We start from the raw sequence: 63,569 nt of genomic DNA on the forward strand, positions 1-63,569 counted from the left end.
TACTCAAAGACTTGACAAACAAGAAACTCAACAACAGCAGGTTGACAAATAAAGCTAGACGAGAGACTTTTTTGATATACACCGACTAATAACCAAACAAGATACACCTGAAAGCAATTAAAACATTGAACCAAAGATCATAAGACAAGATCATATGAGCGGAACAGTGAATCACAAAACGTAAAGATTAACCAAAAAACAGGAACCAAAACCCAAAGAGACATGACAATAATTTCTCCCATTCAGCATAATGGTTTGATCTTTTAGACATATTTAAGATAATGCCAGGCAGCAAAATATTCTGTCTTTGCCCCAAAGTTTTGCTTCTGCTCTGGTTGCATATTTATGCGTCTCAAAACACTTGCTTTACATTATTGCATTGCTTTCTATCTCTTATACTTATATCCAGTCATAAATATTGCATAAAGTGACCAAATGTAAATACAGGATTTATTACTCATATGAATCCCTGTGAAGTCTGTTACCAGAAAATCTATATTAATTGAAAAACCTTCAGTGTTATTATTTTTTTATATTATTATACGCTTATTATATGACATTAAACAATAACACTTGCTACTCCCCCAATCTACCTAAATGCCTTTATGTTTGCGCAAATCATTTTACAACAGACTGCTTTGTGAACAAGGGTGCGTACAAAGCAGGCTTGCTAAAAAGTTGTTACTCAAGGATGGATCTGTACCAACTGTTGTGTTCTTGATTCAGCTTACAGTCTCCGGATCGATACTGGTCACGGCAGTAATGAACAGCGCACACTTTATTACAGTTCATCAGAGTTGTTTTATGAATATAAAGTTTACCAGTTTATTATTAAAGGGTAACTAAACCCTAAACCAACTTTTTTTAGTTAATGATCTGTAAGAATGAGGCTTTATTAGTGCTGTTCATTGATTCAAGTAACTTTTTTGACATTTGGGTATAAAGTGTTTTAATTTTACAATATATGGTGTAAAAACGTCTGAGTGCTGCCCTCTTAAGGTTGAACGGTGGCTACTGCAGTTGAATTTTCCTATTGGATGTTGCGGTGGCAAGTGACGTAAGCGGTGGCAGGTGACGTAAGCAGGTTCCAGCTCACCACGCCCTTGGTATGAGCTAGCGTAGATTTATCTGTATTGTACAGTGGTTTGGAGGGTACGTAGGTGTAGTGTTGCTGGTTGCAACAGCACTGCTGGACTGCATAGCTTTCCAGCAGACTTGGAAATTAGGCGCCAGTGTTTGCATGTGTGAAACCTGCATTTTACGCGGGATTGCTTCTCCAACGCAATAGAGGTGGAAATGGGCTTCTCCACACTGCTCGCGCTGAAAAGCGACGCAGTGCCAAACACTGCTCCTGCATGGACTCCACCACCGCAGCGGCGTCTTGATGTGAGTGATCATATATATATATATATATTTTTTTTATCAACATTTTTTATTTTATTTGTATATATATAAAAAAAACAAAAAAAAAAACAAAAAAAACAACAGACACATGCTCAACATCTCAATGTCCAGTCAAAAGGAGGGAGAAAGGGGAACCCACAGAAGTCACTCCTCCATACAATCACGTATTCCAAAGAGAAAGCACTGCCAAGCATCAATGGTAGAAGGCTTGGCCCCATTGATTCGTGCTGTTGTACATTCACAAGACACTATTTGCAGGAGGCTACGGATCCAATATGTTTTCCCACACATATGCGGTGTAAACCAGTTCTGTATTATGGTCTTTTTAGCAGCTGTAAAACCAGCAAACAACATTTTTTTTTTGCATCAAACTTATACAAAGACCAGAATCATCATTAAGAAGACATAAACATGGGTTAACTGACCAATCAATTTGCAGTAAGGATGATAAAACCAAGTTTACATGTGTCTATAGACTGACAATGATAGGACATTCCCAAAACATATGCAGAAAGGTACCTGATGATGTAGTATTACATATATGGCAGTTGAAATTCGATTGTAGCTTCATTTTGAATCTTTTGTAAGGAGTTATGTATGCTCTATGAATGACTTTGAAGTGAATAAGACGATGAGCCAGATTTTTAGATGTTAAACTGAGATTAGACCACACCCTCTCCCAGTCGACAGATAGATTAAGGTCAGATAATTCCTTGTTCCAAATAGTTTTAGCAGAAAGAGGTTTTATAGTGTAATCAAGAATCTTATTATATATTAAGGAAGCAGATGGCCGACCAGCAGATGGTGCAATCCAGTCCCGCATAGGATGAGAGGAAACAGGAGAGGACCAAGGAACGCCATACGCTTTGAGAGCAGAACGTAGTTGAAGAAAGACAAAATATGCAGATGCTGGTAGACAAAATTTGGTTCTTAACATCTGAAATGAACATAGGCCCTGGTTATCATAAATATCACCGCATGTGTTTACACCTAAAGAAGACCAAGAGGGTTGGACAAATGGGCGATTTCCGCACACAAAATTAAAATTGTGCCATAAAGGTGTACTATTACAAAATTTGAAGGGTCCTCCTATCCGACGTTCAACCGTTTTCCAGTTCCCTTTCAAGGGAACTCGCGTTGCGTCGAGTTTGACGCTATGGGAACGCTTTGCGTGATGACGTCTTGAAGCACATGTAAAATCAGTCCAATGGTGTGGCGGAACGTCAGAGGCGGGTGACGTCACGTACCAGGAAGCTATAAAAGCCGGCCCGAAACAGAAAATGACAGCTTTCTGAGTCTTCAGTTGCGCTCTGTGTTGAAATCTGTCTGTCTTATTTGGTGTTGTCTGTCTATATCATATATATATATATTCAGTATGGCGAGCGAGCAGCAGTTTAGAGTGTGTGTCCATCCCTGCCCGCGTTATTTAACGGGAGGTGACACACACACTCTTTGTGTTGTTTGTTTGGGAGAGGAGCATGCCCAGTCAGCACTCGAGGGTGGTGACTGTGTGCATTGCTGTGCGCTTCCATTGCGTACGCTCCGATCCCGCTTGGCTCGGTTCAATCCCGACCACGCTCCCCAGGGCTCGGGTCCCGCCGCTGCCAAGGCACGGCGTCGATCTCAGACCTGGGGTTCACAGATGGATTTATCAGTGGATGTTGAGACGGGCTCTGCCTTATCTCAGCATCCGTCTGATAGATCCAGTGCCTCTTATCAGGGTGTGGAAGCACGCGCTGCGGTTTCTTCCCCCCCGATAGAGGTACCAGTACTGCAACTATCCAGCTCTGAGGAGTTGGATGTTGTGAGTATTGTAGCTGAGTCTGAGGATTCGCCACCTCAGTCTCATGCGTTTGAGGAACTGCTCGATGTCATTACTAGAGCTGTTGACAGACTGTCTATTGAGTGGCCAGAAGATAGGCAGGACGTTCGTTCGAAAAGTAAGCTCGACGAACGCTTCCTGCCATCTCGTGCGCAGCCCCAGCGCAGGAGCCTGCCGTTTTTCCCCGATCTCCACACCGAGGTGTGGAGATCGTGGGCGAAACCAGTGTCATATCGAGTGTATACTGCACAAACATCACACTATTCATCCATTCACAATTATAAAGAGCATGGTTATGGGGAGATGCCGAAGGTGGAAGAGACGCTCGCGAGCTATCTCTCTCCAGCAACGGCATCTTCTCTGAAGGCTCCTGCACTTCCATCCAAGCCAGTAAAAGTTACTTCTTCCCTGGTTCATAAAGCTTATGCCGCCGCCGGTCAAGCTGCAGCGTGTTTACATACAATGTCCATAATGCAGGCTTACCAGGCTGAGTTATTGGGTGATTTTGAGGAGGGCGGGGGTATTAGTGCTGATACGGTGTCTGAACTGCGTAGAGCCACGGATTTGTCTCTCAGGGCCACCAAGGAGACGGCTAAATCCATCGGCTGCTCTATGGCAGCCCTGGTGGCCACTGAGAGGCATCTGTGGCTCAACTTAAGTGACATAAAGGACAAAGAAAAACATGTTCTTTTAGATGCACCAGTATCCACGCAAGGGTTATTTGGAGACGCAGTTAATAGTGCTGTAGCGAAGTCACAAGAAGCTTCAAAACAGGCAGCTGCACTTCAGAAACTTCTCCCCCGCCGTTCTTTCTATGAGGCTGCTGAGCGGGAGCAGCCTCACTCCTCTAAAAAGAGCGCTGAGCACCGCGCCACTCAGAAACAGAGCGTTTCCTCCCGTGCTCCCCCACAAAAATCTCGGGGACACGGAGGGCGCTCTCAAACCCAGCAGTCTTCGAGGGGTAAAACGGATCTGCGGACCGTTATTACCGCCAAGAAGGCTGCTGGGAAAAAGTCCTGATGTCTGAGGGCTCAGGACAAATGAGGGTAGTCCCCCCGAAGCAGAGCGGTTAACACCTCTTTTCACGGTGCCCGTCTCTCTTCGGTGCCCTCAGGGGACCGTTCTGCCAACCCTGCCGCCTCCGGCGTTACAGGGCACAGCGGTCTCCGGCGAGCACATATCTCAAGGTCCACCCGGAAACGTAGTGGCCTCGGGATGCCCGCCCCCTCTGAGGAGGGTGCTAGAGCAGTCTGTTTGGTCGTTCCCTGCCGGTGCGCCGTTACAGGGCGACGAACCGACTGCTCAACAGCAGGAGAAAAATACGGTGCCGTCTCTCTTCGGTGCCCTCAGGGGACCGTTCTGCCAACCCTGCCGCCTCCGGTGTTACAGGGCGCAGCGGTCTCCGGCGAGCACATATCTCAAGGTCCACCCGGAAACGTAGTGGCCTCTTCCATTCGGCCTGGCTTTATCACCCCGCACTTTCACCAAATGCGTGGATGCAGCTCTGGCGCCTCTGCGCCTCCGGGGTATTCGCATCACGAACTACATCGACGATTGGTTGATTTTAGCTCAGTCGCATTAGATGGCGGTTCAACATCGAGATGTTGTTCTCGCCCATATGAAAGAGTTGGGGTTACGGCTGAACGCCAAGAAGAGTGTGCTTCTCTATTTTAGAGGACCACTTTTTTAGGCGTGGTTTGGGATTCAGTGTCGATGCAGGCGCGCCTGTCATCGCCACGCTTCGATCCTGGCAGCTGTGAGAAGTGTAAAGCTAGGCCAGCTACTCACTGTCAAACAGTTCCAGAGACTGTTGGGTCTCATGGCAGCAGCTTCCAACGGGATACCTTTTGGACTGCTGCACATGAGGCCCCTGCAGTGGTGGCTCAGGACCAGAGGGTTTTTCCCCGAGGGGCAACCCATTTCGCACAATCAAGGTCACGCGGTGATGCCTACGTGCCTTGGTTATGTGGAAGAAACCTTGGTTCCTGTCCCAGGGCCCAGTGCTGGGAGCTCCTTGTCGTCGCAAACTGCTAACGACGGATGCTTCCCTCACGGGTTGGGGAGCGATCCTGAGGGTCGCTCATCTCAAGGTCTGTGGGAAGACCATCATCGTTCCTGGCATTCTATAGCCTAGAGATGTTAGCTGTCTTCCGGGCTCTGAGGAGCTTTATCACAGGTCTCAGGGGACACCATGTGTAGTACATACGGACAACACGTCGGTAGTCGCCTATATCAAGGGGGTTTGCGCTGGCACGCCATATCCTCTTGTGGTCCCAGGGGAAGTTGCTGTCACTCAAGGCAGCCTACATCCCCGGGGTCCAGAATATAGGAGCAGACACTCTGTCGAGACAGGGGCCGAGGCCCGGGGAATGGTGGCTCCACCCCCGAGGTGGTGGAGCTGATATGGAAATTATAAGTGGGTCTGTTTGCGTCTCGAGAGACGTCTCACTGTCCACTTTGGTTCTCCCTCACGCATCCAGCTCCTTTGGACTGGATGCTATGGTGCAGACGTGGCCGAGGCTACGTCTGTACGCTTTTCCCCCAGTTGCTCTGCTCCCGGGAGTTCTGGAGAGAGTTCGCAGGGACCGGGTTTGCCTGCTTCTTATAGCCCCGCGCTGGCCGGGCAGAGTATGGTTTCCCGATCTTGTGTCGCTCCTCGACGGGCCTCCTCTGGAGCTACCCGTCAGGAGGGACCTTCTGTCCCAGGCGGAGGGCTCGATATTTCACCCCCGCCCAGAACTGTGGAACCTGTGGGCTTGGCCTCTGAGGGGGCCCAGCTCATAGAGTCAGGTCTCTCAACTGAGGTTGTTGAGACCATTCTACAGTCCAGAGCTCCCTCCACGAGGAAACTTTATGCCCTGAACTGGAGAGTATTCACCTCTTTGTGTAGTGACCGTCGGTTGGATCCAGTCAACTGCCCAATTGGTACAGTTCTGGAGTTCCTGCAGGACCGGTTCACTGCAGGTCTGACCCCGTCCACTTTAAAGGTTTATGTGGCGGCCGTAGGTGCTTACCACAGTCCTTTGGGTGGAATGTCTGTGGGGAAAGACCCCTTTGGTATCTCGTTTCCCTCGTGGCACTTGGAGGTCCTCCTCCCTTTCGAAATCGGACCAGGAGGCTAATAATTTGCTTTGCCCTGTTCGGGCGTTAGACGCGTATGTCCACAGAGCTGCCCTGTGGCGTAAAAGTGACATTTGCTCCCCTAACAAGGGAGGTCCAGTGTCTAAGCAAAGGATGAGCAGTGGGTGGTTGAGACTATCTCACTTGCTTATGAGGCGGCTGGACAGCCTTCTCCTTTGGCTGTCCGGTCGCACTCTACGAGGAGTATGGCGGCCTCTAAGGCCCTTATATCAGGAGTTTCGTTACAGGACGTTTGTGATGCGGCAGGCTGGTCCTCACCGCACACTTTCGTCAGGTTCTACTCTCTGGATCTAGACTCTGCTCCAGGGTCTCATGTTTTGTCTTCCTAGTGCTGCTCACCAGATTTCACACAGGACAGACATTTGTAGCTATGGAGGCGTTGGTATAGACGTTCCCATAGCGTCAAACTCGACGCAACGCGAGTTCCCTTGAAAGGGAACGCCTCGGTTACGACTGTAACCTCGGTTCCCTGAAGAGGGAACGAGCGTTGCGTCACCTTGCCATATCTCCTTCATGCCTGTCAACACGACTTCAGACTTTACGAAGCTTTCGTTTTCTGTTTCGGGCCGGCTTTTATAGCTTCCTGGTACGTGACGTCACCCGCCTCTGACGTTCCGCCACACCATTGGACTGATTTTACATGTGCTTCAAGACGTCATCACGCAAAGCGTTCCCATAGCGTCAAACTCGACGCAACGCTCGTTCCCTCTTCAGGGAACCGAGGTTACAGTCGTAACCGAGGCGATTTTAATAGAGTTGGCCACAACCGGACCAAATTTATAATTATCCCCCTTTTTTCCTGTACCAGTAAATAAAATATCTTGTAGTCTATTTGGTTTAACCTTGTCAGCCTCAATCACTCTCCAAGAAACTGTAGATTGAGGATCAACCCAAGTATGAAGAGCCTTAAGCTGGAACGACCAATAATACAGTTCAAAATCTGGTACAGCCAGTCCTCCTGCGCTATTAGGATGTTGTAATGTGGTAAGTTTAATTCTGGGGCATTTATCATTCCAGACAAATTTAGTAATTATGGAGTTGATCTCCTTAAAGTAACCTGGAGGGGGAGAAAGCGGTAGCATAGAGAAAAAAAAATTAAATCGAGGTAACAAATTCATCTTAACAGTGGAGATTCTTCCTTGGAGGGAAACGTTAAGATTCTTCCATCTTTGAATGTCATTCTTGACCTTAACTAAAATATTATTAAAATTGTCACTGGCAATCTTATGAATGGTTTTAAATATGGTAATGCCCAGATAAGTGAAAGATAACTTAATAGGGATAAATGAGGGAAGAGAAGAATTAACTTTAACATTGTTAATTGGCATTAATGCAGATTTGCTCCAATTTATTTTATATCCTGATAGACTACTAAAATGATCAAATTCCTTAATTATACTAGAGACTGAAACATCAAAGTGGTCTAAGTACAGAATAATATCATCAGCGTATAACGAAATACTATGATTATGATCATGAATCTTAATCGATACTTCAGACTTCCTGATGGCTTGTGCTAAGGGTTCAAGAGAGAGACAAAACAATAAGGGGGAAAGTGGACAGCCCTGCCTCGTTCCCCGCTGTAAAGGGAATGAGGGGGAAATAATATTACCAGTTATGACTGATGCTGCAGGTGAGCGATATAATGTCTTAATCATAGAAATGAAGTATTCACCGAAGCCGAAACATTGCAACACTGTCCACATATAATTCCACTCTAGCCTGTCAAAGGCTTTTTCTGCATCAAGTGAAAAGACCGCACAAGGGGTTCGGTGGGAGTCCGCAAAGTCAAGAATATGAAGGAGTCGACGCATATTATCAGATGCATTGCGCCCCTTGATGTAACCAGTTTGGTCCTCCTTGATCAGACTATGAATTACCTTCTCCATACTAGAAGCAATAACTTTAGCATACATTTTTAGATCACATGGGATAAGCGAAATCGGTCTGTAGCTGGAACAATCTAACGGATCTTTCCCTTTTTTAAGAAGCAATGAAATAAGTGAAGTTTTTTTTATCTCTATGAAATACCCCATGTTCAATTGCAAAATTAAATGAATTAAGCATAAGTGTCCCTACCAAATCCCAAATTTCTAAATATAAGCCCGGGGGGAGACCATCTAGGCCCGGCGATTTGCCCTTTTGAAGGCTTTTTAGAGAGACATGGAGTTCCTCCAAACTTAATGGGGCCTCCAAAGATTCTTTATCCATCTGTGAGACCCGAGGCAGTTCCAATTTATCTAAATACTGCTTACAAATTGGTTCATCAAAATCTGTTTCGGCTTTATACAGATTTGTGTAGAAACCTTTAAATATATCATTAATTGCCACAGGGTTCGTGGTGACCTGATCATCCGATGATTTTATTGCGCTAATATATGCCTTAGACTCGCATTCTTTCAACCTAAGGGCCAATAAATGACTAGGTCTCTCTGATTCAAAATAATATTTTTGCCTAGTCCTATGTAAAATAAATTCCGCCTTTGATTGTGAAAGCAAATCATATTCTTCTTTTAAAGAGGACAACTGTGCAGCATGTAGCTCTGTAAAATGTTGTTTTTGTAGATTTTGTAATGATTGGATTTTATTTTCTAATTGTGTAAACTGGCGGGTTTTCGCTTTGGCAAGAGTAGAAGAGAAAGATATACAGAAACCTCGTATGGCAAACTTAGTCGCCTCCCACAGTTTTTGAGGATCCACATCAGAGGACATATTAATTTCAAGAAACTCCTTAATATATTCTTTTAAAGAAGTAATGAAAGTCTGATTACTTAATAATGATACGTTAAAGCGCCATCTAGGGGACTTGGCTCTAACATCGGAAAGAGGAACACTGCACAACACAGCAGAATGATCAGATAATAAAATTGGTAATAAAGAGATGGAGGAATCAGACGAAATTAAAGATGGGCTGAGAAATATGTAGTCTATGCTAGAGAAAGTCTTGTGTCTATTAGAAAAAAAAGTGAAATCCTTAGATTTAATATTCTGAATTCTCCAAAGATCGATTACGTTAAGCTCAGTGATAAATTTATTCAGTAATTTAGAGGATAAATTGGCTGTTGTATCAGATTGAGATTTATCTAAAGCAGGATTTATGACAGCATTAAAATCCCCACCCACCACTAGAGGGCAGTCAATCTGCTCAAGCAAAGTTTTGGAAATCTGTGACAGGAATGCACTGTCTGTCTCATTCGGACCATAAATAGAGACCAAGGCTAACCTATTATTATATATTTTGCATCGGATAAAAACAAATCTACCTTTCTCATCATTACCAAGGTGTTCAATTGTTAAATTTAACTTCCGGTTAACAAGGATAAGCACCCCTTTAGTTTTATTTTGAGCGCAGGAAAAAGCTGCCAATTTGTAATACTTATTCTGGAAACGTGCCACGTCAGATTGCTTTAAATGTGTCACTTGAATTAAGGCACAGGAAATAGATTTACGATGTAAATATTCTAACACACGAGTTCGTTTAACAGCAGAATTTAAGCCATTCACATTAAGTGATAAAATATTTAGAGTATGCATTGAATATATAGCGTGTAAACGTTGATGTATATTTTAGATACCAAACCTCCTAGATGAAAAATCCCTTTAGAAATATGGTAAAATAAACAAAAGTATAAATGTCTGTTGTAAAAAGTGAAAACAACATAAAAACATGAACAACCGACAACCTTGAACAAGGAACAACTCAGACCGCACATTACCGAGAACATAGGTCTGACTAAGCAACATAAAATAGTGATGGTTCGTGACCGATCCACTCCAACGCAGAACATGTCTCTCAAAAAGCTTTTACCGCCAAAACACATTTTTTAATTAAACCAACTCTCCATTAGTCCCCTCCAAAAGAGCAAAAAGAGGGGTCAGTCTTGCCAGCAACGAGATCGTTGTACCGGATATAAAGAAACAATATCTCAGTAGTAGGAGAGAATATCAGTGAGAATATCTCACTCTTTTTTTTTTTGTTGGTTTATCCAGCGTCCATGTCCATTCTGCCCTCATCCACTCCTAAGCAGCTGGGACCATGTTCATCCCGGCCATCAAGCTCCTCCCGCCGGGCTGGAGGGACAGCGGCCGCCGTTCCCCCGCGCAGAGCCGTGGCATACGTCTTCTGCTGGGACAGGGAGCTAATGAAATCCTCCGCTTTCTGAGGGGTATCGAAGCTTTTCTGTTCCCCTTTGTACCGTAGTTTAATTACGGCCGGATAGATGAGGAAGGGTTGGAGACCAAGCGCTGTCATCTTCTTCAAAACCGGACCAAATGCCTTTCTCCTGATCACTGTGGCTGGACTAAAGTCGGGAAAAAATAGCAGTGTGACGTTGTTCTGTGAGCATTTCACCGGATAAGCCTGCCGAGCACCCTTCAGGATATCTGATCTGTCATGCCATCTCAGTACACGGAAGATGAGAGTGCGCGGCCGATCGGAGCCCCTCCCTCCGTCATATACGCGGTGTGCCCGGTCAATCTCAATATCACGGCCCTTCAGGGAAGGAATCTACTTGGAGATATTAACTCTAAGGAAACCAGCCGCGTCGGATCCCTCAGCCCCCTCTGGCAGCCCCACCAATCGTACGTTGTTCCTCCTGCACCTGTCCTCCATATCCGTCACCTTCTCTGTGAGTCGCTCAAGCTGATTTCTTAAGCCCGTGACTGTCCTCCTATCCTCACGTGCAGCTGCTCGAACAGAGTCAACGCGGTCACGTGTCTGCTTCGCCGCAGTATCTATGGCCTCAAACTCCTCTCTTAGCTCTTTAACAGACTTGTTTGTCGCTTGTATGTCTTCACGTAGTTCGCGTAATGCTGGAATCAAAACAGAGTCCATCGCTTCTCTTACTGCCGAATTCACAACCGAATTCAACGTGTTTTGCTGCTCTTTAAATGCTAGTTCGATGCGGCTAGCAATAGCATCGTCGAGGTCTTCTCTGGAGATGGCGGAATCTCTGAATTTTTTCTTCATTGGCGATTGCTCAATCTCTCTTTTCCGATCTCCTTTGTCTGCCTTAGCACTCATGATGGGTCCAATGCAGAGTGGTTCAAATTTTACTGACAGGATCATACAAAATATGGCAAAATGAGCGGAGCGAAAGACTAAGCCTGCATCGCTGTCGAAGGGTCACGTGAAACCCCGATCATATATATTTTAATCACAATGTATGGTTAGGCTAAAGTTAATCCTCTGGGGTCGACAAACGCGTCGGCGCATTTTGCTGGATTTTTTCACATAGCGGCAAAATATGAATATGCCTACAGAGAGCGCGCGCTATTGACATCAACTCGATAAAACCAGAGAATGACGGGCTCTGATAAAACTCATCAGATGCATGTACTTTTCGTTGTCTTGCGACCCTGTGAGTCACTCTCCATTTTAGAGAGTCTGACAGCAGGTCTCAGGTGCACGCCCCCCCGATCACGGTTCGTCCCCTCTATCTCCGCTGGGGTCTGCCCACTTTTCTAGCATTTTTCAAAAATTGACAGTGGGTGGAGTCAGGCTCTGACCAGGGGTTTAGTTACCCTTTAAGCACTCACTGAAAAGGTATGTATATATTTGTTTACTTTTAGTTGTAACAAGTGTTTTTGTGTAATTCGCTGTGTACATTGATGATAATACAAGGGAGATAGAGAGTTTATGGACTTTTTAATGTTTATGGACAGTTTATGCAACTGGCCACTGGTCTTCACTGGTCTTTTGTCGGTTATTGTTTGTGCACCAGCACACTGTTTCTTGTTTGTTTTGAGTTTACTCCTGTTAATAAACCTTTGTTATTTTGGTACTTCGCTTGGCTTGTCTCCTTCCTCAACCCGGACCTGACACACGGCTTCCAAGAAGCTCAGAATGAAAACACACTCGGTTACTAACGTAACCTCGGTTCCTTGAGATAAGGAAGTGAGTATTGCGTAGCTATACGCTATGGGGAAACTCCTGTCACTGCCTCTATAGCCCCCTTTTCCAGTGAGCTCATCACTTCAGCGTGGAGGACGTGAGACACGTTGCTCTCCACCGAAGTGTGGATTATGCCCACGAATCGGGGTGGATTGAGAGTGAATTTGAGCGAGTAACCTTGTTCTACTGTGTTCATACCCCATCGTGACACACCAGGGATGGCTTTCCATGCCTTGGCCCGGTTGACTATGGGTTCTGTAGTTTCGAGTGGCTGCATTTGTCTTTGTTCATTTAAAATATCTTGGATTATTTTCAATCCTACAGACCTACTATTAAATTCAAAATGTTTAAACTTTCTGATTGTTATTAGGGTGGTTGGAAAATCAGAGGGCCCCTGATTTCTCAACATACCACTAATATCAAAAACATGATAAAAAACAGATAGATCTGAAGTGTGAGCACTTCAATCAATTACAAAATTTACAATTTAACCTTGTCATCGACTGTGACTTAGCCAGCATCACACACATTTTATATACTTTATTATAATTGCTGAGATTGAACAGTACTTTGCCAACTGTTTGGCCCCTGTTTTAGAAATCCTCCCATTTAGAAGTCTGTCATGTCTGGCAATATATAATCCTTTAAATGATGAACAACTGTTCATGATGTGGGCTACTGACTCCAGGTGTTGAGGGGGGTCATGCAGCATGCAGAGGGGCGAATGGGTGGAGTGAAACCACAGTGATAAGTTGCATTTTGTAGGAAGAAACTGCAGATGTGCTTTTACGCAGAAAGTGAAATCTCCTCACTGATGGTAGCATTGCTGTAGATGATGTGTGATACAGAGTGGTCCGCGCAGGGCAGTTTTGCCAACTTTCCCTGGAGTTTTAGACTGGACCAGTACTCCATATTTTGGGCTCTTTGAATAGACAAGAGAGTCTACCTTGATGTTCTAGGCTGGAGATGGAGAACAACGTTGTTATGGTGCAGCCTGGCTTCCACGATGACAGATGGGTCCTCTACGACTGCATCAGAGATCTCTACAGGTTGACAGTGAGAGGTCCACTTCAGTTCAGTACCTGTCCTCCAGCATTGGTCGTTTAAGTCTGGCCAGTCTGATGACACACCAAATCCCTGTCTGATGTCCCGCGGTCTCTGTCCAGCCCCAGCGTGGATAATGAGTGGGAGGAAAAACACCACAATGACAGCGGAGCACATGGTGAGCTGTTAAAACAAGACAACAAGGCACGCAGACACGGAGACAAAAGACAAAAAAAAACAGAAGATCAGACCGTAGTAATAGTATAGGCCTATTTATAATGCAATGTTAATCGACAGCCTTTGTCACTGTTTAGAATACTATAAAATAATATACTGTCTGTCTCATTCTATCATATCTATGATACATCAGCTCTCAAAAGGATGTTATTTCAAACACTTGAATGATCTTATGAAGGAAGTTTGTAGTAAAAACATGTTATTACATGTCTTTTGTTAGACAACCGGTTTATGAACGCTTCACATTACAAGTTTGGACAGATGTTTGACACATGTTGCTTTTTCAAATTAACGCTATAAGTGACTAAAACTCGCAGTGCTTTCAGAGATGGAGCAGCATTTACTACTGATCACAGAGCCGCTCTTCACTAACATACTTTGCATACATTTATTTAAGCAGGAACGAGGAAGCTGCTTTACAGACACACCTGTTTTACACACGTCACTCAAACATAGAGGCAGGACACTATTTCAACCCAGTTCAGGGAAACAGAAACTTAAGTATTGTTGAGCTTTGTGTGTTTGTGTCTCTCTGTATTCATGCAGTAAAATGGCAGAGGCCAGATTTTCTCAGGATGAGTTTATGTGTCCAGTGTGCCTGGATCTTCTGAATGATCCAGTGACCATCCACTGTGGACACAGTTACTGTAAGATCTGTATTACAGGCTGCTGGAATCAGGAGGATGAGAAGAGAGTCTACAGCTGCCCTCAGTGCAGACAGACCTTCAGTCCAAGACCTGCTTTGGGCAAAAACACCATTCTGGCTGAACTGGTGGAGAAACTGAAGAAGACTAAACTTCCTGCTGACTGTTACGCTGGAGCTGGAGACGTGGAGTGTGACATCTGTACTGGAAGAAAATACAATGCCGTCAAGTCCTGTCTGGTGTGTCAGGAATCTTACTGTCAAACTCATTTTGACCCTCATGAGGAATATCACTCACGTAAGCCACACAAAGTGATTGATGCCACTGGACGACTGCAGGACATGATCTGCCGTAAACATGATAAAGAGCTAGAAATGTACTGTATCACTGATCAACAGTGCATTTGTGTGCTGTGTAAGGATTATGAACATAAAAAACACAAAACTGTATCAGCAGCAGCACAGAGGACTGAGAAACAGGTATGAACTTAAAGTGATTGTTTGAGCAAAAGTTAAAATTCTGTCTTCATTTACTCACCATCATACTGATCTAAAACGGGTTGACTTACTTTCTTCTGTGGAATTTAAAATATGACATTTTGAAGAACGTCTCATCTATTTTAGTCACACATTCACAGTTTTAACCTCAAAAGGAGACAAAAAGTAATCTAAACAACTTCAGCGATTTAAAAAAATAAGTCCGCTTAATTGTACTGAATGTGCATTTGTAGTGTTCCTCAAATCTCAAATCTTTAAAAAATGGGACTTGCAGATAATATAATGTTAATTACAATAAAGGCCACTGACGAGTAAAAGTAAATGAAATAATGTTGACACTTTGGCTTCATATTCATTCATAATCTCTCGTTTTATGTGACATTTCCTGTTGTTGTTTTGTCCTTTAGACTCAGCTGAAGCAGACTCAGATAAAGCTCCGTCAGAGAATCCAGCAGAGAGAGAAAGATCTTCAGCAGCTGAGAGAGGCTGTGGCGTCTCATAAGGTGAGTCTGGAGAAGAAGAGAAGTTTGTGAAGCCTCAGTTAGGACTCTCCTCCTACAATCCCACTGAACTCACTGAGTGATTGTGATGTGTGTAACAGCGCTCTGCACAGACAGCAGTGGAGGACCAGTGAGAGGATCTTTACTGAGCTCATCCGCTCCATTGAGAGAAGCCGCTCTGAGGCGACGCAGTGGATCAGAGATCAGGAAAAGTCTGGAGTGAGTCGAGCTGAAGGACGACTGGAGCGACTGGAGCAGGAGATCAATGATCTGAGGAGGAGAGACGCTGAGCTGGAGCAGCTTTCACACACACAGCATCACATCCATTTCCTGCAGGTAACAGAGATCTAGAAGAACAGGATAATAGTGGACTAACTTTAGCCATATTTCAAAGATGATAGAATTTAAAGATGTAATTAAATCCTACTTAAGTGACTGAAAAACACTCTGAAAGTTCAGCTACTTGCATTTAATGTATATTTTAATTATAATACATTCATTTAATTGCAAATAAGTGTCCGAAAACATTATTCAATCTGCACTTGAGTATAAGTTTTTCAAGTATATTATTTCTATAATAAGTATATTTTAAAAGTGTGCTAAAGTGGCAAACACTAGAATTTGAATCATTAATGCCACATAATGAATATTATAAGAAAGTCTCTGATTGTGTGAAAGTGCTGGATTGAGCTGAATTACTGAAGATAAATCAAGTCAACAAGAGCTGCACAGATCTGATAGTAGTGCAGGTTATTGAGTGAAGTGTGGAGCTGATGAGTTTTGATTTCTGTTTTCTGTAGAGTTTCCAGTCTCTCTCAGCACCTCCTGAATCTACAGATGTAAATGACGTTCCCTCCAGTTCTCTCTCCTCTTTTGATGGCCTGAGAGAATCTGTCCGTCAGCTGAAAGTCAAACTGGAGGATTTCTGCAAAGAGGAGTTCAAGAAGATCTCTGACGGAGGTAAGGTCCTGGGCCTCGTTTATAAACACATGCGTAGAATGATCCTGAATGTGAATGTTCAACAATTTAAGGAATGTTACTATAATTTAAAAAACATCCATATGGACAATTATCTTTCGTAATGTTTGTAAATGCATCACAGTTCAGCTAAAATTCAAGTCCATAGTGAACAAGTGCATCAACTTCACCTACAGAGCGGCCACAAAAATCCCTGGATGGTTCAGAGGTTTGGCACTCATCATGGGAAAGCATATTTATATATATATTGATTTAGGATAAAATCCAAGATTTGTGTTTTATAAATGAGGCCCCTGGAGATTCATTTGCTCTCAGAAATGAGTCCAACATCGTCTATATTATGAAGAACATCACGTTAGAAACGTGTAGAGATGGATGAATTTTATCTCTTCACACTGTTCATGTCTGTTTATTTCCACAGTCACATTCACCAACATTAATCCCAAAACCAGGAACGACATCCAACAATGTAAGTGACTAAGAAAACTAGCAGACAAAATCACTGAGTGTGTTCATGTTCTTCCTGTTGAAGCTGAAAGAAATCATGATTTATGAGTTTAATAATTGATAATTTAAAAGATTATCAGCTGTACTGAGACACTGCTGATACACTGAATATTAAAGGGATACTTCACCTCTGGAAAGATGAATGTGTATTTAAAATAGCCTAGGTCATTTATGTAGAAGAAATGTGAAGAAATTTTTGAATTTGGAGCTTTCTAGACTGAGAAAAGCCAGAAAATGTATTTTTGGCTTATGTGGATGAAAGACAACAACTCCCAGAATGCACTTGCTTCGCTGCCCTAGGAGGCCACTCCCAAGACACGCCTACCGGTTAGAGAGCACAGTTGAAAACAAGGTTAGGCTACTAGTGAGTCTCTGTGACGAGTTTGCCCGGGATATCGAGATCGCCCAAAATGTCCGGGATTTGGCTTTTGCGTTCTACAGTCACCATTCATTATGTATACTGTGGCGAGCAGGACGAGGCTGACGGCCGCGGGAGAACGGCGCGAGGCCGGTGGCGTCATTATTGAGATGCTGCGGTCTCGTATCTCTCACGGAGGAGCGGGAATTTTCTTAGCAATGTTAAAACGCACATCAACCGATCACTTGTTTAGCGTTCATGTAAACACTACATTCAGATTCACCAATCGGAATGAATTCAGTTAGATAGTTAGAAACAAAAGTTAGAAACAAAAGGTGTGCATGTAAACAATGAATGGTGACCGCAGAAAGCAAAAGCCGAATCCCGGACATTTTGGACGATCTCAACGGGCGGACATGTCCGGGAAAAAGAGGATGGTAACCCCTACTACTCAGCTTTCTCCTACTACTCAGCTTTCTCCACAAAACAAGAGCCTGCTAGATTAGCTTCCAAAGAAAGACGGCTGAAACTGTGTGTACATTCTGTGAGTGAGATCCTACCCTCTATGGGCGGGTTGAAAACATGCGGGACAGCCCCTACTACTGGCTGTAGTCTTTAGCCTCTGGCCAGAAAATCCTCCGATGACGCAAAATGACGATTTTTGCATCATCGGAGGATTTTTTCCAGACAAAAAATACATAAATCTCTTGTCTCAGGGGGATATGAGGGTGGAAAGCACGGTCATTCGAACATACTACAGGTTTTCTACTAATACAAAGCTTAATGCTAAATCCTGAAGTATCCCTTCAAGTCATGAAGAGTTCAGATACATTAAAAGATCAGACAGATTCATAATTTCTGATTCTGATGTGTTTTCTCTCCATCAGATTCCCATCAGCTCACTCTGGATCTGAACACATTGAATAAACACCTCTGTCTGTCTGAGAGGAACAGTGTGATTACTTGCACTATCACAGAGCAGCCGTATACTGATCATCCCGACAGATTTGATTTTTGGGAGCAGGTGTTGTGTAGAGAGAGTGTGAGTGGATGCTGTTACTGGGAGATTGAGTGGAGTGGGAATAATGGTGTGTTTATATCAGTGTCATATAAGAGCATCAGCAGAAAGGGAGAGGGTCATGAGAGTTTGTTTGGATCTAATGGTCAGTCCTGGAGTTTGTACTGCACTCTTTCCAGTTACACATTCAGACATAATAAGATGGAGACTAAACTCCCTGTAAAATCCATCAGCCGTAGAATAGGAGTGTATGTGGATCACAGTGCAGGAACTCTGTCCTTCTACAGTGTCTCTGACACAATGAGCCTCATCCACACAGTCCAGACCACATTCACTCAGCCACTCTATCCTGGGTTTTATGTTTGGTTTGGATCATCAGTGAAACTGTGTTGATGCATCAGAATAGACTGTAGAGAGATTTTGCCCATAATACTTTGAGCTGCTTGATAATCAGCAACAGTGAGATGTTGTAGAGTTTCTTATTTTCTCTTTATTACATTATTATTACGGCTGAACTTCTGTCACTGAAATAATATAAGAACAAATTTGTATAATAAATCCTCATAGACAATAAGATGTGTGTGTGTGTGTGTGTGTGTTTGTCCCTTTCATGTTTCACATTAGTTTTTTATCGTGCAGGAGTCTCTAATCGCAGGCGATAGAGCCGTGACTCTTATTGTGAAATATGTTGTTCACATGTCTCTCAGCTCAGTGTTTGTCTGGACTCACTTCTGTAACACTGTGAAACACAGGTAGTATATATTTTCTTTCACATCAATGTTTTGGTCTCTCGACAGGTAGTGGGTTCATACAAGGCTTTTTGTATGTATTGCTCTTTGCTGCAAAGCAGAATTGCAGGGAAAGCCTGCGACGTGCAAGTATTTAAAGTATTACTCATGGTAGGAGGTCTGCGAGTGTAAATAAACTATCTTACACTAAGTTATGGTTGTGAATCGGCTCGGTTACGTATGTAACCCTCGTTCCCTGAGTTCAGGGAACGGAGACGTGTCGTCGGGGGAGTTCCCTGACGAATTGGGATCACGCTAGGGAGACCAATTGCCTACGAGTGAATTAAAATGAGCCAATGAAAATTGGCATGCAGGATTTGCATTCCGCAGCCCGCCTACCAGCGCGGGTATAAAAGGCGGAAGCAACGCATGCATAGTGCTTTTCGCTGAGGAGCCGAACGGTGTCCAGTCCTCCGCAAAGGTACAGCAACATGGCGAAGGGACGACACATCTCCGTTCCCTGAACTCAGGGAACGAGGGTTACATACGTAACCGAGACGTTCCCTTTCGTCCTGGAAACACCGACGTGTGGTCGGGGGAGTTACCTGATGAATTGGGATCCCTAATAAAACGCCATGGTGCTGGCCCCTTCCAGCACCCAGCTAAGCTACCCTGCAGCAGTTTCTTGTAATAAGTCTTGTAATCACACTGCTGTTCCGCAAGACCCACACGCTGCGGAAGCCCAGCCTGCCTGAGGAAGGGCTGGAATACACATATGTACTAACCCATTGGGGTAGTGAAACATATGGCAGTCCCTGAGGTAGTCCCAATCCGAGGGAAGTGGGAGCATACTCAACAGGGACGACAGAACGAGTCTGTCAAGGGGAAGACACGGCTGAACTGCACGTGGCATTATGGGTCACCGTTGAGACCACTGGAAAAAACACCTACTAAACACCTACTCCTACTAGAGGTAGCAGACCTGGCGCCAGGCGGTCCGCCATGCCAGGCACCAGAGGGGTGATGGAGGAACTCACGAGGCTCAACAATGTAGGGCGCCATACGGAGCAAAACACGTATCCGGCCGAGGCGCGGAGTGGCGTAGCAAGGCAGCACAACCTATTCCCTTGCACCACTGGCTGTAGCGAGTATTTGGGAGGAAACAGGTTCTACACGTAGGCTATAGAATCTAGCAAATGTGTTCTGTGTCGCCCAGCCCGCAGCTCTACAAATGTCTGTCAGCGAGGCGCCTTTAGCAAAAGGCCAGGAAGCGGCAACACCTCTAGTAGAGTGAGCACGCAACCTGGCAAGACAAGGCTCACCCAGAGACTCATACGCTCGGGTGATAGCAACCACTAACCAGTGAGCTAACCTCTGCTTGGAGACAGCCTTCCCCTTCTGCTGGCCTCCGGAACAGACAAAGAGCTGATCTGAGGTCCTGAAGCTTTGCGTTCTGTCAATATAAACCCGCAGGGCGCGGACGGGACAGAGAAAAGCTAGGGCTGGGTCTGCCTCCTCCTGGGGCAGCGCTTGGAGGTTCACTACCTGATCCGCGAAGGGAGTGGTAGGAACCTTGGGCACATATCCGAGCCGGGGTCTCAATACAACGTGAGAAAGGCCCGGCCCGAACTCTAGGCACGATTCGTCGACCGAAAAAGCCTGCAGATCCCCGACCCTCTTGAAAGAGGCCAATGCTAACAGGAGCGCTGTCTTAATGGACAGGATATTAAGCTCTACTGTCAACAAAGGCTCAAAGGGAGGACTTTGAAGAGCTCTAAGTACCAGAGCTAGGTCCCAAGAGGGTACAGAGTGAAAAACACGAGGTGGATTTAACCTCCTAGCACCCTTAAGGAATCTCATGATCAGGTCGTGCTTCCCCAAAGACTTACCTTCTTCTGCATCGTGATACGCCTCTATTGCAGCGACATACACTTTGAGGGTGGAGGGAGACAGCCTTCGCTCGAACCCATCTTGCAGGAGGAAAGCACAACTCTAATCGGGCAAGTTCGGGGGTCCTTCTGACGGGAGGAACACCATTCGACGAACAGGTTCCACTTCAACGCATAGAGGCGCCTCGTAGAGGGGGCTCTAGCGGAAGTGATGGTGTCTACCACTGCCTGTGGCAGACCATCGAGAACCTCCGCATACATGGACTGAACCATACATGGAGTTTCCAGAGGTCTGGATGCGGGTGCCATAGAGTGCCCGTCTCTGAGAAAGGAGGTCCTTCCTCAGAGGAATCGGCCAAGTAGGGGCTGTCGCGAGGAGCATGAGTTCCGTGAACCAAGTCCTGGTGGGCCAATACGGCACCACTAGAAGGACCTGCTCCTCGTCCTCCCTGACCTTGCACAGGGTCTGTGCAAGAAGGCTCACTGGGGGAAACGCATACTTGCGCAGGTCCCGGGGCCAGCTGTGAGCCAGGGCGTCCGTGCTGAGGCTCCCCTCAGTCAGGGAGTAAAACCACTGGCAATGGGTCATGTCTGGAGAAGCAAACAGGTCTACCTGTGCGACTCCGAAGACACTCCAATCAGCTGGACCGTCTGGGGATGGAGTCATTCTCCTGGCAGGGGAGACAGCCGTGAGTGCTCGTCTGCCACACAGTTGAGCTCCCCTGGAACATGAACGGCACGAAGTGACCTCAGATGCTTCTGACTCCATAGGAGGAGGTGGGAGGCAAGTCGCAACATATGACGGGAGAGTAGACCACCTTGATGGTTGATGTACGAAACGGTCGCAGTGCTGTCCGTACGGACCAGTACGTGCTTGTGTCTGAGAAACCCCTTGAGGTGTCACAAGGCTAGGCATACTGCTTGCAACTCTAGGCAGTTGATGTGCCAATGCAGCTGGGGCCCCGTCCACAGACCCGAGACTGCATGCCCTTTGTACTTGGCCCCCCACCCCATGGCAGAAGAATCTGTGAAAACCACAGCATGCCTGGAAACCTGGACTAAGGGCACTCCGGCCCGAAGAAACGCAGGATCCGACCATGGGGAGAAGGTTTGGCCACAGTGCGGGGTCACTTTGACCCGGAACGTGCCGCTCTGCCAAGCCCACCTCGGGACTCGATCGTGAAGCCAACGCTGAAGCGGTGTCATATGTAACAGGCCGAGCGGCGTTACTGCGGCTGCGGCTGCCATATGCCCCAGGAGCCTCTGAAATTGTTTCAGTGGAACCGCTGTCCTGCCTCGAAGGAACCTGAGGCAGGTGAGCACTGACTGGACGCGCTCCTCCGTGAGGCGCGCAGTCCGGGTGACCGAGTCCAGTTCCATACCGAGATAAGAGATCCTCTGCATGGGGCAGAGTTTGCTCTTATCCCAGTTGACCTGAAGCCCCAACCGGCTGAGGTGTCGAAGCACCATGTCCCTGTGATTGCACAACATCTCGCGAGTGAGCTAGAATGAGCCAGTCTTCGATATAGATGACAATGCGAACGCCTTGTTCTCTCATGGGAACAATGGCCACCTCCGTGACTCCGTGACAGGGCCAGCCCGAAGGGTAGGACTTTGTACAGATACCTCGAAAGCAAACCGTAGAAACGGTCTGTGTCGAGGAAGAATCGAGATGTGAAAGTACGCGTCCTTCAGGTCGATCGCTGCAAACCAATCCTGGGGACGGATGCATTCGTAAATGCGCTTCTGCGTGAGCAATTTGAACGGGAGTTTGTGCAGGGCCCAATTCAAAACTCACAGGTCCAGGATTGGCTGTAACCCACTGCATTTCTTGGGTACAATGAAGTAGGAGCTGTAAACCCAAACTTCATTTTGGCAGGAGGGACCGGCTCGATCGCGTCCTTCGCCAGCAGGACATCGATCTCTTCCTGTAAGACAGGGGCACCCACTGACCGCACACGGGTGAAGTGGATGCCCCTGAACTTGGGAGGCCGGCATGCAAACTGAATTGCATAGCCGAACCGAATGGTGCGGATGAGCCATCGTGACGGACCCGGAAGCGTTCTAGCCAGGCTTCCAGATACGGTCTCAACAAACCCACCCGAACCACCGGCGTACCCGCGGAGGGGCACCGTAAGGGGAAACGAGGAGTGAGGCCCGGGGGCATCGAGTCCTGGTTTCCGCCTCCTCACCCAGCGAGAGACGAGAGTGACAAGGCCGTAGCCCTCACTGTCATCTGAGCGCTGGGGCCCGTGAGTGACTCAGAGGAAGTGGACTGCTCAAACTTTGGGTACCACTGACTGGATGACCAGCGGCGGAACAGAAATGAAATTCTCCACCCGGCCCTCCCCCGGCGGAAGGAGTGGTGATGACACGCACTCCCGAAGAGCAGGCATCACATACTCTGGGTCGCTCCTCTCAGGGTCGTTTCCCTTCCCTTTGCAGGGGGCAAACGAACTCCGAGCGGGCTGGTTTTGAGGCGCTTCTGGACCACCAGTGTGAATATCGTCTGACCGAGGGCCAGCGCTGTGACTAATCACGGTCAGTCACTAAGCGCAGCTCCACCCCGAATCAGAACTACCCACGTGCACTGAATGTGCAGGGGTAGTGAGAGAGGAAAAACTTCTGCAGATTTTGGCATGTTTGGCTTGCCATATTGGCACCAAAATGCTTCCATACTGCCAACATTTTTCACACGCATCCAGGCACTTTAGACCCAGGAAGTGTGGCTGTCGAGTCTGAATCTTCAGCACGAGAACACACCATTATAGTAGGAACTCAGCATCATTTTCAGAGTATAACAGCCCTCTCTCCGATGTAGCGATCGTCATCTGTCCTCCCCTGGGGCCCCGAATGAAGTGCTTGGTCCCTCATGAGAAGGACCAAAATCCCATTCAAAGCCTCGATGGCACACGGCATGCTGAGCGGCTCAAGCCTTCACGAAAAAGGAGAAACGCCGTCACGCCAACACAGTGAGATCCCTTCCCGAAACAGCAGACTCGTAGAGCGTAAGATAGATACAATCATAAAGCTCATTCACTCAGAGAGGACACAACCGGTCTGCTCCGAAGCTAAAAGCACTATACATGCGTTGCTTTCGCCTTTTATACCCGCGCTGGTAGGCGGGCTGCGGAATGCAAATCCTGCATGCCAATTTTCATTGGCTCGTTTTAATTCACTCGTAGGCAATTGGTCTCCCTAGCGTGATCCCAATTCGTCAGGGAACTCCCCCAACGATACGTCGGAGTTCCCAGGACGAAAGGGAAATTAGGTTTTACTTCATTCAAAATATAATTTTGCCAGTCAAGAGTCAAGACAATGATCAAAGATTGAATTCTGCAATACATAAAATATAAAACTGTTTGTAAATGAAAAGAAGAAACGTGTGTATGTGTATAAACATATAAAACCAAGTTGCATTGCAGCCGAATGCTTCTAGGTCTTTTGTCAGAAATAATTTTACGTTTTTGTATAGTTCATGATCCACCATAATATGTCAACCAGAAATTTGTACAATACTATACCCCTAATTTGAAATAATATATCTATGGGTTAATATATAATATATCTAATATATATATGGGTTACTCGCCTGAAGCGACGCCACTATTGTTAAGTTCATGGAAAAGCGGCAGCATGAAGCCAAAGGAAACCTGGTTTGGAAAGAAATGGAGAAGCGGCGTGTGACCGACCACAGCTGGCAGTCCATGAAGGATCGGTTTTTAAAGCACCTTCAGCATAAGCTCACGGAGAAAAGCATGTAGAAAAGTCCCTCTAAAAGAAAAGCTCTTTTTTTTTTTACTCAAAGCCCCTTATCGAAGAAGAAGAAAGGGACTCAGACCTCAGAACCCGAGGCTGATACTGATACCTAATGAAAGTCACCTCAAAAGTCTGGTGCTGTGTCGGATTCATCTGAAATACAAATCTCCACAGAGTGTTCAACTATTAGGACCATCCCTCCTCCTTCTCCTGAGAGAGCCAGTTCTCCTCCAGAGGTGGCCAGCGAGTCGCCACAATACTGTCAGGACGAGTCTTGTGTCCCGGTCCAAGAACAAGAAACTCCAGGGCCTGAAATTTCCAGAAGTCCTAGATTAGACAAAGATCGTGATGGACGCGACATTCCAGATGGTAGCATGTTCATTTCATTACATGGTTTTATTTATTTACCTTGTTCTGTCATGAAATGATAGCCTGACGTCATCATACTCAGATTCTAGTCAGAATGTGAGTCTGATACTGGTCCATTGAGCTTTGATTATAGGGCGTGTTTCAACCGAACCAGGAAAGAAAATGCCTCTGCACTCAATTGGATAGACCTACAACCAATCAGAGCAACGGAGTAAGTTTTCATTCATGTTTCCGATCGACAAATGCCTTGATCGCGATTCTCTTTTCCTCTTTTAAAATTAATGCGCTGTCGATATCTTCTATAACAGACGCGATGGCGGAATTTACACATGATGTACTCAATCCAATCAACTTGTCATCAAACACCATGTCTACCCTATCAGCATGAGAGGAAGCATATTATTCACTCTGTCAACTCACCTAACATTCCTTGACAGTTTTCAGCATCCCTCCAGTCACTCTCGGCTTGTCCTTCCACAGCCAGGAATACGGGGGGAGTACTTTGGGTTCGGGCCGAATACCGAGCCCTCTCCTCGGACAGCACGCCAAATATGCATTTATTCTATCTGACTAATTTGTAAGCGTGAACTCGTGAAATCTCAATTCTCCAGCGGCAGTCATTTGAATTCAACCCAAGCACTCGTTGATGACGTGGATGATTACGTTACCGTTGCTCATCTGTCCATCATCGTATAAAGCCCGCCCCTGACAATTTGATTGGTCCGAACAATTTTTGTTCGGGCATAATAGCTCCTCAACGGATCGAGTCCAGACCGAACTTCCCGACCTAAAAATTTTGTGGGTGGGGCTAAGTTCGGCTGGCATCCAGGCTAATGAAATGATGGAAGGAAGTAAACGTTTTTTTTATTGTGATATAAATGATGAAAAAGTCCAGAGAACAGGCTAGCGGCGCAGGGACCCCGATGGCCAGATGAACCCGGTGATGGATGTGCAGCAGTGCGATGAAGTGAGTCCAGAGGTGAGATAAATCCAAAGTAAATCCACAGGAACATGAACAGGAACACGGAAGGCACAAGACTCGAACGCAGACTGGAAAACACACCGGGACACCACAAACAATGATCTGACAAAGTAGATGAGAAGGTGGTGATTATATATAGGTGATGAGATGAGCTGCAGCTGGTAACGGGAGTGATGAGCTGGATCATTGATGGGTGCTAACGAGCCGGCACGCCCACACAATTGGCGGATTAATGCGAGCAAAGAAAACGGGCTTAATTTTGGACACATGAAAGACGGGATGAATCCTCCTGTACACTGGAGGAAGATTAAGGCAGACTGTCACCGGACTAATGATCTTAGTGACAGAAAACGGGCCAATGAATTTAGGTGCAAGCTTATTAGAAACGGAGCGGAGAGGAATGTCCTTGGTAGAAAGCCACACTTTGGAACCGACGACGTATACGGGAGGCCTATGCCGGTGGCGATCGGCTTAGGCCTCCCGTATACGTCGTCGGTTCCAAAGTGTGGCTTTCTACCAAGGACATTCCTCTCCGCTCCGAGACCCCCACTTGAAGTAAAGTCTCACGGGCTCTAGTCCAAGTGTGGTGACACCTCTGGAAGAAGGCGTGGGTGGAGGGGACTGCGACTTCGGATTCCAGACTTGGAAAAATTGGTGGCTGGTACCCTACACTACACTCAAACAGTGATAGGCCCGTGGATGACACTGGCAACGTGTTGTGGGCGTACTCCACCATAGACAGTTGCTGACTCCAAGAGGAAGGATTCTTGGACACTAAACATCACAACTGTCTCTCCAAATCCTTGTTGGCTCGCTCAGTTTGACCATTGCTCTGGGGATGGAACCCAGAGGACAGACTGACAGTCGCCCCCAGGAGTTTACAAAATTCTCACCAAAATTTGGACACAAATTGGGGTCCTCTGTCAGAAACCACGTCTGTCGGGAGGCCATGTAGCCGAAAGACGTGGTTAATCGACAATCAACGCTGTCTCCTTGGCTGAGGGTAATTTGGGCAAGGGAACGAAATGGGCCGCAAAACTACCGTGTGACCCTGGGAGGGCGGTGATAAAATCTAGAGCGATATGGGACTAGGGTCTCGAAGGCACCGGCAGCGGTTGAAGTAACCCATCTGGAGGTCGATTAGAAGTCTTACCCGTGGCGCAAACTGAGCAAGCCAAGACAAAACTGTGAACATCACGAGCCATAAGAGGTCACCAGAATCGTTGCTTGACTAAAAATTTAGTGCGATTAACTCCTGGATGGCAAGCCACATTGGAACAATGTCCCCACTGGATAACGCTGGACTGTAAACACTCAGGCACAAATAAACGATTCGGTGGACAACGAGCCGGAGGCGTTACCCCTTCTAAGGCCTTCTTGACCTTCGATTCGATCTCCCATGTGAGTGTAGAGATGAATAGAGTCTCTGGTAAAATGCACTGGGGAGTAGATGGGCGTTCGGGAACGGTCAAAAATACGCGATAAAGAATCAGGTTTGATGTTTTTGGAACCCGGGCGGTACGAGAGAGTAAAATCAAAACGACCGAAAAAAAGAGCTCACCGAGCCTGCCTGGAGTTTAGTCTTTTAGCAGTCCGAATGTATTCCAAGTTCTTGTGATTGGTCCAGACGATAAAAGGTACCCCTGACCCTTCTAACCAGTGGTGCCACTCCTCCAATGCTAACTTGACTGCCAACAACTCTCTTTTGCCAATGTCATAATTGCGCTCGGCAGGGGATAAACGATGAGACAAAAACGCGCAAGGATGCATCTTGTCATCTGAAGGAGAACGCTGGGATAACACTGCACCTACCCCCACCTCTGACGCATCGACCTCCACCACGAACTGACGTGATGGATCAGGGGTTATCAGGATGGGGGCTGAAACGAAGCAACCCTTCAGTTTGGCAAACACAACCTCGGCTGCGTCTGACACCCTGAATATCGTTCTGGGGGAGGTCAAGGCGGTCAGAGGTGCGGCTAGTTGGCTGAAATTGCGAATGAAACGCCGGTAGAAATTGGCGAACCCCAGAGACCTCAGTAGGGCCTTGCGGGTAATCTGGACATGGCCAATCCACCACAGCCTTGATCTTCTCAGGATCCATGTGCATTTCCTCATCCGAAATGATGTAACCTAGAAAAGGAACAGACTGTGCATGAAAAGCGCATTTCTCCACCTTGACAAAAAACACTTGTCGAACGTGCTGCACATGTTCCTGGAGAGACGATGAAAAAATCAATATGTCATCCAGGTAGACATATATGAACTGATCGACCATGATACCGCATTGCGTTTGAAGCTTCAAACGTCATCAATCACGTGGTATTGTCATTTCGATACAAGCATCGGTACAGTGTGTGATACAATAGTGCTTTGAAACGTGCATCGGAGCCTCGGTATCAACCTTCCCATCACTACATTCCACTTACTCACCTGTTTACATCCTGTGTGTGTCTAAATAAACTGTGTTTGGATCTTACCTTTGTCTGCATTCTTTTGTTCAATATCATAGAATAAAACGTAAAAATATCTTGAGCTTGTGTTTACCATTCAATCCATTCAAAACATCCATTGACTTCAGGACGATGGAACCTGAAGTGCTTCATTAAAACAGTTCATTACAATCGGATTAGAAACTAGATGAACACTGCAATAATATTACATTATATTCATATTCTGAGGAAATTATAGATGCAAGATGGCGGCAGTTATGTTTGTATGAAAAGCAGTATGATATGAGAGCCGGTTTTAAGTTCAGATGAGCGCTCTGATTTACAGTGTTGCCATTGATGATGGTGAATATTAGGAAATATCTGACCGCTAAATGCTGCAATAGACCAGTCAGAATGAAGTATTCCAGACGCAAGTGACATTTTAGAGCCAGTCTCTTAAATTAGATGATTTTACAGTTTGCTAATCACCTTCAAAACACATCAGAATTCAGCTGAAATAATTGAGGTTTATTTTATTGTCTTAATATTCTTTTGTATTCTTTGTTTCCATGCTGAGAATTAATTGTATTATAATAGTTGCACAATAAGAAGATTATAATTAATTTGACAACTTTGGCTTTCATTTGTTTTTTGTTTTCATCTGTTCATTCTGTGTTGTTACTGAACTATTAGCATTTATAATAATATATATTTGTGGTGTGTTGCAGCCTTTAGGTCTGAAGCAAAACAAGCATGTCTGCTGACATGAGGATGAGAAAGTATTTTAATTTGAGTAAACTATGCCTTTAAGTGTTTTACTTCATTAACTATTTAACGTTGAATAGGTCCTAAACAATAAATACATAAAAGTGACCATTAGGATCAATGTTGGATATTACTTATGAATATCACTAGTGGTAGATATGTGAAAAAGGCAGAGGAAGAAATAAATATTGGCTTTATGAAAATTTTGCTTTATGGATCAAAAACACACATGAATTCTGATGTTTACATCCATATTTGAAATCTGTTTAAAATCTGATTCAAGTTAGGATTTTTTTATTATTATTTTTTATGAAATCTGATCTGACTGTTCAGATTGAGATGCAAGTTCCCATCATGCAGGACACAACACAAAGTAGGGCTGCATGATTTGGGGAAAAAGTATGTCTCACAGAAGTAATATAATATCTTATGATGTTCCAGGAATACCATAATGTGGAAAAAGGCATCAAGCTATCGCTGTAGCTGAATAAAAAGAAGATAGAAATGCTTTGTCTGATTAAACATTAAGACAAAGCACGACTGCTGCAATGGTGTATTTGAGTTCTTCAAGCCTTGTTTTGGTTATTTCCATAATAATATGGATTCAGTTGCAGGAAACAGAAATGTTTATTTTGCTCTCAATGAGCCCAGAAAAATTAGCAGGAACACTAAAAGAAAAGAGAAAGTCCAAATCATCGTCCACGGGGTCAAGAGAGCACTTCACATCAAAGACTGATCCAAGCGTCACCAGTGACGCAGTGTTAATTATCTCTGATATAAGAAACCAAATATATTACTACTACAGTCGTCTAGGAGATTTTATATTTGTAGTTATCGGTTGTAACACTTTCCCTACGTGATGCAAAATAGCATGGGAGTCAGTCTCAACCAAAATGCATGAATGAATGTGTGGGTGTGTCAGCTAACAGCTACCCAGAGAGAGGCCACTCACCTGCTTTTTGATCCAACTTCACTCTGGCCCGGGGAAGTGCAGCGTGGATGTCCCGCGGTCTCGGTCCAGCCCCAGCGTGGATAACGAGTGGGAGGAGAAACACCACAATGACAGCGGAGCACATGGCGAGCTGTCAAAACAAAACCCATGTGCTCAAAAGACAACAAGGCACGCAGACACGGAGACAAAAGACAAAAAACAAACAAACAAAAAAAAACACAGAAGATCAGACCGAAGTAATAGTATAGGCCTATTTATAATGCAATGTTAATCGACAGCCTTTGTCACTGTTTAGAATACTATAAAATAATATACTGTCTGTCTCATTCTATCATATCTATGATACATCAGCTCAAAAGGATGTTATTTCAAACACTCGACTGATGTTATGAAGGAAGTTTGTAGTAAAAACATGTTATTACATGTCATTTGTTAGACAACAGGTTTATTTACGCTTCACATAACAAGTTTGGACAGATGTTTGACGCATGTTGCTTTTTCAAATGAACGTTATATGTGACTGAAACTTGCAGTGCTTTCAGAGATGGAGCAGCATTTACTACTGATCACAGAGCCGCTCTTCACTAACACGCTTTGCATACATTTATTTGAGCAGGAAGGAAGAAGCTGCTTAACAGACACACCAGTTTTACACACGTCACTCAAACACAGAAGCAGGAAACTATTTCAACACAGTTCAGGGAAACAGAAACTAAAGTATTGTTGAGCTTTGTGTGTTTGTGTCTCTCTGTATTCATGCAGTAAAATGGCAGAGGCCAGATTTTCTCAGGATGAGTTTATGTGTCCAGTGTGTCTGGATCTCCTGAAGGATCCAGTGACTATCCACTGTGGACACAGTTACTGTAAGATCTGTATTACAGGCTGCTGGGATCAGGAGGATGAGAAGAGAGTCTACAGCTGCCCTCAGTGCAGACAGACCTTCAGTCCAAGACCTGCTTTAGGTAAAAACACCATTCTGGCTGAAGTGGTGGATAAACTGAAGAAGACTAAACTTCCTGCTGACTGTTATGCTGAAGCCGGAGACGTGGAGTGTGACGTCTGTACTGGAAGAAAATATAAAGCCGTCAAGTCCTGTCTGGTGTGTCAGGAATCTTACTGTCAAACTCATTTTGACCGTCATGAGGAATATCACTCACGTAAGCCACACAAAGTGATTGATGCCACTGGACGACTGCAGGACATGATCTGCCGTAAACATGATAAAGAGCTAGAAATGTACTGTATCACTGATCAACAGTGCATTTGTGTGCTATGTAAGGAATATGAACATAAAAAACACAAAACTGTATCAGCTGAAGCACAGAGGACTGAGAAACAGGTATGAACTTCTCAATTCTCTCTTCATTTACTCACTGTCATACCGATCTAAAAACTTGCAATTGTAGTGTTCTTCAAATCTCAAATCTTTAAAAATGGGACTTGCAGATAATATAATGTTAATTACAATAAAAGGCCACTTACGAGTAAAAGTAAGTGAAATAATGCTGACACTTTGGCTTCATATTCGTTCATAATCTCTCATTTTATGTGACATTTCCTGTTGTTGTTTTGTCCTTTAGACTCAGCTGAAGGAGACTCAGATAAAGCTCCGTCAGAGAATCCAGCAGAGAGAGAAAGATCTTCAGCAGCTGAGAGAGGCTGTGGCGTCTCATAAGGTGAGTCTGGAGAAGAAGAGAAGTTTGAGACGTCTCAGTCAGGACTCTCCTCCTTCAGTCCTGCTGAACTCACTGTGTGATTGTGATGTGTGTAACAGCGCTCTGCACAGACAGCAGTGGAGGACAGTGAGAGGATCTTTACTGAGCTCATCCGCTCCATTGAGAGAAGCCGTTCTGAGGCGATGCAGTGGATCAGAGATCAGGAAAAGGATGCAGTGAGTCGAGCTGAAGGACGACTAAAGCGACTAGAGCAGGAGATCAATGATCTGAGGAGGAGAGACGCTGAGCTGGAGCAGCTTTCACACACACAGCATCACATCCATTTCCTGCAGGTAACAGAGATCTAGAATAACAGGATAATAGTGGACTAACTTTAACCATATTTAAATTCAAGATGATAGAATTTAAAGATGTAATTAAATCCTACTTAAGTGACTGAAAAACACTCTGAAAGTTCAGCTACTTGCATTTAATGTATATTTAAATTATAATACATTCATTTAATTGCAAATAAGTGTCCGAAAACATTATTCAATCTACACTTGAGAATGACTTTTTCCAAGTATATTATTTCCATAATAAGTAAATTTTAAAAGTATGCTAAAGTATTCTTCTTTTCCTCAAGGAGTGCAACTGACAAACACTAGAATTTGTATCATTAATGCCACATAATGAATATTATAAGAAAGTCTCTGATTGTGTGAAAGTGCTGGATTGAGCTGAATTACTGAAGATAAATCAAGTGAACAAGAGCTGCACAGATCTGATAGTAGTGCAGGTTATTGAGTGAAGTGTGGAGCTGATGAGTTTTGATTTCTGTTTTCTGTAGAGTTTCCAGTCTCTCTCAGCACCTCCTGAATCTACAGATGTGAATGACGTTTTCTTCAGTTCTCTCTCCTCTTTTGATGGCGTGAGAGAATCTGTCCGTCAGCTGAAAGTCAAACTGGAGGGTTTCTGCAAAGAGGAGCTCAAGAAGATCTCTGACAGAGGTAAAGTCCTGGGCCTCGCTTATAAACATGTGCATAGAATGATCCTAAATGTGAATGTTCAACAATTTCAGGAATGTTACTATAATTTATAAAACATCCTTCCCTTTCGTCCTGGGAACTCCGACGTGTCGTTGGGGGAGTTCCCTGCCGAATTGGGATCACGCTAGGGAGACCAATTGCCTACGAGTGAATTAAAACGAGCCAATGAATATTGGCATGCAGGATTTGCATTCCGCAGCCCGCCTACCAGCGCGGGTATAAAAAGGCGGAAGCAACGCATGCATAGTGCTTTTAGCTTTGGAGCCGACCGATTGTGTCCTCTCTGAGTGAATGAGCTTTAAGATTGTATCTATCTTACGCTCCACGAGTCTGCTGTTTCGGGAAGGGATCTCTCTGTGTTGGCGTGATGGCGTTTCAGCGACTGCGCGATTTCCTGTCTGCCGGCTGCGTCTACACGCTGTTAATTCAAAAGCTGTTTTCACAGCTGGTAAACGGTTGAGTGCGCACAGCGGGCTTGCAGTTTCCCCGCTGTGTTGCCGCGTTGGGTCCCTGTGTGCTTCAGCACAAAGAGAGTACTTTCTTCCTGAAAGAGCAACACGAGTGAAGATCGCGTCCTTTTCAGGATGACGTTTCACTCGTGTGTTTCTGGATGCGATCGTTTCATGTCCTCATTTGACGGCCACGTTTATTGTTTCACATGCCTAATCAGTGTGTGAGGCTACTTTTGTGGGTGGTTCATGTTCTCTCAGGAGTGCATGACCACGTCGGCACGTTGTTCGTCCTGCCTAAGGGCTTGAACGCTCAGCGTGCCGTGTGTCATCGAGGCGATGGCCACGTTCACTGTCTTGCATGCCTGGTTGACGGCCATGATCGCTGTTTCACATGCCTAATCAGTGTGTTGAGACTGTGTTCATGGGTGGTTCATGTTCTCTCATGAGTGCATGACCACGTCGGCACGTTGTTCGTCTCCCCTTTCTCGTAAGGGCTTGAGCCACTCAGCGTGCCGTGTGCCGTCGAGGCTTTGAATGGGATTTTGGTCCTTCTCATGAGGGACCAAGCATTTCATCCGGGGCCCCAGGGGAGGACAGATGTCGATCGCTACATCGGAGAGAGGGCTGTTATACTCTGAAAATGATGCTGAGTTCCTACTATAATGGTGTGTTCTCGTGCTGAAGATTCAGACTCGACAGCCACACTTCCTGGGTCTAAAGTGCCTGGATGCGTGTGGAAACTTTTGGCAGTATGGAAGCATTTTGGTGCCAATATGGCAAGCCAAACATGCCTAAATCTGCAGAAGTTTTCCTCTCTCACTACCCCTACACATTCAGTGCATGTGGGTAGTTCTGATTCGGGGAGCTGCGCTTAGTGACTGACCGTGATTAGTCACAGCGCTGGCCCTCGGTCAGACGATGTCCACACTGGTGGTCCAGAAGCGCCTCAAAACCAGCCCGCTCGGAGTTTGTTTCCCCCCCCAGCAAAGGGAAGGGAAACGACCCTGAGAGGAGCGACCCGGAGTATGTGATGTCTGTTCTTCGGGAGTGTGTGTCATCACCACTCCTTCCCCCGGGGGAGGGCCGGGTGGAGAATTTCATTTCTGTTCTGCCGCTGGTCATCCAGTCAGCGGTACCCAAAGTTTGAGCAGTCCACTTCCTCTGAGTCACTCACGGGCCACAGCGCTCAGATGACAGTGAGGGCTACGGCCTTGTCACTCTCGTCTCTCGCTGGGTGAGGAGGCGGAAACCAGGACTCGATGCCCCCGGGCCTCACTCCTCGTTTCCCCTCACGGTCGAGTCTGGCAGACCAGTAAGACCAGTCTCCTCCGTCCGAGAGGGTCAGAATGGCAGTGCGCGGCCCCCCCGAACGGCGCCACTCCCGTTCCCTTCTCCCCAGCTCGCGGATAGCAGTGACGCAGCCTCTGCTGCGTCGCTCCTGTCTGCAGCTGGGCCCGGAGGCGCAGAGACCAGGTCACGAGGAGTCAGGGCCTCGTTCCTCGTCTCTCCCACTCCCCTCGCCACCGGGCAGCCCGCAGCAGAATGCCCACGGGCCTTCTCTGCTGTCTGCCCACAGGTGGAAGCAGGTTGGTGTCAAGTTAAAACGCCCAGACCCCGCTCTCGGTCGCTACAATGCCACAAGAGCCGGGTCCCTGTCTTCCATCTCGCTGCCCCTCCGCGGGTACGCCGGTGGTTCGGGTGGGTTTGTTGAGACCGTATCTGGAAGCCTGGCTAGAACCATTCGGTTCGGCTATGCAATTCAGTTTGCACGCCGGCCTCCAAAGTTCAGGGGCATCCACTTCACCCGTGTGCGGTCAGTGGGTGCCCCTGTCTTGCAGGAAGAGATTGATGTCCTGCTGGCGAAGGACGCGATTGAGCCGGTCCCTCCTGCCGAAATGAGGTTTGGGTTTACAGCCCCTACTTCATTGTACCCAAGAAAGGCGGTGGGTTACAGCCAATCCTGGACCTGCGAGTTTTGAATTGGGCCCTGCACAAACTCCCGTTCAAAATGCTCACGCAGAAGCGCATTTTCGAATGCATCCGTCCCCAGGATTGGTTTACAGCGATCGATCTGAAGGACGCGTACTTTAACGTCTCGATTCTTCCTCGACACAGACCGTTTCTACGGTTTGCTTTCGAGGGTTGAGCGCATCTGTACAAAGTCCTACCCTTCGGGCTGGCCCTGTCACAGAGTCACGGAGGTGGCCATTGTTCCCATGAGAGAACAAGGCGTTCGCATTCTCATCTATATAGTCGACTGGCTCATTCTAGCTCACTTGCGAGATGTTGTGCGATCACAGGGACATGGTGTTTCGGCACCTCAGCCGGTTGGGGCTTCTGGTCAACTGGGATAAGAGCAAACTCTGCCCCATGCAGAGGATCTCTTATCTCGGTAGGGAACTGGACTCGGTCGCCCGGACTGCGCGTCTCACGGAGGAACGCGTCCAGTCAGTGCTCACCTGCCTCAGGTTCCTTTGAGGCAGGACAGTGGTTCCACTGAAACAATTTGAGAGGCTCGGCCTGTTACATATGACACCGCTTCAGCACTGGCTTCACGATCGAGTCCCGAGGTGGGCGTGGCAGAGCGGCACATTCCGGGTCAAAGTGACCCCGCACTGTCGCCAAACCTTCTCCCCGTGGCCGGATCCTGCGTTACTTTGGGCTGGAGCGCCCTTAGTCCAGGTTTCCAGGCATGCTGTGGTTTTCACAGATGCCTCTGTCATGGGGTGGGGGGCCACGTACAAAGGGCATGCAGTCTCGGGTCTGTGGACGGGGCCCCAGCTGCATTGGCACATCAACTGCCTAGAGTTGCAAGCAGTACGCCTAGCCTTGTGTCACCTAAAGGGGTTTCTCGGACACATGCATGTACTGGTCCATACGGACAGCACTGCGACCGTTGCGTACATCAACCATCAAGGTGGTCTACGCTCCCGTCGCATGTCGCGACTCGCCTCCCACCTCCTCCTCCTTGGAGTCAGAAGCATCTGCGGTCGCTTCATGCCGTTCATGTTCCAGGGGAGATCAACCGTGTGACAGACGAGCTCTCACGGCTGCCTCCCCTGCCAGGAGAATGGCGACTACATCCCCAGGCGGTCCAGCTGATTCGGAGTGTCTTCGGAATCGCACAGGTAGACCTGTTTGCCTCTCCAGACACGACCCATTGCCAGTGGTTTTACTCCCTGACTCGGCACGGACGCCCTGGCTCACAGCTGGCCCCAGGACCTACGCAAGTATGTGTTTTCCCCAGTGAGCCTTCTTGCACAGACCCTGTACAAGGTCAGGGAGGACGAGGAGCAGGTCCTTGTAGTGGCGCCGTATTGGCCCACCAGGACTTGGTTCATGGAACTCATGCTCCTCGCGACAGCCCCTCCTTGGCCGATTCCTCTGAGGAAGGACCACCTTTCTCAGAGACGGGGCACTCTATGGCACCCGCGTCCAGACCTCTGGAAACTCCATGTCTGGTCCCTGGACGGGACGCAGAGGTTCTAGATGGCCTACCACAGGCAGTGGTAGACACTATCACTTCCGCAAGAGCCCCCCTCTACGAGGTGCCTCTATGCGTTGAAGTGGAACCTGTTCGTCGAATGGTGTTCCTCCCGTCAGGAGGACCCCCGAACTTGCCCGATCAGAGTCGTGCTTTCCTTCCTGCAAGATGGGTTGGAGCGAAGGCTGTCTCCCTCCACCCTCAAAGTGTATGTCACTGCAATAGCAGCGCATCACGATGCAGTAGAAGGTAAGTCCTTGGGGAGGCACGACCTGATCATCAGATTCCTTAAGGGTGCTAGGAGGTTAAATTCACCTAGTGTTTTGCACTCTGTACCCCTTTGAGCCCTTGTTGAATTGAATATCCTGTCCATTAAGACAGCGCTCCTGTTGGTATTGGCTTCTTTCAAGAGGGTCGGGGATCTGCAGGCTTTTTCGGTCGACGAATCGTGCCTAGAGTTCGGGCCGGGCCTTTCTCATGTTGTATTGAGACCCCGGCTCGGATATGTGCCCAAGGTTCCTACCACTCCCTTCGCAGATCAGGTAGTGAACCTGCAAGCGCTGCCCCAGGAGGAGGCAGACCCAGCCCTAGCTTTTCTCTGTCCCGTCCGCGCCCTGCGGGTTTATATTGACAGAACGCAAAGCTTCAGGTCCTCAGATCAGCTCTTTGTCTGTTACGGAGGCCAGCAGAAGGGGAAGGCTGTCTCCAAGCAGAGGTTAGCTCACTGGTTAGTGGATGTTATCACCCGAGCGTATGAGTCTCTGGGTGAGCCTTGTCCTCCCAGGTTGCGCGCTCACTCTACTAGAGGTGTTGCCGCTTCCTGGGCTTTGGCTCAAGGAGAGCTGTGGGCTGGGCGACACCGAACACGTTCGCTAGATTCTATAGCCTATGTGTGGAACCTGTTTCCTCCCGAGTACTCGCTACGGCCAGTGGTGCGACAGAATAGGTTGTGTCGGCTTGCTACGCCACTCCGCCCCTCGGCCGGATACGTGCGTCCTTTGCTCCGTATGGCGCCCTACGTCGGTGAGCCTCGTGAGTTCCTCCATCACCCCTCCGGTGCCAGGCCTGGCGGACCGCCTGGCGCCAGGTCTGCTACCTCTAGTAGGAGTTGCTAGTAGACTGGGTGTTTTTTCCAGTGGTCTCTTCGGTGACCCATGATGCCACGTGCAGTTCAGCCGTGTCTTCCCCTTGACAGACTCGTTCTGTCGTCCCTGTTGAGTACGCTCCCACATTCCTCGGATTGGGACTACCTCAGGGACTGCCATATGTTTCACTACCCTAATGGGTTAGTACATATGTGTATTCCAGGCCTTCCTCAGGCAGGCTGGTCTTCCGCAGCGTCCCCCTCCCCTGGGGGTTAGTGCACGCTTTCCCAGTGTTATCCAAAATCCACTGTGCGGGTCTTGCGGAACAGCAGTGTGATTCCCTAGCTAGCTCCCGCAACTTATTACAAGAAACTGCTGCAGGGTAGCTTAGCTGGGCGCTGGAAGGGGCCAGCACCATGGCGTTTTATTAGGTATCCAAATTCGTCAGGGAACTCCCCCGACGACACGTCGGAGTTCCCAGGACGAAAGGGAACGTCTCGGTTACGTATGTAACCCTCGTTCCCTGAGTTCACGTGTCGTCCCTTCGCCATGTGCTGTACCTTCGCGGAGGACTGGACACCGTTCGGCTCCTCAGCGAAAAGCACTATGCATGCGTTGCTTCAGCCTTTTTATACCCGTGCAGGTAGGCGGGCTGCGGAATGCAAATCCTGCATGCCAATATTCATTGGCTCGTTTTAATTCACTTGTAGGCAATTCGTCTCCCTAGCGTGATCCCAATTCGTCAGGGAACTCCCCCGGCGACACGTCTCCGTTCCCTGAACTCAGGGAACGAGGGTTACATACAGTACGTAACCGAGACGATATGGACAATCATTTTTGGTAATGTTCGTAAATGCATCACAGTTCAGCTAAAATTCAAGTCCATAGTGAATTAGTGCATCAACTTCACCTACAGAGCAGCCACAAAAATCCCTGGATTGTTCAGAGGTTTGGCACTCATCATCATGGACAAGCATATTTATATATATATATATTGATTTAGGATAAAATCCAAGATTTGTGTTTTATAAACGAGGCCCCTGGAGATTCATTTGCTCTCAGAAATGAAGTCCAACATCATCTATTATCATGAAGAACATCACATTAGAAATGTATAGAGATGGATGAATTTTATATTTTCATTTCTTTTCACACTGTTCATGTCTGTTTATTTCCACAGTCACATTCACCAACATTAATCCCAAAACCAGGAACGACTTCCTACAATGTAAGTGACTAAGAAAACGAGCAGACAAACTCACTGAGTGTGTTCATGTTCTTCCTGTTGAATGTGAAAGAAACCATGATTTAGTTTAATAATTGATAATTTAAAATATTATCAGCTGTACTGAGACACAGCTGATACACTGAATATTAAGTTATGAAGAGTTTACATACTTTAAAAGATCAGACAGATTCATAATTCCTGATTCTGATGTGTTTCCTCTCCATCAGATTCCCGTCAGCTCACTCTGGATCTGAACACAGTGAATAAACACCTCAGTCTGTCTGAGAAGAACAGAGTGATTACTAACTCTGACACAGAGCTTCAGCCGTATCCTGATCATCCCGACAGATTTGATTTTTGGGAGCAGGTGTTGTGTAGAGAGAGTGTGAGTGGACGCTGTTACTGGGAGATTGAGTGGAGTGGGAATAATGGTGTGTTTATATCAGTGTCATATAAGAGCATCAGCAGGAAGGGACGGGGCATTGAGTGTATGTTTGGATCTAATGATCAGTCCTGGAGTTTGTACTGTTCTTCCTCCAGTTACTCATTCAGACATAATAAGATGGAGACTGAACTCCCTGTAAAGTCCATCAGCCGTAGAATAGGAGTGTATGTGGATCACAGTGCAGGAACTCTCTCCTTCTACAGCGTCTCTGACACAATGAGCCTCATCCACACAGTCCAGACCACATTCACTCAGCCACTCTATCTTGGGTTTAATGTTTGGTTTGAATCATCAGTGAAACTGTGTTGATGCATCAGAATAGACTAGAGAGATTTTACCCATAATACTTTGAGCTGCTTGATAATCAGCAACAGTGAGATGTTGTAGAGTCTCTTATTTTCTCTTCATCACATTATTATTACGGCTGAACTTCTGTCACTGAAATAATATAAGAACAAAATGTGTAATAAATCCTCATAGACAATAAGATGTGTGTGTCTGTGTGTGTGTGTGTGTGTGTGTGTGTGCGCGCGCGTGTGTGTGTGTGTGTGTGTGTGTTTGTCCCTTTCATGTTTCACATTAATTTTTTATTATACATTTTTTTCTTTTCTTTTTTGTGTGTATTATATTTACAGATGTTATATGTACAGATGAGTAAATGCTATACAGTGCATCTGGAAAGTAGCCTATTCACAGCGCTTCACTTTTTCCATATTTTGTTATGTTACAGCCTTATTCCAAAATTGATTACATTTATTATTTTCCTCAAAATACTAAAAACAAGTTTGTTTGAAATCTTTGCAAATGTATTATATTTATTAAAAATAAAAATAAAATAAAAAATCACATATACATAAATATTCAAGCACCAATTATATATAGCATATAGGTGTTCCGGCACCTCAGATAAATTCATAAATAAATAGATTAATTAATATCAATGATAGCGCGATGGTAGTCTATTGATGGTAGGCAAACACACTTCCCGACGTTATGTTCTAAGTCACGGTTCTCCTGTCTGATTTGAGTGCATCTAAGCCAGTTCACGCATGCAGACAAAGTCCTTCCTCCCCGCTGAACGGGAACGATTACAAATGCACTCACGGTGGTTGAGTGCGGTGAAGTTAGTTTTAGGTTTGATATTCGCCGGACATTTGTTTGCCCTTCCCACTGTTCTATAGGGTCGGCAGTCTTACAAAGATATCAATAGCAGGATTAGTTTTAACATTATATAACCATTATATATCAACATGAAATATTCATTCAGAATCAGCTACGTGCATTATAGCTGCATATTTATACCTGAGAATGCTTTGACGCATTTCCACAGCGCATGATGCCTATATGGGAACGTCAGCCAATTCCACCAACTAGGGTAAACGTAGCCTATAATTTGTATTATTTAAAATTACTTTTAAAATTTAAAAATTCCAAAGCTTAAGGTTCCTATTGGCAATACTGACATAAATAAATACAGCTTTCCTGGTAGCCTTGAGTAAATTAACTTGTCTAAGAAAAATATTCATAAAAACATAGAAATATCAGTTGAGCCTATGTTTACTTTCTTAACTGACACAGACGAAAATGACAAGACTATCAGTCACAGTTCAGCTTTAGGTGATAGTTCTTGTGACATTCTTGTCCCAAAACGTATTGCTATTCCACGATACTCAATATGTTGTCCCACGGTGAGTCATTTTTCCCTGTTGCACCTACACAAAATTTGAGGGTTCCCCCACCTGCCAAATCCCACATAATGTAGAGCAGGTCCTGATCAGCCTGTTGGGGTTGTATTTGCTATAACAACCGCCTCGCTCTACATTATGCCGCTTATTACATGGCTACCTAATAAATCAATAATTTGACACAAAATATTGATTTAAAAAGGAGTTTATTGATTTTAAAACGATTGTATTGCTTCCGCTAAAGAAAATAGTCCATTCCCTGGTTAGAATCCTGCGTCCATAGCAACGCTCTGTTTTTCATGGCAACGGTGTGTTGTCCTTAGCAGCGGTCTGTTATCAAGAAATAACAGACCGCATTCCGCTTATACTACAGTTACCACACCTCGAAACATTGTTCAGAGGATGTATTTCAAGACGTTTTTGTCATTAAAATGCTCTTGTATGTAGGACTAATTTCTTACGCATCAATTCCCATGCCTTCGTTGCTAATTCCAAAACGTCATTTAAGAGTTAGTAACGGAGGTTTGAGCCACTGATAGCAGATTAATGCAGTTATTAGTGCAGTTATTAGATAGACAGATAGAGAGACAGAGAGAGGTTGCAACTTCATTTATTAAAATTAAACTGCACATTTCCATTGATTGTGAAGTTAGACATCGAAAATGGCAGATCAAGCGCATGGGGCTGCATGTTAGTAGAGGTTTTTTTTCCTGGTGATCCTTGGCTTGATTTTCGTTTGTACTTTTGTTCTCTTTCATAGGTTCACTCAACGCTGCGTAGCTTTAAGACGCAGTGGGAATGCCCTCAGGGTGTGCCGACTGTCTGAAGCCCTTATAGAATCACGCCAATTTATTGGCTGATGGCGCGGGCGCCGCCCCGACACTCTTACGTCGTCACATTATACAGGCGCGTGCGCCATCTGCTCCTCAGATTTCTCTGCCTTCACGAAGCAGCCATTCATGCCCTTCGCTTTCGGTTTTTCTGAGCCCGAAAATTCGGATTTACAACTGCTTCGTCGTCTTCTGCACTTCAGCGACTGGAATAAGTGGAACTCTATTCTCCTTACGGTGAAGTGCAATGGAATATCGTTGCTGCCATGTGCTCGCTTCATTGTGGGCAGCGACCCTCACAGTAAGTGCGTTAAGTGTTTGGGTTTTTCGCATGTGCGTGAGGCTGTTTTAGGATCGTCTAAATGTAAATTCTGTGACAATCTGCTTCTCAAAACCCTCCACTCTAGGCTCGCGGTTTTTGAGAAGGAGTCATTCGTTTCCCCACATCGCGCTCCCGAGACCGCCGAGGCCTCTCGAGGATCCGCGACCTGGGGTTCGGATGTAGAGTTAGAGGATTTGGAGCATGAGTAGATGGGCCTCGCCCTTTCTCTCCCTCCCTCTCCCGAGCACACACGTGGCATGCCAGTCGAGTTCGCACATAATTATTTATGCCCCAGCCCGGGAGCACGCGATACGGTTTCTTTCGGGCTGGAAGACGTTATTTATACTGCAGCTTCCAACTCCGAGGATTTCGGGCCTGCTTTAATCGACGACGTTATCCTGCCTAGCGGCCAGGAAACGCGGCCTACTGCGGCTTACACGGACTTATGGACGTGCTTTCACGCGCTATGGAGAAGCTCGCTATCGACTGGCCTGACAAGCCCTGCGAGTCACAGTCGTCTAAACTCGACGAGATATTTCTTAGTGGCAACTTAGCGGTCAACACGGTAGTTGAGAAATTCCAAGCTGCTAAGTCTCAGTCGGCTGCGTTTAAGCAATTTATGCCTAGGAGGGTTAGGGAATCTTCCAACCCTTCCCCTTCTCAACCCAGAGACCGCCCCTCTCATAGAGCAGAGTTCCCAACTAGGAGGAGTGACCCGGCTCATCTCCCACCAACCACGGTTTGGGGAGCCCGCGGTCGCCCGTTTCCCGCCAGCGACCTCACAGACATCTTCAGCTGAAGCGGTCCAACAAACCGGCCACTCCAGCTTCCTCGAGCCGTTCCTGACCCTCTGGTCAGAAAAAGGAGAGATCCTCTCCATCTACGAGGTTGGGACAGACTGCGCAAGCGTTTCTGTCCGCCTCTAACCAGCTCTCCTGGTCCTACCCTGTCACCTTCGCCACCCAGCGTGTTTCGAAGTGCAGTCCCTATTTTACCCTTTTCACTCAGTCCGGCGCGGGAGGAAGGAGATGTATTTTGCTCTCTCCCCTCACCCCCGACGCGCTTTATACCTGCCGATCGCATCCCCGGAGGCACATTTCGTTTTCCTCAGGAGCAGGCAGACCCAGTCACTCTGATTCAAGCAGTGGTACCTCCCATCACGTGTCAGGACGCCAGGTGCTTTCCTCTACGGCCAACCACGCCACCTCACGGGAATCAGCGCGACACCCTGACTCAGTTATGTCCTCTGCACTGCAATACCCTTCTTCCCTTAATGACGAATGAATGCTTTCTTAATTCTCGATTTCCTTCACGCCCCCTCCTTGCCAGGTTCAGCTGAATGTCAAGCCAGACCTTGCGAACCAGCCAGGGGGGTAATCCAGCATCCAAAAAGCATACCACCCCCGAGGGCCACCATTGGCTAACAAGCCATCACCTGCTGTTAGCATGCCATTGACTCCCATTCATTTTGGTGTCACTTTGACAGCGAATAACTTTACATCTGAGGCGTTTAAAGACTCTATTTGTCCATTGTTTATTTCTAAAGAAACATGACAATGTATAAAAGGCTCCATTACCTTGTATCTTACGTTATGGCCCCGTAGAAGCAGTTTTTGTAAAAATAGGCTAACAATTGCGTCACTCTCTGGAAATTACCGTATAGACAGGAAGAGAAGCTCGCAGTCAATCGGGGAGGGCGTGGAGGCATAAAGTCCGATAAATTCAAGGGAGAAGCCCATAGAGAGTCATAAAGTTTCTCCTGCTCCTAGCTCATGGACAGCTCCTACTCAAGCTCTCCGTCCCTGCAAGTTTCGGAAGGGAATGATTCAGATTTCTCTTGGCACAGCTACTAGAAGACTTACAACTGTCAGAGAGGTTGCCCACGTCACATCCACGTCGTCAAGCTCAGTTTGAGTCTGCGCAGTAGGCTCAGCCATCAGGAAGTGAGTGCTTCTAATTTGCTTCACTTTTCTCCGTTGAAATCTATGGGGTCGCTGTGTCCATTTCTTTTACTGTCTATGGCTGCTGTGTCTGGTGACAGATACGTAGAGTTATGAATGCGCTCTATTTCAGTGGTCAAAATGGGAGGATGATGAGAACTGGAGTCTTTCCCAGCCTTGTGAAACTTTTTGAGGACGGCCTTGAATACGTCATTGGATGATTTGAATTCTGACTGCCCAATGATGTTGTATTTGGATATATATAGCGGTTCAGTCCAGCTCGTAGGGAGAGAAAACTTGACACTGAACACTCTGCGCCTTATCCGTTTCGGACAGTGGCATAGAAAGCCCGCAGCTGGGTATTTAAAGCAGTTTCCCTGAAAATAATTGCACACCTTAGAACGTTTGTCAACCAATCAAATACAAGCATTCAACGGCCCTGTAGTGTATATATATATAGGGTGAAAACGGGTAAAGTGGGACACTTTCTGATAATTTACCTTCTGCATAATGTTTTATTATGATCCAAATGTCTTAGCCCCTCATATGATACTATTCTAAATAGCTTAAGAGCTCTACTCTACTATACAGAATAAAAAAGAAAGAAAGATCAAACACACATGGACCCTAAACCACATTTTTCCAGGCCCAGGTTGTAGATTTTCACAGTATGATAACCATCTTTTTTTCAAATAAAATGATGAAAATGCTCATTAGGCTTTCTCTCAGAGCAGCTCTGGAAATGTTCATGTATTCATGTCCTCGTATTGTTTGTGAGACACTGAAAACACCTTGAGCTTGAGTATGTAGTAAACGAAGCGGCGCAGCTCATTCCCACAGAGACACGCAGATCAAACAATTATATATTTATATAGCAGTATTTTTGTGCTTTAATATTCACAGACCATGTCACGATTTGATTTAGTGCACAGCTCTACTTTCGATTTATTTATCCATCCATCAGTTTGCGTCTTTTACGTGACATCTGCGTTAAAGGGATAGTTCACCCAAAAATGAAAATTCTGTGATCATTTACTCTCCCTTAAGTTGTTCCAAACCTGTATGACTTTTTTTCTTCTGCTGAACACAAAAGAAGATATTTTGAAGAAAGTCGGTAACCAAATGTCTGATGGACCCCATTGACTTCCATAGTAGGAAAAAATAAATAAAAAATTGGATCAATACTATTGGATCAATACTATGGAAGTCAATGGGGACCAGCAACTGTTTAATTACCAACCTTCTTTAAAATATCTTCTTTTGTGTATAGCAGAAGAAAGAAAGTTATACAGGTTTGGAACAACTTGAGGGAGAGTAAATGATCACAGAATTTTCATTTTTGGGTGAACTATCCCTTTAAGGTCCTTGCTCACTGAGTCCGAAATTCGCGTCCGAAATTTTCGCATGTTAAAAAATAAATACGACCTCACGTCTGATTTTTTCTCATCCGTAGCAAGCATTTTCAATGGGGTTTTGAAAATTCATAGCCACCGAATGACAAATACGAAAAAAGCATACGAAAATTTTGGACCCAGTGTGCAAGTAGGCAAGTAGGCTACCTATAGCCTACTGTAAATTCAATTTGCATGACTGGATGTGTTTCCTCCTTTTTCAGCCACTTTGCATCCACATTTTTTGCAAATTGTATATCTATCTTCGAGGACAACCACGCGCAGTCGTTTACTGCACATCTAAATATTGCCCATACTGACAATGGTTCGCTTTCGACGGTGTTGCATCACTTTTTTTCTTTTGCACATTTGTTCTCCCGCCCTTGCAGTAGTTTCCGGAGCGCGTAGATGGTTTGGAAAAGACTGATTGGTTCAGAGATGGCAAAGCTCAGGGCCCGACCAAGATAACGGCAGAGGTTGCTTGATCCCACGACAGATATACAAAACAGACCTCCTTCTTCTTAAGGAACTCTGAATGACCCCAAGGTTGAAATCTCTTAAAACCACAGAGACTGAGACTTTACCTATAAAAATACATAACATCATCCCAAAACAATTATTGATGGACTTATAATCAAACATCGTGCAACTACATAATTCTTTATTGTGTCTACAACCTATATGTGTGTCTAATATGCTTAGATCCCATATAAGTCATGTAATTGTTCTAACTATTAGATGTTTGAATGAAAGTGTGTCTCGTTTCCTATCAGTACGATCGTATGTTCTTAATTCAAAAGATGGCTTGATTGAAATCTGTGTAAAATGTTTTATATTCTTATAATAGGACTGATGTCTAAACTGTGGCCTCTGTACTCTCTGCTAGAGCTGGAGAGTAAGGAGATCACAGATAACGCATGATTTACGATGAGAAATGAAGAAAATGCCACCTCTCAAATAAAGACAGTGTCTAATTGGTCAGAACTTATCCAGGAGGCTGGACAAACATTTGAGTTTAAAATCTTAGAACCCGAACAAAGCTTTGGGAGGAGAAAAGAAGAAAAGTAGATTCAAAAACGATCATGGAGAAGCCATGACGGAGTAACCAGGCAGACTAGTAACCAGGTAGATGAGCAGACGAAAGAACCCAAATCAAGATCAGAAGAACATGGGTTAAACAGCTTCATTCAAGCCATCTAACAACTCTCGTCTCAATTTTCTTTCTTTTCTTTTCTTTTCTTTTCCGTTGTGAGTCTCGGTTCAGTTAAGTTAAGTTTTGTGGCAAAGTTTCGGTCCACGATTCGACTGCAAAGCCCGCTTCCAGCTTCAAACACTTTCCATCCATCCGCCAGCACACAACGTGATTGACCGCCAAAGACATCTATCCAGGCACGAGGAGACGCCAGCCAATGAACCTGGGAACCCCCTTTTACTTGACGAAGGGAATCCCCAAAAGGAACGCAAAAACAAGCCAGTAGCCTCCAGACTCTTAAGCTGAACTGGTGCATTGATATAGATTTAATAACCCGCCTAAGAAACGATAGAAGGGTTAAATTAATGATTGATGGTTCGTTCAGGTCATGTCTTATAAGTTCATTTAGAAACCTGGAATTTCATCATCTCACTCTTAAAACTCATTCTTTCCTCACTCTCTTTCTTTCTGCAACTCGTATGAATGTGTGTGTTTGTGTTAGATATTAGTTTTATGTGTTAGAATAATCAATAAAGTCTTGTTTGTATTTTAAAGAGAAGTGTTACTTGTGTTATATACTTAAGAATTTAATGTCTTAAACTGCTGATCTAAGTTACCTTGCTAATAAATAGTGTTTCACTATAGTTTGGATATTTATATCCGCTGCAGAGCTGATAGTTACGGCTGGTTCAAATGAACCCTGGACGAGTCATTTGCTCGGCCGTAATAAGTGATTCTTTCGAATTCCCTATAAATGAATTAATAATACCCCCCCCCCCCCCCCCCCCCACATACTTACCACAAACCTACTGCAAACATACTGTTGACGATCAGCCGCCGCTTTGGTCCGTCTGGAAATCCGGGCCAAACCCTCCTCAGCCCTCATCCAGGTGCTACGACACCGACGGACAAAGGCCAAGGCAGACGGGACCATGATTCTGTGCAGGGAAAAGAGGTGGTTGATAACCCACAGAACATTGAAAAGGAGACATACCCAAAGACGCTACCTGCAGAGAGTTGTGGGAATATTCCACCCACGATAGCTGCTGACTCCAGGAACACAGACTATGTGACGCCAGGCAGCAGAGAGCTCACTCAAGATCCTGGTTGGCTCGCTCGGCCTGCCCGTTGGTCTGAGGATGAAAACCTTAAGACTCGTTGAGGCCCCGATCTGTCTACAGAACTCTATCATAAAACCGGGAGACAAATTGGGGTCCTCTGTCAGAGACCACGTCCACCGGAAGACCATGGATCCACGTGGTCCACCACCACCTTTGCTGTCTCCTTGGTGGAGGGGAGCTTGGGTAAGGGGATAAAATGGTCACTCACTCAACAAAATCAAGAGCCAGGTGTGACCAAGGACGAGAGGGAATGGGTGAAGGCTGTGTAACCCAGTGGCAATACAGGGTTAAAATTACTTTAAAATTGTATTAAAATAGTGTAATATCTCTTTAGGAAAAAATCTGCCAAAATAGCTTAATATCCCTTTAAGAAAAAAACAGCCAAAATAGTGATAGTTCCTCCCCTAGCTGAACATGATTGACAGGTCACGAGGCAAATTGCGTGATTCGACCATGCGCGAGTATGTGAGAGAAAGAGAGAAGACGAACACGATTGATGGCGACGGGAAACGAGAGGAAATTTACAGATTTAAAGTTAACAGAGTGATAAAAGTGAGTGTATTAGCAAGCTAAAGAACCAACACAGAAGACAGAATAAGGAGGAGAAACCGAGAATTTGGAAAAACCCCGTTCTCTTACGAGAGGTTCTCTCGTATTGCGTAAGTTGCTTACGCTACGGGGAAAGTCTTCTTTCTTCGAGATCTGAAGCCAAAAATTATCCTTAATTTTGTATTCATTGTCAACGCAGTGCGGCAGCCGGCAGACCAAGGCAGGCTGTATAAGCGTGCTCATTGGCTGCTCGGCGGCAACTGCTTAAGCCTATCAGTGAGCCTCGTGAAACGTGGCCTCCAATGAGGGCGCTTCACGCCCTCCACACCCTTCTAACCGTCAAGATGGGTGTGGCCAGTGTGTATATAACGAGGGCTCACAGGCGGAATATCTGATTTTCTAGTCTTCAGCGAAGCTCTACGCATCGCTGGATCTTGAGAGCCGCCGTAATTGAAACCAGCGACCAGCAAGCTTAGGACAGCGCCTGAGGAAGCCGGCCGCCTTCGCCGCCTTCAGCCATGCGTGCCTGCTACGCTATCCGGCGACATATCCTTTTATTACTGCTGTGTGTGTTCGCCCTGCGACACACACTTTCTCTCACTGTTCTAAAAGAGCACGAGGCGTTTTTGTCAAAATGCCTCGTTTTTCCTGTGGCTCGTGCCGCGCCCCGCTCAGCAACGGAGACCGCCACCTCATCTGCGCTCTCTGCCTGGGCCGCGAGCACGCCGCCACCGCACTCTCTACGGGCGGCTGCCCCGAGTGCGAAGAACTTTCAATGTCGACCCTGCGGGCTCGACTTGAAGTTTTCGACCAAGCTGTCGCTCCGCCTGTCCCTGCCGGGCCGCGCAAGAAGAAGCGCCGCTCGCAGAGACCACCGGAGACTGATGTGACTGAGGAGCTCGCCGGAACCTCTCCCTCGAGCTTCTCTCTCGCCCTCTCCTCTCTTTACGTTACAAGAAATCTACTCCGTCCTCGCGCGTCACTCACCGGCGAAAAGGAGAACAGAGTGTTTTCGTCCCGCTGTGGCCGGACCTACCTCCATTTCTCACACATTTCTCAGTCCCACGTTTCCATGTTCACCCCTGCAAACAAGCACTATAAATCCCGTGTCTCTCACAGAGCCCACTCTCATAAAGCAGGCAGAAGCCGCTCGAGTGTTAAAAGTAGGTCACGTGTCCACCTCACCGTGCCCACACCTACTCACTGCCCGCTCTGTCACACGGCCTCTCACGACCGGTCATGTGTTAAATGTAAGTCCTGTGCCCGCCCTCGAGCGCTCACACATACTAACGAACATTTCGCCCCCGACGCCGCCCTCGCGCGTCGCGCCTCACACTATATGTTCCCCGTCCAAGCCACCGGGACACTGTGTGTAAAACGGCCAGCTATCGCTGCGTGCGATCCGCCGTATCTAAGCACCAAGAGCGCGCGCGCTGCGCCCACCCCTCCGTTTCGAGCTCTCGAGCCCGCGACGCGCGGCGATCAGAGCTCGGAGGCCATTCTGCCCCTGGCTTCACACTCAAAAGCGTGGGAAGCTATTCCAGGCGCATCAGAATGGGTGCTAAGCACAGTAAAAAAGGGCTATACTCTGCAGTTCACTCGCCGCCCCCTGCGCTTTCAGGCGCGTACCGAGACGAGAGTGAATGGAGAAGTAGCACATCTACTTCGAGCAGAAATAGCTACACTTCTGTGCAAAGGGGCTATAGAACCGGTTTCCCCTTTTATAAGCGAGTCGGGCTTTTACAGCCGTTATTTCCTCATTCCCAAGAAGGACGGAGCTCTCAGACCAATTTTGGATCTAAGACGTTTGAACAAGGCTCTTATGAGAAGACCGTTCAAAATGCTCACAACCAGGCAAATTCTCGCGCAAATTCGCCCGAGGGACTGGTTTATATCTCTCGATCTAAAAGACGCGTACTTTCAGATCCAGATAATACCCCGTCACAGGCCATTCTTGAGATTCGCCTTCGACGGTCAGGTATATCAGTACACCGTCCTGCCTTTCGGCCTGTCGTTGGCACCCCGTACATTTACGAAGTGCATGGACACGGCTCTCGCTCCCCTGAGGGGTCGGGGAATGCGAATTCTGAACTACTTGGACGATTGGCTAATTCTAGCACAGTCAGAGGCCGAACTCATCGCCCACAGAACAGTGCTTCTAAGGCACCTGGACAGCCTGGGGCTCACGGTCAACTGGACCAAGAGCTCATTAGTGCCCAGTCAATCAACCTCTTTTCTGGGTTTGGATCTGGACACTGTGGCAATGACGGCCCGCCTGTCGACACAGCGCGCGCGCGCTACATTCGACACCTGGCCGCGTCCTTCCAGCCGGGCAGCACCGCACCTCTCAAGACATTTCAGAGGATGCTGGGTTGTATGGCTTCAGCTGCAGCAGTGCTTCAGCTGGGTCTGTTACGTATGCGCCCGCTACAACGCTGGCTGAATGCCCGAGTGCCTCACAGAGCCTGGGCTTCCGGCGGCATTCGAATCAGAGTGACTCAGAGCTGCGTTTCAGCACTGAAGCCCTGGTTAGCGGCCGACTGGTACCAGCGGGGAGTGACAATGGGAGCCATCTCACACCGCAAAGTTATCTCGACGGACGCTTCCACCTCAGGTTGGGGCGCTCTTTTCGAGGGCAAACCGGTCTTTGGCCTGTGGTCAGACCAGGAGAAATGCCTCCACATAAACTGTTTGGAGATGATAGCGGTCGAGAATGCGCTCAAGCGCTTCCTCCCATTCATACAGGATCACCATGTGCTAGTCCGCTCGGACAACATGTCCGTGGTATCCTATGTGAACCGACAGGGCGGTGTCAGATCCAGGAACCTGTGCAAGCTGACAGAACGCCTTCTCGTGTGGGCTCACCGCTCGTTGCGCTCGCTGAGAGCCGCGCACGTGCCGGGCCACCTGAATGTCGGTCCAGACAGACTGTCCAGAGACATCATTCCCCCGGGAGAATGGTCCCTGCACCCCCAGACAGTCCAGTTTCTCTGGCGCCTATTCGGCAGAGCGGAGGTCGACCTCTTTGCGTCGAGAGACAACGCTCACTGCCCGAAATTTTTCTCGAAAAGCGAGGACGCGCTGTCCCAGACATGGCCCAGCCTCCCGCTGTACGCTTTTCCCCCGATCTCCCTGTTACCACAGGTCATTACGAGGATCAGGGAAACGCACCACCCAGTGCTTCTGGAAAGTGCATGTGGGGTCCCACGGTTGCTCTCCTTCCTACAAGAGCTGTTGGACAAGGGCAGGTCCCCTTCAACGCTCAAAGTGTATGTGGCGGCTATTGCAGCGTTCGCTGAGACGACGCGCGGCCAGGCAATAGGAAGGAACGAGCTTATTATCCGCTTCCTCAGAGGAGCTAGACGGATGAATCCCCCGCATCCCCCCTCGGTTCCTATTTGGGATCTGTCTTTAGTCCTGGAGGCCCTGAAGGCTTTTCCCTTTGAACCGCTTGAATCCGGGGATTTAAAGTACCTGTCGCTCAAAACCGTTTTTCTGATAGCTCTGTCTTCAGTAAAACGCGTGGGGGATTTGCACGCGCTATCTGTTAGCCCTGCATGTCTTGAGTTCGGACCGAACGACTCGAAAGTCATTCTCAGACAGAGACACGGTTACATCCCCAAAGCGATTGGAACCCCTTTTAGGGCACAAATCATTTCCCTTTCGGCTCTGCCAGCATCCGATAATGGGGACAGTGATAACCTCCTATGCCCTGTCAGGGCGCTGAGAGTTTACATCACGCGCTCCGCCGCTTTCAGGCGTTCCGAGCAGCTCTTTGTTTCCTTCGGCGGACGCACCAAGGGTCTCGCCGCCTCGAAACAGAGCCTGTCCAGGTGGATAGTGGACGCGATTGCAGCAGCTTATGCCTCCAAACACCTGCAGTGCCCTCTGGGTATCAGAGCCCACTCTACTAGAGGCATGGCCTCTTCGTGGGCCTGGTCCAGTGGAATTTCTATCCACGATATTTGTATGGCGGCGGGCTGGGCCTCCCCATCGACATTCGTGAGGTTTTATAACCTGGAAGTTCCCGCCTTACAGGCTAAATTGCTGTCAGTATAAGTGACATGTATGCTCTGCCCAGTCGCTTATGTGCAGACTACGTTCACATCTGGGATTCATGTGCTGGATGCTCGGCGCGCACGGCGTTGACAAGGGGTTCCCATAGCGTAAGCAACTTACGCAATACGAGAGAACCTCTCGTAAGAGAACGTACTCGGTTACCTAATGTAACCTCGGTTCTCTCTAGAAGAGGGAACGAGTATTGCGTATCCTGCCGTGTTGCGCCACGAGCTTTTGCGCTTCAGACTACGAAAACCAGATATTCAGCCTGTGAGCCCTCGTTATATACACACTGCCCTTCTAACCCATCTTGACGGTTAGAAGGGTGTGGAGGGCGCGAAGTGCCCTTATTGGAGGCCACGTTTCACGAGGCTCACTGATAGGCTTAAGCAGTTGCCGCCGAGCAGCCAATGAGCACGCTTATACAGCCTGCCTTGGTCTGCCAGCTGCCGCACTGCGTTGACAATGAATACAAAATTAAGGATAATTTTTGGCTTCAGATCTCGAAGAAAGAAGACTTTCCCCGTAGCGTAAGCAACTTACGCAATACTCGTTCCCTCTTCTAGAGAGAACCGAGGTTACATTAGGTAACCGAGTACGTTTTCCACCTGTATTTGTCTCGGTAAGCTAGTGAACTGCATGATGTTGATATTGCTTGCTAACTGTGATACAAAGTTTACAAAGAGTACAGAAATAGTAAGCTGATATTTAAGTTACCTGAACACAGCTGTTTTTATGTTCATTTGTTTTGTTTTAAGGAATAGCTGAGTGAATTACACAGCATTTCTATTGAAGGGAATGTTATAAAAAATACTATATGGTTTCTATGATGATTTTATTTTAATGTTGTGAGTGGAAATGTTAAACTTAAATGTTTAAATTCTGCTGTGAGTAGATAAAACATTTTGTTCTAAAAAGGGTACTCTTATTAGAGTATTAATATTGCAACTACAGCTATGTGTTGCAACTTAACTTATGTAGAGCCTGTATTGTTTACAGTTTTTCTCTAATCCAGGGATATAAGAGTATGCCATTTTTGTTGATTTATTATCAACTGTTATTAATTAAGTATAAGGTTGTGCATGTTATATTCTAGATATTGAGTTGAGATTTGAAGTTTGAACTAAAGTGTGATAAATAGGCCTGAACATGTGATCATTTAGTATTATGCAGCATGTGATGCTTAATGTTACGTTGTTGTTATGCTTTAGTATGACTGTTGTACAACATATATAGAACATTATTTTAAATTTCCTGTTTGAAAAAAAAACAGGTCAGGTCTTATGGACAGAGTGAAACTACTTGGAAGATCCTTTTCTATCGATGGCGAGCCTCCCAGTGTGATCGTGAAGAGACGCAGACCAACTCATCGAACGTTTCCCCTGGTGGTAGGAAAGTATCAGTGGCCTGAGCTGGTACCCACTCTTTCATCCAAGTCCAAACTTCCTTTTAAAAGGAGAAAACTGTCACAGAACTGGTGACACACACTTTTGAACTATTGACAGGACTGACTAATACAGAAAGTGATCACAAAACAGACTTTAACGACTACAAAAGGACAAAACCAGAGACTCATTTGTTTTAAAGGGCCCATTTTTTATTTTTCATATACATGTTATGCAATTGTGTTTCAACTGTTATTTGCAACTTAATGTGAGTAAAAGTTACTGGTTACTACTTACCTGGTCTGATACTTCCTTTTATGGGTACAGTTTATATCACTTAGCTCCTTTCGAACCTAGCACAGTGTTACTTCACGTTTAGAGTGTAGCACGGTTACATAAAACTTGGCACAGCAACTACTAGCTGGCCTCTGTTACAGCTGCAACAGACCAACAGAAGACCTATTAGACGTCTTATTTTGAGCGCATACCGAGCAAGCCAACACAAGTTGCCAAACATCTTGGGCCATGGATGGCCACGAAAACCTCCAAACCCCCGGATGACAGGCTACTCTGGACTCATGCCCCCACCTCAGGACCTTAGGACACAGAGCAGCCAGCACAAAGAACCGACCCTTTCGGACACCCCCTAAGGACCCCCCCCCCCCCCCCCCCCCCCCCCCACAAACATACACAGGGCCTCCCTCACCAGCCGCTCGTCATCCCAGGAAAGGGACCCCACCACCACCTCCCTGGAGAGAATGGTTTCGGGGGCCGTCTCCCCCCCAGGATCCTTGAACAGACGAGACAGTGTGTCAGGCTTAACATTTTTGGAGCTCAGCCAATACGAGAAGGAAAAGTTAAACTGCCCAAAGAAGAATGCAAAGTGGGCCTGGCGAACATTTAACCTCTAAATTATTGTGATCCATCTAGACCAAGAAGGGCTGCGCTGCTCCCTCCAACCAGTGACGCCATTACCCCAGAGCCTGTCTGACTGCCAGCAGCTCCCTGTTACTTATGTCATAATTTCTCTCAATAGGGCTCAGACAGTGAGAGAAAGCACAAGGGTGCACCTTCCCATCTCTGGGGAACAGCTGGGACAGGACCATGCCTCCCCCAAGATCGGAGGCATCCATCTCAACAATGAATTGCCGTTCAGAATCTGGAAGACAAAGAACAGGAACAGAGATGAAATGGGACTTAAGAACATCAAAGGCCTCCTGAGCCTGAGAATTCCATCTGAACGGTACCTTAGGAGAGGTGAGTGCTGTTAAGTGTGCAGCAACCAGGCTAAAGTTCCGGATGAATCACCTATAGAATTTAGCGAACCCCAGAAACCGCTGCAGCGCCTTCCGGAGAGTCAGGGGTTGGCCACTCAGCCTTACCTTAGCGGGATCGGCTTTGATCGTTGAGGTGTTGAAGGCTGTCTTCCACTCATCCCCCTCACGTATCCAGATCAAATGGCAGGCATTACGGAGGTCTAGCTTGGTAAAGCCCCTGGCTCCCTGTAGCAACTCAACTCAAAAGCTGATGACATCAGAGGCGGAGGATACCTGTTTCTCATGGTGATGTCATTTAGACCCCGGTAGTCAATGCAGGGTCGCAGGGAGCCATCCTTCTTAACGACGGAGAACCCAGCCCCAGCGGGCGAGGAAGAGGGACGGATGAGGCTGGCATTTAAGAATTCCTGAATATACTTGTCCATGGCCTCTCTCTCAGGACCAGATAAGGAATACAGACGACCCTTGGGCGAAGAAATTCCTGGCAGGAGATTGATGGATAATTAAGGATAACGAGTGGGAGGGGAAACACCACAATGATAGCAGAGCACATGGTGAGCTGTTAAAACAAAACCCATGTCCTCAAAAGACAACAAGGCACGCAGACATGGAGACAAAAGACCAAAAAAAAAAAAACACAGCAGATCAGACCGAAGTAATAGTATAGGCCAGGGGTCGGCAACCTAACCTAGCAAATGCGAGAGTGTGTATGCATTTCATTCAGATAAAGTAGTCTACCTGCACACAGATCTACATTTTGATGTAATAATTCCTCATAGTAAAAAAAAGCTTATTTTATTAAGTTAGGAGTAGAGATGAACCGATTGATCCGCTTGTGACCGGAATTGGCCGATTTTCACGTGATCGGCCATGACCGGTGACCGGCCGGTCAGTCCATAGATATCATATAAAGGTTAGATGTCTTAAGGCGGAGTCACTTCCGGCATCACCGGCGGCCATCTTAACACAGTGAAGCTGTGAATTAAGGTGAGTGATCAGCACGCACACAAATCCTCTTATCTCGCTGAAATCTTGAAGGATTTACAAATGGTTTGGTTTCTTACAAACATTATTAACGTGGCTATAATTCCGAATGCTTGAACATGTATGTTATAATTATTCATATGTATGCAGTGTAATAGCTACATCTCTGATGTTTATAACAAACCAAACCGTTTGAAAATCGGTAGAAAATTGAGCAAGTTATGGTTATTTAAAAGTACATTCACCATGTTACGAGCACACTGTGGTAAGATGGCCGATGTGTGCGGACGTCGGCCTCCATTGGCCAGCAGCGCGCACGAGACATCTAGCCTTTATATGATATCTATGGGTCAGTCTGACATATGCCGATTTTATGCCGGTTAAATGCACTCAGGCTCCCCATGATTAACATCGCGCAGCATCAGCATCATGGGCCTTTCACACAGGACGCGGTATGCGCGGCGCTTGCCGCTGGGTTCAGCGTTGCCCTTCAGATACAACGCGAAAAAACTTGTTTACACACATTGTCTACCTACAAGTTACCTGACTGTTAAAAACACAACTATTTTTAATGTAAATCTGTCTGTCTATGAGACGATCGTTCATACCATACGATGTCTTAATATAATTTACTTTCATCCATTTTGATTTCCGTGCTTGTGTGGATCCCCCGATTCTATTGGCCGCGCTGGTAATCGTCACAGAGCGCAGCGGCAAAAGTTGAACTATTTTGAACTTTGACCGCGGCATGCGTGTGAGCACGCCAATGATACGCACCGCTGCGCTTGCGCTTTGGTCGACGCAGTAACAAAACGTCCTTGCGCAGCGCAAGCCATTGAGATGAATGGGTTTTATAGCGCAGCGCCGCGCATACCGCGTCCTGTGTGAAAGGCCCATCACACGTGCACACGGAACGCACATGTAGGAAACCTCGTGAATTATGGCTGTTTCACGCATATTTTTTTTCGGCGTGCATGTTAATCAATGAGTGCATTCACACGGGGAGCAGGAGCAGTGCGTTTGCGCCCAACAGGAGCGTCGCGTTAGCAGCAGTGAAGCCGGGGTTCTCTTACGAGAGGTCTCTCGTACTGCGTAAGTATCTTACGCTAGGGGAAAATCCCTTTTCCGCGAGATATTGAAGCCAAAAAATTATCCTTTAATTTTGTATTAATGTAAAACGCGTTGCGGCAGCATGCAGACATAGGCGAGACAGCTCGCGCACCTATTGGCTGCTCTGCGGCAACTGCATCAGCCTATCGAGCGAGGCCTATCGTGACGTCAGATCCAATGAAGCGCCCACTGCGTCACATCCCGCCGAAACAGGCGTGGCTTAGGCCTATAAATAAGGCTCGGATGCAGCTGATATCTGATTTTTCATCTCTTCAGCGAAGCTCTCGCATCGCTGGATCCGGAGAGAGAAGCCGCGCCGTCTAAAAAAAAGCCTCTCAGCGGGACGAGCCATCTTCGTTCCCGCTGCGCTATCCGGCGCCTATATCCTTTTACTCTCTAGTCTGTGTGTGTGTGTGTTCGCCGGCGCGACACACACTCTCTAAAAGAGCTAGCGTCTTTTTAAAGATGCCTTCTTGCGGCTCGTGCAGAGCCCCACTCAGCGACGGGGACCGCCATGTGATCTGCGTTTCCTGCCTGGGTGAAGATCATGCAGCTCTCGCTGACGGCGGCTGCCCTCACTGCGAGCTACTGCCTATGGTGACTCTGAGGACTCGCCTGGCAGTTTTCTCTGAGCCAGCACTTCCGCCCGCTGTGTTGCCGCGCCGTAAAAAGCGCCGTGCTCAGTGGGTCCCGGAACCTTCTCCAGCCCGCCAAAGCTCGCCGGTTCGCCCGCTTGCTTCACCGGCAGTCACTTCCTGACGGATAGCGGCCGCGGTCTGCCGCCGCTTCTGTTGACGATGCTGACGAAAAAGCCGCGTCTGGGGAGGATGATACCTGCTCTCTTCTGGCGTCGGGCAGTGAGGATTGGGCGAGCTCTGTGGATCTCGCGCCCTCTGCTCGTGGATCGTCAAGCAAAAGAGCTAGCATCGAGGCGGAGCTGATGCGTATACTTACGCAGGCCGCGGCGAGCCTCGGCCTCGAGTGGTCAACGCCTGAGCTACCCTCTCACAACTGGCTGGATGGATTCTTCCTTCCTGGGGATCGCGCTTCGCCTGCGTCCAAACCGGCACCCTTTCTTCCTGAGCTACATGAAGAAGTCGCCAAGGCTTGGAACGCCCCCCTTTCAGCTCGAATGCGCTCTTCTGCCCACCTTTGCCCACCCTCTGCTGGACGGCGTGCTAAGCCGGCGCTACCCTCTAAAGCCTGCCGCACGATGTCAACCCTGCTCGGTCGCGCTTTCTCCGCCGCTGGGCAGGCTGCGTCAGCGCTGCACACGATGGCCACCCTGCAAATTTTCCAGGCCGATCTCCTCCGTAAACTGGACGAGAAAGGACCAGAAGCAATTTGCGTGCCAGACTTAAGGAGTGCCACGGACCTCGCTCTCCGCGCTACTAAGTCTGCTGCACAGGCCATAGGACGGAGCATGGCCTCTCTCACTGTCGCTGAGAGGCACTTGTGGCTGACGCTCTCGGAGATGTCTGAGTCTGAGCGCACCGTGTTCCTCGTTGCAGCGCCGACAGGCCCGAAGCTCGAGGCCGTGCTCTCGCTCGACTAGCCGCCGCCCCGCTCCGCGTGGGCCACGGCCTAGGATTGCGGTGAAGCCTGAGGCCCCGAAGTCGTCCTAGCACGCCTAGGAAAACGACGGTGTTCGATTCCCGCCATGGCCGGACTTCGACCGAAACTCATCGCTCGTTCAGTTCCAAGAAATGTGACTGTTCCAGCGTATTCTGCACTGTACAAGCCGGAACAGCTGCCCGCTTGCCTGCACACAACTGCCGTTTTTACGGCTACCCAGATAAATCCCATAAAGAGTGTATTTTCTGGTGTCCCGGCCACGGCCGATGGTGCTATGAGTGTAGAAAAAATGCCCACTGCCCAGTGCTCATCCCTACACAGAAGCACAGCCCACCACACAGGGCTTGCGCTCATAAAATCGACTCAGATCGATTGCGCATCAAACATAGTAAATGTGCCCACTGCCCAGTGCCCATAAACACTATGTTCTGCATGTCTCACGGTTTCTGTAAAAACGAAACCAGTGTGCATTCACTCTGCCCAGGCAGACAATGCACTCAATGCAGTAAATGTGCCCGCTATCCCTCGCCCACATTCACTCACAGACATGTCAAGTCCCACGGGACTCGCCCAGCCCTCCCTCCCTCGGTTGACCGCCGCAGGGGGGTCGAGCACGGGCAATCTGCCCACTGTGATCAGCGTGCCCCCCGCCTCGAATGTCGCGAACATGATGCTTATGTTACAGCACACCGAAGTTCCTCTGTCGCCAAGCGACCAGAGCGCGCTTCGCATTCAACCCCTAGCCATCCATGCAGATGCATGGGCAGCGCTTCCCGGGGTTTCAGAGTGGGTGCTAGACATTATAAAGAGAGGCTATTCGCTACAGTTCTGTCGACGCCCTCGCCGTTGTGCGGCGCGCGTCGAAACCACAGTGAAAACGGAAGTAGCACACCTACTTCGAGCCGAAATATAGAAACTGTTGAGCAAAGGGGCAATAGAGCCTTTATCTCAAGCTCAGAGCGAAGGGGGGCTGTACAGCAGATACTTCCTGGTACCGAAAAAAGACGGGGGTCTCAGACCCATACTAGATCTAAGACAACTGAACAGAGCATTGGCGAAACGCCGGTTCAAAATGCTCACAACCAGAAAAATCCTTGCGCAAATTCGCCAAGGAGACTGGTTCATGTCAATAGATCTGTAGGACGCGTATTTTCAGATACAAATAGCGTCACGTCACAGGCGATACTTGAGATTGGCCTTCTAGGGCCAGGCATATCAGTACACAGTCCTACCGTTCGGCTTGTCCCTAGCACCCCGTACATTTACGATGTGCATGGACGCAGCGCTCGCTCCCTCAGACTCCGGGGCATGCGAGTATTGAACTACTGCATAGATGGCGGGTGCAGGTGCCGGTGGAAGTGATGCCATGGTCAGCATTGATGGTGGGGGCTTGTAGATATTGACAACCGTTGTGGTCTGCACCTTAGTGGACAGCCATTCGATACTCGAGCCTGGTGGAGATTGGCCAGTGGCTGTCCAACTAAGGTTGTTCCTTACAAAGGTTGCAAGTCCATGCTGTTTGCTGTGGGTAGACCCAGCAAGCTGGAAACCGGGCAGTTTGAGGATGTTATCACTGTCACGGTGTGTCTCCTGGAGGAGGACGGCTGCTACTTTGTGGGAGTCAGCGAGATGGTAGATGACTTCCATTTTGGCGGTGGTAAGGCCCTCTACATTAAGTTGGAACACCGACAGACCTTGGTACTCGATGGTCGGGATGGTCACTCGTCCTGACATGGACGCACCATGTCCCTTCGGTCTCTTGCACCTCGGTCTGCCAGCTAGATGATGACTGGTTGGCGACAGTTTCGCAAGCTGGTCTTGCACCATTTCTTGCTACTCACGGAGGAGGCCACGTGAAGGCTGTCGTCATCTCCTGGGTGGTTGCTATGGTGTTGCTAGGCGGTTGCTAGGGTGTTCTACTTGGTTGCCATGGTGTTGCTAGGCGGTTGCTAAGGTATTCTGGGTGGTTGCTAGGCGGTTGCTAGGGTGTTCTGGGTGGTTGCTATGGTGTTGCTAGGCGGTTGCTAGGGTATTCTTCGTGGTTGCTAGGCGTTTGCTAGGGTGTTCTGGGTGGTTGCTATGGTTTTGCTAGGTGGTTGCTAGGGTATTCTGGGTGGTTGCTATGCGGTTGCTAGAGTGTTTTGGTTGGTTGCTAGGGTGTTTTGGGTGGTTGCTAGGGTGTTGCTATGCGGTTGCTAGGGTATTCTGGGTGGTTGCTAGGCGGTTGCTAGGGTGTTCTGGGTGGTTGCTAGGGTGTTCTGGGTGGTTGCTATGCTGTTGCTAGGCGGTTGCTAGGGTGTTCTGGGTGGTTGCTAGAGTGTTCTGGTGGTTGCTATGCTGTTGCTAGGTGGTTGCTAGGCTATTATGGTTGGTTGCTAGGCTAATCTGGTTGGTTGCTAGGGTATTCTGGTTGGTTGCTATTTCAGAAGATGCTGGGTCTCATGGCCTCAGCATCATCAGTTCTCCAGCTGGGCTTGCTCCGCATGCGCCCGCTGCAGTTCTGGTTGAAAGCGCGAGTACCGCACCGAGCATGGACGTCTGGTCTGCTTTATCTCAAGGTCAATCAGACATGCTTCACAGCTCTGAAACCTTGGAAAGCAAACGACTGGTACCAATCAGGTGTAAGCCTGGGGACTTCCTCGAGGGTGAAAGTGGTGTCAACGGACGAATCCACCTCTGGATGGGGAGCGCTGCTCGGGGGCAGACCGTTCTTCGGCCAGTGGTCAGAACGGGAAAAGCTTCAGCATATAAACTGCCTGGAAATGTTGGCAGTGGACAACGCGTTGACGCGTTTTCGTCCCCAGATAAGGGGTCACCACGTTTTGGTCTGCTCGGACAACATGTCGGTGGTGTCCTACATAAATCGCCAGGGCGGTCTCAGATCCCGAAACCTACACAGGTTGGCGGAACGCCTTCTGGTATGGGCTCAGCGCAACCTGCGCTCGCTGAAAGCAGTGCACGTGCCTGGGCTCCAGAATTTGGGACCAGACAGACTGTCCAGGAACAACGTTCCGGCAGGCGAATGGTCTCTACACCCGCACACAGTCGAACTGCTGTGGGAGAGATTCGGCAGAGCGGAAGTGGACCTGTTCGCGTCTCACGAAAACGCTCACTGTCCAGAATTTTTCTCCAAGAGCAGGAACGCGCTGGCTCAAGTGTAGCCGCGTTGCCCGCTCTATGCTTTTCCCCCCGTCTCTCTCCTGCCCCAGGTGATAGAACGGATCAGGGAAGAAGGATGCTCAGTGCTGCTCGTAGCGCCGCTCTGGAAGAGCCAACCGTGGTTCCCAGTTCTGATGCAGCTAGCGGACACTGCCCCGTGGCCAGTGCCAGTGAGGAGGGACCTCCTCTCTCAGGTCAAGGGTTCGATTTGGCATCCTCACCCGGAGCTGTGGTCCCTTCATGTATGGACCATCAACGGGTACCCGCTGACCTCCCAGAGGGAGTGTTAAACACTATCACTCAGGCTAGGGCCCCGTCTACTCGACGGCTCTATTCCTCGAAATGGTCAGTGTTTTCCGGCTGGTGCACAGCTCAGGGCATTTCACCCCCAGACTGCGGGGTGACGGAGGTTCTCTCCTTCCTACAAGAGCTGCTGGATAAGGGCAAGACCCCTTCCACGCTCAAAGTTTATGTGGCGGCTATAGCAGCGTTTTCTAAAACAACGCTTGGTCAGTCAATAGGAAGGAACGATTTAGTCATTCGCTTCCTTAGGGGAGCTAGGAGGCTGAATCCTCCCAGACCCCCTTCAGTCCCTGTGTGGGACCTTTCTACGGTGTTGGAGGCCATGAAAGGTGACCCATTCGAGCCTATCCAAACGATTGATTTTAAACACTTGTCTTTCAAAACAGTGTTTCTTCTGGCTCTCGCTTCAGTGAAGCGCATAGGTGACTTACACGCGCTCTCTGTGAGCGCGACTTGCATGGAGTTTGGGCCAAATGACTCGAGAGTTATACTCAAACCTAGGCACGGTTATGTTCCAAAATCCCTCAACACACCGTTTAGGGCTCAGGTCATTTCCCTGTCAGCCCTGCCGTTCTCTGACGAGGAGGGAGACGCAAGCTTTCTTTGTCCAGTCAGGGCGCTAAGAGCTTATGTGTCTCGCTCGTCTGCCTTCAGACAGACAAAGCAGCTATTTGTTTCGTTCAGCAGGTGTTCCAAGGGACTAGCTGCATCGAAACAGAGCCTATCCAGGTGGATAGTTGATGCTATAGCGAAGGCATACACTACCAAGGGCTTGCAGTGCCCGTTGGGTGTCAGAGCGCACTCCACGAGGGGCATGGCCTCATCGTGGGCTTGGTCCAGTGGGATTGCCTTGCAAGATATATGTATGGCGGCAGGCTGGGCCTCCCCGTCTACATTTATAAGGTTTTATAACCTAGAGGTTCCCGCCTTACAGGCCAGGCTGTTGTCGGTCTAGACGAATCAGTACTGTCTGTTTCGGGTGCTATCGATTCAGAATACTGAGACCACTGAGCGTTGCTCACTGATCGACTATAAATTGTTGTGGGCAAATTGCATAAGACCCGCAAATTGCATTTTTCCTCATCAGTTCAGGCCGAGTCCCGCCCTGTCTGTATGATATGATGTTAAGCACTTGCGTCTCTGGACGCTGCTGTATGTGGGAAAGTGTGGCTTCGCCCCCCTCTTTCCAGGACTCTCTGTGAGTTCCCTTGGTAATTGTGCACTAAATGAACCCCGGGCGTTCGCCTTTGGGTCTCTTGGTGTTAGATCCCAGCACGCACGGCGTTTTACATTGGGTCCCCTAGCGTAAGATACTTACGCAGTACGAGAGACCTCTCGTAAGAGAACGTACTCGGTTACTAACATAACCT

At 47.3% G+C, this 63,569-nt stretch overlaps 1 protein-coding gene and 1 pseudogene across 2 annotated transcripts; both read left to right on the forward strand.

The window, feature by feature from the left end:
• Positions 1-13,810: 13,810 nt before the first annotated feature.
• LOC311085546 (tripartite motif-containing protein 16-like) lies at positions 13,811-40,031 on the forward strand (annotated as a pseudogene). Its single transcript, XR_014609593.1, has 7 exons — positions 13,811-14,664; positions 15,090-15,185; positions 15,284-15,518; positions 15,983-16,142; positions 16,582-16,629; positions 17,913-18,508; positions 39,700-40,031. The product of XR_014609593.1 is annotated as a tripartite motif-containing protein 16-like (transcript).
• On the forward strand, positions 30,588-39,707 carry LOC311085543 (tripartite motif-containing protein 16-like). Its single transcript, XM_084118037.1, has 6 exons — positions 30,588-31,258; positions 31,500-31,595; positions 31,694-31,927; positions 32,425-32,584; positions 38,825-38,872; positions 39,100-39,707. The coding sequence occupies exons 1-6, from the start codon at positions 30,686-30,688 to the stop codon at positions 39,624-39,626; spliced, it is 1,638 nt and encodes a 545-aa protein (XP_083974163.1). The 5' UTR covers positions 30,588-30,685; the 3' UTR covers positions 39,627-39,707.
• Positions 40,032-63,569: the final 23,538 nt, after the last annotated feature.

Source organism: Abramis brama (assembly GCF_963993115.1).
Source record: "Abramis brama genome assembly, chromosome: 6".
Classification (NCBI taxonomy): domain Eukaryota; kingdom Metazoa; phylum Chordata; class Actinopteri; order Cypriniformes; family Leuciscidae; genus Abramis; species Abramis brama.

What these genes read in the sequence shown, in the direction of transcription:
- LOC311085543 (XM_084118037.1), top strand. Translation starts at nt 30,686, where the DNA reads ATGGCAGAGGCCAGATTTTCTCAGGATGAGTTTATGTGTCCAGTGTGT. An exon ending in ATCACATCCATTTCCTGCAG is followed by an intron (nt 31,928 to 32,424) that starts GTAACAGAGATC and finishes TGTTTTCTGTAG; the next exon opens with AGTTTCCAGTCTCTCTCAGC. An exon ending in CAAGAAGATCTCTGACAGAG is followed by an intron (nt 32,585 to 38,824) that starts GTAAAGTCCTGG and finishes TTATTTCCACAG; the next exon opens with TCACATTCACCAACATTAAT.